We start from the raw sequence: 72,089 nt of genomic DNA on the forward strand, positions 1-72,089 counted from the left end.
GGGCCCAGGTCAGTTTCTTATCGAAGGTTAAACCAAGGTATTTAGTACTTAGAGCACTACGGATTTGGGTGCCATAAATTAAAACCTCGTCGCATGGGGCGAGTCTAAGGGTGAACGTTATATGTACTAGACTTGGATTGATTAATTTTAACTCGCCATTTAGTGTACCAGTCTTTCATTAGGGTGAGATGGGATTGAAGATTTTGTATTGCTACGAAAGGATCGGAGTGAATAGAAAATATGGCCTTGTCATCCGCGTAGTCTGCAACCATTGTATTAGGAGTAGGTTGGTTGGTCAGAGGCATATATATTGTAAAGGATGGGGGAAAGAATTCCACCTTGGGGAACACCCGCAAATATGTGGGCTACGGAGGAAAAATAATTACCAACACGCACTTGAAAATTATGATCAGAAAGACATAATTTTATAACAAAAAAGTAAGTGGGATGAAGAAATATTTTAATTTAAAGAGTAGACTGTCATGCCAGACTCTATCGAACGCCTGAGAGACGTCTAGAAATACACTTGTGCAGTAGAGTTTTTTCTCTAAAGAGTAAGATATAGCGTCAATGGCTCTATGAACTTGTTGTATAGTTGAGTGCGCAGAACGAAATCCGAATTGAGAGTTAGGAATGATGAAGTTTGCAGAAATACTTGGAAGTATGCGTTTGAGGATGAGTTTTTCTAGAATTTAGGCAAAAAATGGAAGTAGACTTATAGGACTAAAGAAGAAATTGAGTCAGGTGGCTTATTAGGTTTGGGGACAAGGATAATAGTAGAGAATTTCCATAGGCTTGGGAAGTGAAAAAGTCGTAATATAGAGTTAAAAATATGGGAAAGATGGACAATCGCTCTTTTAGGTAAGCATCTCGCTACTTCTGCAGTTATAAGGTCATATCCCGGGGATTTCTTGAGGGACTATTGATTTATGACAAATTTGATATCATTTGGAGTAAGTTTTACATTTAATTTGATTTGTTGATCAACAAGATTGTGGAATTTATACTTGTCAGTAGAAGAATTGAATAATTTGGGAGGCTCTTGACGAGTAAGAGGGGAAGCACTTACTGATTGCATAACTGAGGAGTGATCAGAATTTGGTTCAAGGAGGTTTTTAGTTTTATAGTTAAGGTTATTAGGAATTTTGGCAACAAAAAGATCTAAGATATCAGGGTTTTTTCGTATAGAGGTCAGCCAGTACGTAGGATCAGGAGGAGCGAGAACTTTATAACATTTGGATGAAATAACATTTTTGAGAACTAACCCACGGGGATTATTTACACGGCAACCCCACGACAGGTGTTTTGCATTAAAGTCTCCTCCAACTATAAAATTGTAGTTTATTGTGCTGAAGTAGTCTATGAGGATTTGATTAGTAATCTTATGTTTAGGAGGGGAGTATATGGCAGCAATGGTGATTGGGATGCTGTTTAATTTAATAGTTAGGGCACAGGATTGCAAATAAGGTTGGCAGAAGTTTGATAGAGATTGAAGGGTGATCGAAGATTTAATTAGAATGGCTACTCCACCATGGGAAGTGTTGTCTGGGTGATTAGTTTTTAATAATTTATAATCAGGAATATGGATAGAAGAATATTTGGTGAAATGAGTCTCTGTTATAAGAGCAATGTCTATTCGTTTGTTGTGAAGTACGGTTTCAAGTTCACTTACATGATTTGTAATTGTGTTGCTTAAATCTTGAGTTGGAATAGGAGGATGTTCGCCATATTGGCTAGAAGTGGCTTCTGCGTAAGTGGTAGAGTGATTTGGGGGTTGATTTAAATGAGAATTGGCTGAGGGGAGCCTGTCTCTTACATTTTGAGTCTTATTCCTAATGTTATCTGATAAAAAATTACTTTTAGAAGGTTGTTTTTTGTCACGTTGAAGATCTCTGTAAACTGAGCATCCTTTGTAGCTTGCCGGGTGGCTCCCAGAACAGAGTGCACATTTGCTTGTAACGAGCTTGACTACTGCTTCCATCACATCCCCATTTACATAATATTTCAAAATTTTTCATTATTAAATCTATTGATGGTATATCCGAAATTAAAAATATTCCAGTTATTGTATGATCGAGAAGATTTTGAATTTTAATTTTAAAAGAAAACTCAGTTATTTGAATATTTTCTGGATAGCATTTTTTTTGTCCGTTAAAATATTATCATAACTTGGATATATATTTGCTCTACGTTCCTTAGCAAATTTACGAATATGTATGTATTGTTGTTTTGTAAGTTTATTATCAATAAAAAAAGCTAATGCCTCGTCAAAAGTATGTGGCATGATGGTATTATCGATTGTTAATGAAGTTATGTAAGATTTTTTAATTTTTGTAGCTCGATTTGGAATGTAAGTAATTTATTACAACTTCATTCTGACAGTCCTGAGAGTGTGAATTATGAATGTAATGATGTTGGTGTTTTGTTGGAGACAAAAACTGTTTAAGATTTTATCATTTTCAAAGATTTTCATGGATAATATACTCACCATTTAAAAAAAGGAATTTATTGTAAATTTTGCACCATATTTGCTTTAAATAAACAAGTAGGATCTTATAAATGTAACAGCGAAGCAGACTATTTAGTAAAGTATCCTCTTATTTTCTTTTCTAAACTTATTAGTAAAGATGGAGCACTTATAAAACATGAAAATGCTATGTATCATAAAAATTCAGTTGAAGCTTCAAAAGACTTTTTAAAAATATACGATCGGCCAAAACTAGAAATAATTAATAGATTAGATGATCATAGATTAAAACAAATCAAGGAAAATCGTTCAAGATTATTACCAATCGTTGATACTATTATTACTATGGGTAAACAAAATATACCATTTAGAGGTCATAGAGATGACGGAAATTTGCTTGATGAACCTGAAAACTCTAGTATTACGAATGAAGGGAATTTTCGAGCTATTTTGAGAATGCGTGTTAGAGCTGGAGATAACGAGTTAAAAAATCTTATACAAACGGCTACTTATATTTCAACAAAGATTCAATCAGAGAAGATTTAATTTCCTTTGTTGATGTCCATCAAGTTAATTTCGAAAATAATGATGTTGAACCGAAAATAACTGGTATTTTGTTAGGAAAAACTGTTGTTAAAATAATGAACCAAAATGGATTGAACTTAGATTACTGTATTGGTATTTGTAATGATACTTGTAGTGTCTTCTCCAAAGAATGTTTGTTGCGTCCAATGCACTTGAGCTAACAAAGCTCTGTTAATTTCTTCGGTGGTCGGTATAGGGTTGTGGAACTTAATTTTATGTAACGAATACTCTTTTAATCGTAACCAATAAGCCGTAAGTCTTAGTATTTTGGGAAAATTTTTTGATTGATTAAGTATCGGACACTCCTCAGCTTTGACCAGAGTGATCAAGGTAATTGGTTTTTTCTCTACTTTATCTTGACGTGCTTTTGTAGTCATTGCTTCCTCTGTAGGCCAGGTATCCGTCGGTTTTCGTAGGAATTCCGGGCCTTTCCACCAAAGATCATGATTGGATAGATCTTTAGGGGACAATCCACGTGATACACAATCTACTGGGTTCAGTTCAGATGGCACACGGCGCAACATATTCACATTTGTCAATTGTTGGTTTTTTGCTACTCGGTTAGCAACGCACGTCTTTAGTTTCGCCGTGGGTGACTTGATCCAAGCCAAGGTTATAGTAGAGTCAGTTCATGCAGTTACATTTACGAATTTGAGTGTTTGATTAGTTTGTACGAACGACAACAAACGTGCTAAAAGACCAGCATCACATAACTCCAATCGTGGTATAGATACTTTTGCTACCGGTGCTATCCTTGATTTGCCCATTAGTAGGTGACAATACGGTTCTTCGTTCTCGATTGTTAGACGTAAATACACTGCGGCAGCATAAGCTGCTTCCCAGCTGACACTAAAACCATGAAGTTCATACGAGGCGTGTGGATGGGTGATATGTCGGTTAATTTGTAAGGTCGCTAGTACTGGTACTCTTGGTGATATTTTAGCCACGCAGCTACTGCCTCTTCTGGTAGTGGTTCATCCCAGCTCACTTTCATCAGCCACAGATATTTCATTAGTCTTTTTAGATCGGTCATTACTGGAGACAGAAGACCAAGAGGATCGTAAATCCTCGCAACCTCTGACAACACAGCCCGCTTACTATATTTCACTGGATTGGGCTGATATTGGTAACTGAGTGTGTCATTTTTGGGTTCCAATTTAGTCCAAGAATTTTTGTATATTCCGACCCAGAAAATGCAACTGGTTGTGATTGCCGGTGCTCTCATGGCACTTGTTGTAGTAGGTGATTGAAATTACTGGACTGCTTGCGCAGTTTAAATTTACCCTTGGAAAAACATTTATTAGCCTTTTCTGAAGTTCAATAGCTGTGTCTTCGTTTTCGGCACCGGTGACTACATCGTCGACGTACAAATCGTGCAATACAATATTTTGCACCGGTTTATCGTTCGCAGCTTCGTCTTCTACTAATTGCTGCAAGGTTCGAATAGCGAGGAATGAAAACGATTTTTGTCCAAACATTTAAGTGTTTATTTGATATTCATCCACGGGTTCCTCCAAAGAAAAGCGATTTAACAATCGTTGATAAGGTCGATGTTTTTCTGTGACTACCACTTGACGGAACATCTGCTTTATGTCTGTTGTAAATACCACAGGGTGCAATCGAAAACGTAACAAAATGGCTGGTAAGTCCTGTTGAAGTTTTTAACCGCAGAAGAGTTTATCGTTTAGTGAACAACCTGAGGTGGTCTTTGCGGATGCATCGAACACTATCCTCATTTTTGTGGTGGCACTCTCTGGTCTCAGAACCGTTTGGTGAGGAATATAATAAGCGTTGTCCTCTTTACTTGGGTTTACGGCCACTCTAGACATGTGGCCCGAATCCAAATAGTCTTTCATGGCGTTATTGTAATCACTATGCAGTTCTGGTGATTTTCCAAACCGGTTTTCTAACTGACGTAAGCGATTCAAGCCTACCTCTTTGGATTTCCCTAGAGATGGCGGATATTATGTAAACGGTAAATGCACTACGTATCGTCCGTCTGGTTGACGCGTGGTACTTGAACGATATATTTCTCCGCATTCCAAATCTCCAGTGTTACTTTTAACAACGGTTGGTATATCATCGATTTCTAAAAATCGCTGCAGGGATCGTTCGATTGAATCTGTGGTTGCACATAGTTATAATTTGGTTTTTCGGTGCTGTGGACATTTTTCCCATGAGGACCCATCCAAAAACTGTAGATAAGGCTATTGGCAGACCCGCCTCATCCTCCTTTTTATCTCCCAATAGAAGGTATGGGAAAATATCTGCACCCAGCAATACATCGATCGGTATAGCTTGAGTGTACTTCGGGTCGGCTAACTTCAAACCACCAGTATGAGGCCACATTTTTTCCGACATACGTTCCAACAGTACGGAACCGGTTATACGTTGTAAAATTAGAACATCAACGTTAAAATGTGGGCTGTCACCACCGACCGGTCGTATATTCACGTTAGTGCTTCCTCTCACCATTGGAACTTGAGTACCAAACAAAGCCTGCACGGTAATATCACATTTTCTTCGTGTTAAACCCAGATATTTTACGCATCGCTCAGTTATGAAACTACTTTAGCTCGCACTATCTAGCAGAGCTCTCACTTTAACGGTCTCTCCATTCTCACTTTGAACAATTACGGAAGCAGTCGCTAACAAAACAGACGTACGAAGACCTTTTGTCTCACATGCCGCAACAGTGACATGTGCGGAGATAACTGAATTTACCGCTTCAAGGAGATGGAGTAAGGAATGATGTCGTCCACTACATTCAGAACACTTCCTGGGATTTTTACATTCACTAACCAAGCGTCCACTAAAACAGTTAAAACACCGCGCTTCAAATCCTTAATAATTTGATAGCATTCAGTTGGCGTTTTCTCCTCGAACTGTAGACAATGTATGAGCAAGTTTCCCAGTTAGTTTTTGCATACTTGGCAGGTAAATGACTTTTTCTCCGATTGTTCTGGTGTGGATTTCCCTGCCTGATGACTACTAAACAAGACGGTTGTGTTTCCTAGTTAGTAATTTTTGATTGCCGGTTTGGTTCTTTCTTGTCGCAAATTTGCAATACTTGGTTAAATAAGTTATAAAATCTGCCACGGTAGGATCCTCAGTTGTATCCACCAACAATTCCCATTGAGATAAAAAATCTGTAGATCTTAAGATTGGTCCACTGTGTATGATATATTAGATAGCGCACCGATTGACTCGATAATAATATCAAGTAGTTGTCTGATAGAGTTTCCATCACTAATAAACGCTTTTGGAGCCATAACAACTCTTCAATATGGTGTCCGGCTATAACTAGGCGATTTGAATACCATACAGTTAATTGTGATAAGGCGAGTTCATAGTTACTTTCTTAAGTAGGAAAGGCGATTATCGCCGATCAGGATCGAAGTGGGCGGCCGGTGACGGTAACTGATGAGACCCATAAACAAAAAGTCGATGATTTGGTCAGGGGAAATCGGAGGATTAAACAATCAGAAATAGCAGTAGCATTAGGAATATCTAAAGAACGAGTCCAGCATATTCTTCGTGAACTTGAATATCGAAAAATATGCGCGAGGTGGGTGCTAACAGAAAAAATGAAGCAAGACCGCGTAGACATTTGCCACAAACTTATTCTGCGTTATGATAGTGAAAAAGAAAATTTTTTGAATATTATTGTTACCGGAGATGAATCTTGGGTACATCATTATGACCCAGAGAACTAAAGGCAGTCAATGGAGTTTCGACATAAGACATCACAGTGCCCAAAGAAGTTTAAAGTTCAAGCATCAGTTGGGAAAGTCATGTTGACTGTGTTTTGGGATTCAAAAGGTGTCATCCACACAGAATATTTAGAGAAAGGATCAACAGTAAATTCAATACGATACATAAAGACACTAAAAAGTCTAAAAAAAAGGATTAAGCGTATCAGACCAAATTTAACCCAACTTTTGCTTCATCACGACAATGCAAGACCTCATTGTAGCCGTACCACAATCACAGCAATTGAATCACTCGGGTTTCAAGTTATTTCACATCCACTCTACAACCCGAATTTGGCCCCATGCGATTTTTTTCTGTTTCCTAAACTTAAAGAACATCTCAAGGGTAAAAAATTCAATTCTGACGAGGAAGTTAAATCTGAAGTTAAACGATGGTTCAATGCTCAAGCTGAAGAATTTTATTTGGATGGCATTTCTAAACTAGTAAATCGTTGGCAAAAATGTATCGCCCTAGAAGGTAATTATGTTGAAAAATAATAGTATGTAAATAAAAATCATTTAATTTACTATACACTTGTTTTTAATTCATTATTCTATGCACAATAGTTTTAAGACTACGCGTTAAGAGGCATTATTTATTAGCCCGCCTTCGTATAAGAATAATAACTTAAGAATACATATAGCAAAACAAATAATTTGCATTTTGTACTATTTTAAGATAAATAGTAGTTCTACTAAAAATCTATTTAAATCTAAATTAACTAAAAATAAACAAATCATACAAAAATATTTTTTGCCTCTAGATAATATTGAAAAACTTATCCTTTTTTCAGGCGTCAAATTTATTTAGCTAATAATTATACATCACAATAAATAAACATTGGTACAGCAAAATTATAATAACAAAATAATTAAATTTTTTTTTTCATTATCAATTTAATTTCTTCTTTCGTTTAATTTATTTATTATCTTTTGAATTATTTTTTATATTTTGCCGATCGTTGAAGACTCGCCACTTTGGAACTAGAAATAAAATTAAAAAATATAAAACAATTTTTTATTTTTAAATCACAAAAAATAAACATGTATGCATAATTCACTTCAATATAATAAGTATTAAATTAGATGTAATTATGATTTAGTTTAAAAAATAATTTTGTTCAATACCAAAAAAAAAAAAAAAAAAATAATAACTGTTGATAAAAATAATTAAATTAGATTTTATGTTACTTACATTCTTTCATTAATATTTATTTTATTATTATATTTGGTATCCAAAAATAATGAGACTAATAATGTTTCAGAATCATCCTAAAAAAGATTTAAAATTAAAAAATAAAATAAAACAAAGAAAATTATTTTGGATAATTACTTCGGGAATTGGTGGATGAACCTGTGCTTCAAGCACTTGATGCTCAACCATATCAGCAAAGGATTCACTTATTTCACGTGAATAATTGTAGTCCATACATGCATATAAGCCACAGTGTACTGCCTGAGCAGAATATGCGCTAAATTTTGATTGTAAAAGTCTTATATTAATTTTTGGTACTATTTCAATTGATCCATAATCGACAAAAAACAACTAAAAAAAGATTAAATTGTGGTCAATTTTGTTTTAAAATAAAATAATGAATCAATATTTTAAGAATTATAGTTTAATATTTATCTTGTAATGTTAAGTAAATAAATATCTTGTATAAATATATAAATATAACAATAAATAATTCATAGATAATACAGTCAATTTCGCTTATTATGATGCCGTATGTAACAATATTTCGGGTAAAACGATTCCAATGTATTTGGTTGGTTTTATGTTATGTGTAGTACTTGTACTTTTATTCGTATATAACAATAATCCAGATATAGCGATGTTATATTGAAACGAAAATTGGTTTTTATAATTTTCTATAGCAATTAATAATACATGTAGTACATTTTATTTCGTGATGCTCTTTTGACAAACGAAGAAGAAATTGTCAAGTCTATTTTTAATATTTAACATAAATGATGATGAAAGTGAACAAGCTGACAAAGAGATCGAAAAAATCGTGTTTAAAGTATTATTTATTTTGGAAATGTATTTTCATATTGATCAAGTACGTACTTTTATTTCGGTAAACAGTGATATAAATACGCCAGAAGTATCAATGATATTAAACAACTTTTTATAATACGGATATAACGAAATTCGGTTATAATAATCAGATTCCCTAGGTCCCTTAAAGATCGTTTTAAGCAAATTTGACTGTATTTTTATTAACTAAAAATTAAAATAAAATTATATGTATTCAAAATCTGTAATTACTTTCACATTTTTTTCATCAACTATTTTTAAAACTTTAGCCCTATGCCACAAGTTGGTATCTTTAGTATATGAAATACATGCCAATTCTGGAAGAATCAATTTTGGTAAAACCTTATACTTTTCTTCGTTGTCATTATAAAACTCTCTACACAAATTACATAATTACAATGTTAAGATCAAAGCCATAAATTAAATTTAAGAAAAAACCAACTGCAATTTGTCCATAAAATTATTCAGAATATCTACTTCTTCTGCTAATTGAATATAAAATGAACTTGGGTTATAGATTTCAGTAACAATGACATTTGTTAACTTCAAATCATTAAATTTAATCCTGTAATATTTAAATCTTCCATTACAGATATCTTGGCTTGAGTAATCCAATAGAAAATCATTACCCTAAATTTAACAAAAATGGAGTAATGGATTAAATAATATGTTTTGTTAATATAACAATATTAATTAAATACAGTAAAAACTGATTTATATAGAATATATTTCAATCAGTTTTCAAAATTTTACAATTTTTCATCAACATTATTAGAAAACTATTAAACAATTTACTTTTTTGTAAAATGAAAAAACCAATCAATATTTATTTAATAAATATAAACAAACAATTTCATTACATACTGGTAATGCAAGAGCAGTATTTTCATAAAAGTCAATTGGATTTATTGTTTTTGATAATTTTGTATAGGCAAAAGGATCTACTGTATACAGCACATCATTTTTTATTTTTACCATTTTGCTTAAAGATTCAAACATATGTTTTTCAGAAGAGTAGCCATAATTTAATGGTTCATAAGATCGGCCATATTTTGTCTAAAAAAATAAATAAATAATTAAAAATACAACTAAAATATTGGCTGTAACCGAATATTATTAATATTATGTATTACACGATATAATGTCATAATTTTGTCAAGTTTAACACCAGTTCTATTCTCATCAAAAAACTGTGAAAGATTGCTTAATATAGTTTTCGGAATATTTGTATAAAACAATGATGGATCTAAAAATGATATTTTATTTTTAATAAATATATTATAGGTAGTATTATGTTTTTTATTGTGTGACACAAGCGTATTTACCATATAAACCATTTAGATTATTTTCTAGTTCAGTCCTTACACGAGCTTCAAATAGAATATATTCATTGCCATCTTCAGTTAATTTTACATGAAATATAGATGGTAACTTGTATGCCATATCTTTTATGCTGCTAAATCCATACTCAGAAAAATTAAAGTGACTGTTATACTCATTCTATAAAATAATTAACCAATACTTAGGATATTCAATAATAAAATGTAATCAAATTATTTAAAAAATGGAAAAATAAATAATAAGTAAAAATTAACCACCACGGGGTTAGAAAAATAAAAGTTTTAATTTATACATATTATCATGTTAATATGATACATTTCTACTGATAAGTAAAATCAAATTAATAACATTATAATATTAAGAAGTTCAAGTAATAATAATAAACATACATTCTGTGATACATTTTGTAATGCATACTTAAGCTAGATGTTATTAAGATGATGCTAAACCCCCATGTATTATCTTCGTCTTATAAATGTAAAACATAACAAATACTGTTTTGTGCTGGAAAGAACTGAGAAGGCTACTGTCCAAACTAAGAAATGCAATTTTCACCACATAAAAAGGACATTATCTATGAAATAACATTATTATTTTTCTGTTATTGGAACTATAAACAATAGTCGATTAAAAATAACTGATTTTGAAAAAGTAAATTTATTTTCGTATAAATGATATAAATGTTATTTCACAGATAATATTGTCATTTTTATGTGGTGAAAATTTCGTTTCTTAGTAGTTATGACTGCAGCTTTCTCGATAATTTCACGTGCAAAACAGGTTATGCTATTTATCACATTTACATATGCAGGTGTAACGTCTTTTTAATACAATATGTATTTCTAGTAAATGTTATTAATACCTAAAATAATAATATATTTTTGAAGATTTATAATTATTTAATCAAATACTTACGTAATAAACCTTCCAAAAATGTTTACTTAATATACCTTCTTCTTTGTGTTTACTTAAAAGATCACGAAGTTTAATTTTCATTGTGTTTGATATTCTGTTAGAGCCATATTTATCGTATGAATCTAAATGCTTTTCAGAACTGAAATGCAATAATATAAAAAAAAAACATTTAATATTACAATAGGTAATTGAAAACTCATATTGGAGAAATAAAAGTTAGTGTTTTGATAGAGTTAAAAAAATGTATACATCATAATCTATAAAGTTCCAGTATTGTGTAGGCTTAAACTATAGAAAAATATTAATCAAATGTATTATGTTTTTATATAAACATTTTAGTTTAAGGTTATAGATATATCAATTGTGTAAAAATAATGGAAGTAAATAAACATAAGAACAATTTGTAGATTTGTAAACTGTAATAGCCTATTAATAGGTTACTATGGTGTTTTGTTAAAAATAAAAAAATTAATCTGTACAATTACAATTATATAAAAAAAAATTCTTAAAGTAAATACATATTAAAACTCAAACTATAAACACAAATTCACATAAAATATATATTTAAAAATATTATTAAGATACTAATAAATTTCAATATTATATCAAATTTTTTGTTGTACAACAGATAATTTAAATGTATCAATCTTAAGATATTGTAGTAAAGTATGTGTTGCTTACTATGCTTGGCATGTTATATCATTAGTAGGATCTTTATACTTCTGACCATCATTTTTGTTTGAAGAAAGTGTTTTATTTGTGACTGCGGCATTATTAAATATTGCTTTAAAAAATAATAATAAATTAATAATTAATAATTCTAGAATTTTCTTAATTTTTTTTTTTGTTTTTCCAAATTATTTGTAAAACAATGGACATTTTACAGGAAAATGCTGTCACTTAAAGAATACATTTTCTACCAGAAACTATCCTCAAGATTGAAGCATTTATATTATTAAAAAAAATAAAGGATCTTTTATATACTATGAACTACATTATGTTCTGTAAATTATTTTTAAAATATTATCATTACTATATATTTTGATTCTAAACAAAGTACATGCACTTATTTTAAGTGTATATAAGATATACGCCCAGTCAAGTTATTGACTTATAACTATGTGCCTACAGCACAGATAGAAACTCCTGATGACTATAGATACTTTTATACTACTATATTATATATTTAATAACGATTGTGTAATAATAATACAATATATCAGTTGAAACTATCATTTTTGAATCTGCCTAGTTACAGTTAAGATAAAATAATAATTCATAGGGCTCTTAAAAATTCATAAAATTACCTATATATAACAGGTTCCCTTACCAAATTATAATTATTTTACAACTTACATGCAGTACTAAAGTTTTTTCTTAAAGTATATTTATGTTTGTACAATACACTATTTTCTTCTAGTCTTAAAATACTATTTGAACAGGACTGATCATCAGACTATAAAAAAACAAGATATATTTATATTTATTAGTACAGCGCCAATTGGAAATTTTAAAACAGTTAATCTAAACAAATAATTAGTTTAGAAGAACACCAAAAATTGTTCAACAAAAAATATGAGATGTAATGAAAAAATAAAAAAAAATAACTGAGATATGTATTGTTAAAAATCAAATTGTACATATTTATTAGTTGACACTTAGACTCTTAAGAGGACGCTATACCCGTATGTGTTGTCTCTGTTTCATACACGCGTAACATAGCTAAAACCTGTTTTGCGCGGGACAGTTTTACTCCCTCGATATTTTAATCAAAACAACCAAAATTATAAATCCCATTGGGAAGAACTTTACCTGTGACGTAGCGTTTTAATTTTTTTGATAACATGAATGCAATTTAAGTTATCGGTTTGAGAACTTTAGGTTTTTTCATTTAATTACTAAAAATTATTGGTTACCACTATCAAAAAAATTAAAACGCTACGTCACAGGTCAAGTTCTTCCCAATGGGATTTATAATTTTGGTAATTTTGATATAAATATCGAGGGAGTAAAGTTGTCCCGCGCAAAAGTTTTTAACTATGTTACGCGTGTATAAGACAGAGACAACACATGCGTGTATAGCGTCCTTTTACGCAGGACTTGTTTCATTATAGCCTATAAAAACCTAATTTTACTTACAGAAAACAAATATTACATATTTCGTAAATACAGTGTATACAGTATACACGGATAAAATTTATATAACTACTTATTATGCATCATAAAATATTATAATATAAATAGAATTAAATTGTCAATTTAAAGAACGTGGGACACTGATACGTTGGCAGTTGACACGCCACACTAAAAATAATATATATAAATAGGTCAATAGTTGGTTGTTGACAATCAGCTACGATCCTGGTATCTTTAATGTGTTATTGGATTTATTTTTCACTGTTAAATGATCTAAAAATAAACTGAAATTACTACATTTTCCGTAAATGTTGTTAGTCGGTAAATACAAGGTACAGCTAATAGAAGTATTGTGTGATTCATGAGATAATTAATTTATTATTATAGTTATATTACTACAGTCTACATTAGTGAAATCTAAAATCGAAATCGAAATTTGTTTTCATTTTATTTTATGAGTGAAAATTGACGACTGTGTAAACGTGTTCAGTTGTGTAAGCAGTTCAAGCTGAATTGGAAATTTTGAGAAGTATTGCAATTAAGCTTGATTTTACAACTGCTAATATATTTGAAAAATGTAAAGAAATTAAACATATTTTGGCATTAGCAAAAACAGTTTATAATCTAGCTCTTAACGCTCGCTCCAGTCAGTGTTGCAACAAAAAATGAGGGAACTTTTAGTAAACTTACTCATAAGAACCCACTTAAGGTATACAATCAGTGATTCCAAATTAAATTCATTGATGATCCTTGGTATAAAAAAACATATAGTGGATAAATTTAAATTGAGAAATATTATCAATGATTAGATATCTTTAAAAAATTGTAGAATACAATTATTGTAATATTTATATACAATATATATTTCTATTAATTATGATTAAAAAAATAATAGAATTTTAATTTTTAATTATAAATACCCAATTGTTTTATTATGTAAGAATACATTTAATTATGTAAATAGGTTATTACTTATTAGTTTTTATTAATTAAAAAATATTACCCTAGTATTGTGATATACCACATTTAAGATTCTTACATTATTAAGGCGAGTTGTGAGTACCTATTACATTTGATATGCTGATACTTGTTCATGTACTTATTAGAGAGCATTTTTATTTATTTTTATTTAAAAAGGAAAAAACATTTTAAATTCAGCATTTTAAATAGGTATTTTTTTGACACCTATAACAATAATACAATATTATGCATTTCATTATTCAAGGGGCAACATTTAGATTTTAATCTTGTTGTGGACCCTGGGATTTGTGTTAATCGTAAATGATTACTAGTGGGTGTGTGTGTGTATATGTATCTACTAGAGATCTAGAGATCTGCACGGGCCGATAATTTTCAGCCAAGTCCGGTAATTTTTTTGGAGATATCTCGAGTGCGTCCCGAATCATATGCAAAATGTTTTAATTTATTAAAAACTGAATGTTTTAAATTAAATTTATGTTGTTCTCCCGAATATATATTTGCGGATTTTGAATTATCTATTCATCTTGGCGCATTAAAAGTTTGGCCAACCATAATTATTAAAGGATGTCATTTCCATTTGGGGCAAGCATGGTAGTGTCACATTCAAAATTTGTGGTTGAGTAAAGATTATCGCGACCAAACAGAAATAGGATTATTTTTGAAAAATATACTTGGTTTACCATTATTGAATCAAGAAGATGTAGAAAACTGTATTATTGATGATTTTATATTTGAAATATAAAAAACTCAACGAATTTATGGATTATATTATAGAAAATTATATAGATTCTGGAGCAAAATTTCCTATTTCCATGTGGGCCAAAATGAATAGTAGTTCTAATAGAACAACAAATGCCTGTGAAAGCTTTCATTCCAAGTACAACTCATTATTTTATACACATCACTCAGACATATATACATTTTTGGAAATATTAAAAAAAAATCAAATTGATACTAAAATAGCAATCTGAACAGCCACACAAACAACAAAAAAACCAAAAGGAAGTACGTGCAAGAAAATTACATACATCGAAGACAATATAAAACAATTTAAAAATAATAAAATATCAAGATTCGATTTTGTCAAAAAAATGGCATTTAAACACCAGCCTATACAAATATATAATAATAACAAAACATTTTTCAATAAATTGTATGCTCACCTAAACTTAACGGCGTAAGCTTAAATAAATAATTAATAATAATAAAAATAAATAAATAATAATAATAACAAAAATAATATTTTTGGGGTGTAAGTCAGTTCACCTCCTCGTGGTACACCCTGGGTAATTCTAAATGAACTAGGACGCATTCAGGCTATGTAAAAAATATGACCTTTTTTTCTTGGGACGCACTCGGATGATACCTTATTCTTGACGTACTAGGAACATAAAAAATGGGTCATTTCGGGACGCACTCGGGAAACTCCCATTTTTTTTAAGTAAGCCCGTCCCGAATAGGTCAATTTTTTATGTTTTATTTTTATTTTTTAATATTGTATTTATAAACAATAACTATAATTTACTTATAAATTATAACAACCTATTTATAGTAAAAACATTTAATATAATTGATACATAAAAATATGTATATGCATATATACATGTTTAAAGTAAAAACACGACTACATACATTGAGTAAAAAAATTTAGTCGGCATTTTTCATATTATTCACTCCCCCTTGATTTGCATCTTCGGGACGGCCCTGCTCTTAAGTAAACAAATTATATACATTTTAATATATCATTAAAATCTACTTTAATTACATGATGTTTAGAATTAATAAAACAAATTAAAAGATATAAAGTTATCAATACAGTTAAATAATACAATTATCACATTACATACCAAATAGTAATTATTTCACACATACAACACCCAGATGCTTTGGGAGATGCTGCGATCTGTGCCTTGATTACGAACAAAGGCAGCATCTCACATAATCTATAAAAAGTAAAAACCATAAGACACACATAAACGTGTTAAGTCGCTCACCTAATTTTCACTCTATCATTGTACACTTTCTAAATTGATGTATCATTGTTCAAATTAAAATATTTTTTCTTGTAAATTATTAACTCCTAACATATCAACCAATTCAATAATCAAGAAAATAATTCTGAAGGTCAAATTCTACACAAATAACATCTGTATTCAATACGTCACACTTAGTTCTATTAAAACATATAATTATATATAAATGAAAACTTATTCCTGTACTGAAATATCATAATATTAAGTTATAATATTTAAGTAATGAGTTGAGGATATCAAATCGAACATGCTATATTAATATGCTTAAATATTACGCTCTCCCTTCTAACTACCACTGTAATATCAATGATGTACATGCTGCTTTGTTCAACTTATAGAACTTTTCAAATGGTCCTGACGGAATTCCTCCAAGATTGCTTTACAACTGTCATGACTACATAGTTAATTCATTCTCTTTAAGGGCTCTCTTAATTATTTCTCTTTCCCCCTTCTACTGAGACCTATTAAAAATTACGTACATAGTTTTCAAATTTAGTTTTCCCTAAATACCAAACACCAATAACAAAGGTTAGTACCTTAACGTTTGTTTAAATATTTTAAACTGGCGATTGAACATTGAGAACCAGAAAACCATATAAATAATTTGAGTGCAAGGCTTATCTACTAAGAAATGATAATTATCTTTAAAAAAAATTATATTTGAAATGTTATACAACTATTCAAAATAATAATAAAGAAAATGAAGACAATAAATAAACTAAAATAAATTGTGAGTACACAATTTAATTAAATAATAAAAAAAAAATTAATTAACAACACCCATTCATTTTAATAATTTATAAGTTAAAAAACCTACAAAATTATAAAGAACTTTCAATATTTTAACTATGTAATTCGATATAAATACAAGCAATAATTATTTACGTATAATACTAACTTTGTTATGTAAAGGTTTAGTAACCAACACTGCTGTTGATATTTTGTATGTATTTTCATTATTCTTTTGAGTTGTAACAGTGTTATTTTTTGATTTCAAATCATTTGAATCTACACAACAATAATGAAAATAATGATTAAATAACAATAACTTATGAAGAATTCAAAATTATTAGTTTTAACAGTTGTATATTGTTTGTATAATGAATTCTTTCATTAAAAAAATAATAATAGAATAATTATTATACTATGTATGTATTTATTGATAAATAGTTAGTTGCCTGATTTTTAAATTACCAAACTGAGAAATTTGGAAAATTTAAAACTAATTTTAAATTCTGAGCAATTCGATGATAATACTATTACGAGTATTATGAATCGCATATCACAATATATTACGTATACGTATTTATACGCCGAACGGCTGGATAACACGTATGTGGTATGTCGTAATCTGGTAGTAATTATAATTATTTATTATAATAGGTAATAAAATATAAATTTATTTATTTATAAAGTATTGTTATATAATAATATCATATATACTAAAAAAACAATATTAAAAATTATATAAATATTTTTAATAGTATCGCAATTGTTATCATTCTATAACCATTTGAAACCAGTGTCTCTTAAAGTGGACACTTCCGTAACTTTTCAATTTTGAAAAAAAAAATTTTTTTTATTTTAAACGAGTTATTTTTTTATAAAAATAAAAATTTATGTATAAAAAAGTCTGAGACTGAAAAGGGTAAGAGTTATAAGATTAGACTATCGACGATGATGATAACTTTCATGATGTAAAGCTGTACAGTTGTACAGTCGTATAGATTATAGATCTTTGAATTTTCAATTAATTTTTTTTTTTAAATTACAGTAAAAAATTATAAGTAGAGGATAAATTGAATACAAGTTACTCATCAGTAGAGTTAAAATGTTGATGAGTTTTGCTCAATAATGCTAAAAATTTGTTTCATTATAAGAAAATTATTTTTATATCTTAGGTATCAAAATTTAATAGGTTACTTATTAAAATGAAATATTATTAATAAAAATAAATTGTTTTATAGTCTAATTAGTTTCTTTATGTTTGTATAACAAAACAAAATTGCATATTAATTATTAAAATAACTATTTTTTTTAAACAATTTTTGATGTTTTGTTGTAACTAAAAATGAATAAACATAGAAAAGTACTCAAAACTACTCCTCTAACTGGAATATATCCACTGTTTTTGAGCTATTTATAGGCATTTAAAATATTCAATTTAATTAAATTTTTTTTTTATCAATGTCAAGGAAAATATTTTATGTTTAATCTAAAGCTTGAAAATGTAATATAATACTGCCCATAGTTTTTCTTATAGATATGTTAAAGTATTTTAATTACATAGACACAATTAACTTTTATAAACATTTGAAATTCAAATTTTGACTAAATTCTTCAAAATTATGAAAATTTTACAAGGTTTAACTATTAAATATATACAAATTTTTATAAGTAATTCATACTGGAACCAATAAATCTAAAAATGTATAAGCATAAGTACATTTTTTTTATAGATATTCTTAGTTCAAATTTTGACAAAATCACCTAACTATTTAAACTATAAATAACAAAATTAATTATATTGTTAATTTCAATCTTATAATATTTAAATGTCGATGAAATAACCAAATTCATAGTTTTTATCAAAATTTTTTTTTCCAAAATTATTATTTTGGACTATGTCGTACAAATTTTTTAATTGTATTTGACAATATTAGAAAGTTTTGATTGCATCTTAATAAAAGATAATAATCAATCCATATTATAATTTGTACTATTAATATTATATTATAAAACATACACTTAATATTTTATTTTTATTTTTTATATTTCTGAAATCCTCCAATAACTATGATAAAATAAGTGACATAAAGATACATATGTGAAATTAGAAGTATCGTGGTAGAACTGAGATACCTGACCATCCTATTTAGGTACAAATAACAAACTATTAACTGTTTTATCCATATTTTTTATATATTATGTTCATTGATTTTTTTTTAATGTATTAATTTTAACCTAACCTAGCAATTTGCCAGTAATTATTTAATTCTTAGAGACATGAGATCAAACTTTGATTAAATTGAAAAAAAAAATTTCTTGGTTGTTTATTTTAAAATACGAATGGCAAATTTGTAAATTTAAAATATTATTAAATTATATTATCTTCATTCTACCTAAAATAAATATATGTTCAAATTGAAATAGGCAGTGAATTATAATGAAAAAATAAAATATTAGTAATACTAGTGATAGGCATAATCGAGATTATGAAAAAAAAAATCAAGATATTTCGATTATGATAAAAATCAATCGAGTAATTCAATAATTTTGATACGAGCAAAATAATCAAATAATTTTTATTTGTGGAATATTTAATAAATTGTATTTGAAACTTCAAAGTAATATTAATAATTATAGGTATTAACTATTAATATAATATGGTTATTATTATTCCTAAAGTTAATTCAATTAAATAATAATTTAACAACATTACAAGTACACCAATAAATAATAAAGTAAAATTAAATTATGTATTTACTAAAATAATTATATTTCGAGTATTTTTTCAATTCTCTTAATTAGTAAAAATATTTAATTATTTTTATCAAATGAATACGTAAGCAATTTTACTTTCGAGAGATTCTCTCGATTACTAATTCGACTATGCCCAACACCAATACCTTAGGAAACATTTTAAACTAAAAAATAAAATTATTATCTCAAAATAAAAACCAACCTGTCTTGTACATAGTGACCAAGTTTTGAACTGCTAAATAAATAATTGTGAGTGCTTAACTTCAACAACAATATTATTTAAATATAGATTAAATTAGATAAAACTAATTAATATTATCACACTTTCTTCAGAGTTGTAATAAACCACATGGAAGAGTTTTATACACTGTGTGTATATATATATATATATATATATATAGAATGTCTCAGTAATCAAATATTAAAATCACTGTTGTCGATTAAATTATAATTTTATGCAAAAATTAATATTTTTAACTAACTTGATTATTTTAAATTTCAAATACAAAAACACGAAGATAAGATGCCGTCATTAACTCCTATACGTAAACTGACTTAATTACAATTATTACTACAGGTATACTGACACCAGAGCGCGCTTCCACTTCAATAATCTTCTGTAACTTATTGTATTATGTTATTATAATTATACATAGCTAAATTGTTGATCCGTTATAATCCTGAACTCTATAATATACATTCTTCAATATCCAAATTATTAAACATTAAACTAATTACTAGGTAATTTTTTATATAAATTCATACTTTGAAAAAGGTAGGCATTTTGTACCGTTACCGCTCTGCTGTATATAGGCGTCGAGTTGTTCACTGTTACGGATATATTAAGTTTATATGGTAGGATAATCATTATATTATACGAAAAACAATCTGTCAACTTTTATCACTAACTATAGGTATTCATGATAGTATATTATTTTATATTTTATATATTTATACCATATTATTATTGTCGTAAGACAACGTGAATCAGTTCGTAGGTATTATAAATTATAATATCTTAAAATTAATTCACATATTTTAGATTGTGAACTTAAATAATTCTAAATTGAAATTTGTCTTAAACAATATTCTTATATTAAAGTTTGTAGGTACATTTAAACATTATTAACATTAAATAAAAATTGAACTCTTCTTGATTGCATACAAAATAACTGAATAACATCATCTATAATCTTTTCTTTTTCTTTTTTAACAATGATTTTATGAATATACAATAGAGCTAATCCATTTAATCTATCTTCTGAGATTGAATTACGGATCCAGGTTTTTAACCTTTTTAATGAACTGTAAAATAATAATATCAGTTTTTTTTATCCTGGAAAATAAAACAATTTAATTTAGATTTGAAATAACTTTTATTATTTATAGAACATCTTAAGGTAAAAACTATAAAATTAAATTGTTTACTTTTATGGATTTTTTTATAATTACAATAATAATATAATTGAAAGACCTTTCAACACTGCAAGTGGTTGCTGGAAGTTAGCCATCATAGCACACATTAGTATAGAAGGAAGTAATTCGGTTTCCTTTAAAACATCAATGAAATCCATCGTATCTGACACTTCTTTTGAACTCCACATATTATACCATACTAAACCTTCCTCTACAATATTGTCCACAAATTCTCCATAAAATAATTTAATTCGATTGAGATGCTCAGTTATTTCCTCTCTTGAAAACTTTTTTAAACTTTTTGGATTTAGAGAAAATATGCAAAAAGCATCTTCATTTTTTTTTTTTTGAAACCGAAATGTTAAAAAATTATATTAATGAGTTTAAATTTGGAAGAAAAACTGACATTCTGTAGTAGTCAATTGATTTATTTGTAGGATAATTTGATCTTAAAATATGTTTTAAAGTATTTCTGGGTACCACAAATTCAATAACAACAACATCAGCATACTGTTTAATATCTTTTATCAAAATGTTAAAAACCTGTTCATTACTACTTCTATCAATTGAAATAATATCAGTCAACTTTTGTACATGCTTGTGTACTGAAAATAAACTAATATATACTTATATTAATAGGTAAAAATATACCTGTTAGTAGTACCTTGTAGTTTGTTAGTGACTGGTTCATTAATAGCTGAAGATTTTGCAATTACCCTTAAACAAACTAAAAACTGTAGAGCAGTTATTGAATTAAAAATATATACTGTGATTTAACTGATATATTCTTATTACCATTAATTTTAAGATAATTAAGAGCTTCAACAATATCAATATACTTTTCATAGAACTTCCTCAAAGCCTTGTGGGATTCTGACCATCTTGTTAAACACAATTTTGTCAAACCTGGAGCAACTGAACTTTTAAGTGAACTTTCTTTAAAAAAAATTGTTTCTTTAATAATTGCGATTGTATTCCTAATTTCTAGAATAGAATTTAATTCATTCAGAACTAAATTTAATTTATAACTTGAACAATGTATATTGCTTTATTACACTTATCAGTTATCTTGAATTCGTTTTTGTACCCCACTAATATGACCAGACATAGTGCTGGCACCATCATATCCTTGACCAATTAATTAATTTAAATCTAATCCCCAATCAAGCAATGACTTAATAATAATATTTGAAATATTTTCTGCATCTAATTTATTAAGTGCTATAAATCCAAGAAAATCTTCTCTCATAGTTAGAGATTGATTTCCTATAAATGTATACCTTATACTGACATTTGTTCTGCTCCACATATATCCATTGTTTCATTAGCAAGGATAGAATAACATTCAGCTTTTTTAATTTGATCCAAAATTATATTTGAAATAATAGACCCAAAAATATTAACAAATTCATTTTGAATATGATGTGATAAATAAGTTGCATTCTTTGGAGCATTTTTAAAATGATCTTCTAAAATATTATCACCACATTCTACTCTAAACTTCAACAAATCATTAAACAATACAGAATCGTCAGAATGACCTCTTAATGGTTAGCCATGTGTCCCAAGAAAAAATATTGATGAAACTATTGACTTTAGCTTTAATTTATTAGTATCTGTCATTCATTTAAATGATTTATCAATCATTTGATGAACATTTGTTGTTTTGTTTAACATAACATAAATAAAATCTTTGGATTTTAATGTTGAACACTTGTGCCGTTCACTATTTAAATGAACTTTTGCTTGCTCATGAAATTTTTTATCGTTACAAAAAATGTTTTTTATAAATACTCCTTTGAAACTACCTCTTTTAATTGGAAATTTAAATAGTACACAATATTTACATAATGCACCTTTCATAACAAAAGAATAACACAGCCAATCATAATACCTAAGCCATTCGAGTAAAAAGGGCCTTTCCCCGTGTGTAATATCAGCTTTAAAGTTATATTTTAGATTTGGAATCCATTCGGTATTTCGGTCATAAGTAGTTAGTATTTAAGTAAGTTATCTTGAATATTTGTATTTAAAAAAAGACCAATATCATAATCTAATTTAATTCGTTCAGCAGAGACTTAGTATATATACAGGTCTCTACACGCTGTATAATTAGAATTAGTCTTTTATCCCAAATCACCGAGCTTAGTTTAAGGTTTCAGGTCTCGTTGATCGTAAAAACCATTTTACTGAATTCTTATCCACCTTAAATAATAATTATATTGTCGGTGGTGACCTTAACGCTAAGCATATTCAATGGGATTGCCGTGCCTTTAACTCTAGAGGTAACTTTCTCCTTAATGCTACCTCCAGAATAATATCTCAATTATCTCTCCATCAAATTTCACCAACTGGCCCACATACCATCATAAATTGTCTGATATTCTTGATATCTTCATCGCCAAAATTCCAAATTTTCTACACACTCAATCTCAAAACTTGTTAGACCCGTATTCAGACCACTTTCCTGTCTTGCTTACTGTAGATTGCCAACCTCTTGTTAAATTCAGTTCATCAATGCTATCTCAATATCGAACAGATTGGGAAAAATTTGGTTACACCCTTTCTGAGAAAACTGATCTAAAACTTTGTCTAAAAACAGCCTCTGACATCAAAGATCCTGTTAACTTACTCACAAATAACATACAATCGGCCATCTGGGAATCAGCAATCAAAAGAAGATTGCATCAAATCTTCCTTTTCACATCAGAACTCTCATAACACTGAAACGTTGTGCACGAGCAATCTGGCAACATTCTAGATACCCATCCGATAAGCGCCATTACAACGCTTTTGCGTTAAAACTCAAACGCCTTCTTGCTAGCCTCAGATCTAAAGTCTACGCAAACTACGCATCCTCACTTTCACATAATGATGGTTCACTTTGGAAGGTATCTAGGAAACTTTAACGTATTCATAATCCACCCACCACTCTCCATAACGATGATGGTACCTGGGCAGTCTCCGAATAAGAAAAATCAAATACATTTATGAAACACTTAGAAAATACCTTCCAACCGCATTATAATTGTCTATCGCCCTGCAAAATCAAAGAAGTTGAAAGCTTCCTCGACGCCCCACTGCAAATGTGCCCTCCTCCTCGAGCCTTCTCTCCTGGTGAAGTTCACTTTAATATTAAAAAGCTCTCTTTAAAAAAATCACCTGGATATGACCTAATAACTGCTGAAGTAATCAAAAACCTACCTAAGAAATCTATCATATTCCTAACACAAATCTACAACGCAATGCTCCGGTTATCTTATTTTCCTATTCTCTGGAAATATTCTACCATAATTCTTATACTAAAACCCAAAAATCCGTCAGACTCCCCAACTTCGTATAGACCAATCAGTCTTCTTCCAATACTTTCTGAGGTATTCGAAAAGCTGCTACTAAAACGTATCTTACCTATTGTTGACGCTGCAAAGATCTTACCTAACTCACAATTTGGCTTACGCAATAACCACTACACCATACATCAAGTCCACAGACTAGTAGACAAATCTCCTATGCTCTAGAGGAAAAACTGTATTGCACTGGTGCGTTTCTAGATATCTACCAGCCCTTTGATCAGGTCTTTTATATAAACTCAAGATGCTTGTCCCTAGTCATTACTACTTAATCCTTAAATCTTATTTAGAAGACCGTCTTTTCTCAATGCGAGTAGCTTCTACCTTTTCCCACATTAATCAATGCAGGCGTACCTAAAGGCGGAAGTTACAGCTCCGCTCCTATTCAACTTGTATATATCTGACCAACCTTCATCGCCCCATACTCTTGTTGGTGATTTTGCTGACGATAAGTGGTAGTCGGTGCTGCTTTGGTAAAATGAAGCATCGAATGATGTCTCTGACCGCACGTACGGCAGGTGAACTTTGATTTACAAGACGTTGTGCTGTGGTTCGATAATAAACAGTTGAGACAAAGTCGATGTTCTTTAACAAGTTGATACCGTTCACTAGACGTTTTAGCGATGAACGTTGGACATAGTTTGATTTTGTGGGTTTCCTTGCAAACTGGACATGATTCAGAGCTTATTACCGTAGTAAAAACTCGTGGAGTAGTAGGGGCATGTGTATTTGATTTTTTGGTCTCTGGTTTTCCGTGTTTGGTTTTTGATGTGGAACTACCTTCTGCACGGATTCCAGCCGACCTAATGTGATTTCGGAGAAAGTCAATAAATTCGTTTATGGTTGGTGAAACAGTATCTCCGACTTTTAACTCCCAACGGGAACAAAGCTCGTAATCCATTTGTTTTTCAAAAATATGTCTAAGGATCGGATTCCACTGTCGAGTAACAAAATCTAACTTGTTCAATGCCGATGTGTGTTCCAGAATAATGTTAATGAGGGTTTTGATTGAAGTAGCGTCGTCAATTTTTACTGGGTGTGGTGTTAATAACGCGTCGAGGTGGATACGAGCGAGGTCTCGTTTGTTACCGTATCGAGCACGTAAAATATCCCATGCACTTGCATAATTGTTGGTTGTTAACGAAAGATGAACGATCAATGACAACGGTTCGTCCTAGAGTGCAGTTTTCAAGTATTCAAACCGCTCAACGTCTGTTAAGTCAAGAGCATGAGATAGTATGGAGTTGAATAAATCATCAAAACTTTGCCACTCCGTTAAAGCACCGGAAAACGTTGGAAATTTTCGTTTGGACATTTGAAATGCTGATATGTTACCGAAGCATGATTTATTTATTATACTAAATTCATTTTGCTTATTTGTATTCGATATTGATAATTGATGGACTTCAGCGAAGACCGCGAGATCGTAATACAAGGTGTCGAATGAAGCACTGAGTGTCTCCGTGGCTGTGTGGTCTGTGACGTCGATGGGAGCTGTTTTGTTGGCTACAGCTGCTTCCATGAGTTGGATATCGGTCTCCACATTTGTGCGAATAATATTTAATTCTGAAAGCATCTGGGAGAACTTAGCGCGTTTGCCCACACTGGTACGGTTTTGATCGAATTCGGCTGACGCTTGCAGGAAGGTGGTCATTCGTCTAATGATACGATTTATTCATGCCTTGGCTTCAACGTAGGTCATTGAAGTTGATGGAGTCATTATTACAAAGGTGGTACTGTCGTGATCGTTGAAAGGAACGGTATGTTACTCGGGAAACGAGTATAGAGGTAACGACAGTACGTGTTGTATAGATTGTTGAGTGAACTGTATTTGTTGCGGTTTTCTTTGTATGTGATCCAGCCCGAAAGACCAAAATGTTCGTTGGAGATCGTGGAACGGTTGTTGAGGTTTTTAAAAAAGACGGCCGATATATGAAATAAATAATGAAAAGTTTTATTAAATAATCACTCGGGAAGTAATGCACAGAATATCAATATAAACAGTATATGGTAGAAATAAAAAGAACTTCTGTTGGACGTTAGAAGACTCGCGCGCGGTATCAGACAATGCAATGCCAGAATTACTCTGACTATTGCATTATGGGGTCTTTAGTATACCAATCGGATACAATGCCGGAATAACTCTGACTATTGTACCATGGATTTGATGTATACCGCACGTTGAGTCCGGGAGAGAAACTACCTTTTGGAACGCTTAAGTCTGCCTGGGTAGGTCTTGCTATAGCGCCGAAAAGGTAGTAAATGGTATCGGTTCGACCGGTGCTTTGCTCTTTTATAGCCATCACGAGGCAGCAACGGCGTACTAGCATACGATGGATAAAGCAGTCGAGGCGACTGGTCGAACGATGTACAAAGTATAATAAAATTAAAATAGGTAATTAATGACAATTAGGTTGATAAGTAAATTTAGGTAATAAAGATATGGATTATTATATAATACGATAATGAATGAATATGTCTTACTAACGTATATCATAACAAATTTTCGTTCAGCAGAATACATTTTGTGATGTTAGCTTAATACACAGATGATATCAACTCAGATTTCACACGTCAAATTTTATCATTGAAAATTTTTTTAATAAATGTGAAGATTTAAAAAATGAGTATTCAAAAACTAGTCGAATATATACTTAGTAATGATTTATTGATTATGTCCTGATATTTTTACAAGTTGTATATTTTTTACTATTCCAATGACATCGGCTTCAGCAGAACGTTCATTTTCAAAACTTAAGCTTATTAAAAATTATCTACATAACACAATATCACAAGATCGGTTAACTGATATTGCTTTATTAAATATTGAAAGGCTTTATACTTCGCGGATCGATGTAGATTCAATTACTGATAATTTTGCAAATTTAAAGGCCAGAAAAATGAATTTTTTTAAATGATTACATTTATTTTAGTCTTGTTTAAATTTAAAAAGATGTATATATAGTATAACACGGCCACATGGGGCCTCCAGATTTTGGTTTGCACACGGGCCTCAAGTAGTCTAGTTACGGAAATGTCTGCCATAATAAAGTACGGTCCTATAAGCTTTCCACCAATAAACATACACCATACATTAATTCCTCAGACCGATTGAAAATTAGTTTTACGTGACCAGTGTAGGTTTGTATCATCCCAGTATCGATGATTTTTTATATTAGGAAGGAAACGATGGGAAAATAGATAGAATTATAATATCTTTTAACAATGGTCTTTATGCACCTGGTCTAATTGATAATCTTCCTCAGCAAAAAGTATACAACAAAGAAGGCTTGACTGTGATGGTGTAGAGTTTATTCTTCTCAAAGCATCAACTCATTTCTTAGTAAGGGTTTCATTAGATAAAAAAATCTATTTTAGTAGAATAAAAAGAAAAGAAACAACAACTGTAGTTAAAAGTAAAACAATAAATAATATATTCTGTGATATAACTTAATATCACAGACATGTACTATAATACTTAAAAACTTTATAATTTTTTGAATATTTAATGTTGGATATTTTACCTGAAAAAATATTTATTCAGGTATATAAAATATTATATCAAAATTATAATGTATAATATGATATTTAGTTAGGTATTCAGTATTTTTAAATTTAAGGTGTCTCGCGTCAGAATATACATTAACAGAATAATGATTACAGATTTGAAGTATCTACATTAAGATGATGCCAGCATACTATTTGTTTTCTCTTTCTGACCCATGCGTAACATGGCAAATTTTACGTTCACAATAATGACTATTATTATTATATAACCATTTTAATTTCTCAAATTAGAGTGAAATGATCACTTATACAATTTAAAGTTAAGAACATTATCTAGGGCATCTCATAAGCGTTTTAATATATTTTAATTTTACTCCGAGTTAAGAGTATTTTAAAAGATTTAAATTATTTGTACATCTTAAAAAACTCATATCAATACAAAATACTCATCATTTTAATTTTATAAGAGTTCATTTCACTCTAATTTGAGAAATTAATATGATTGTTTCCGCACCGTCGCGGAGCTATTGAAAAGATATCGTTAGCTGGCCGCACGATACTCGCGAACGTGATGAAATTTAGTAATATATGTGATATGGGGGAACGGGTACTTACAACTAAAAGAAAAAAGGGTAAAACCGTATTATGGAAGTGCACTTTGGCACGAAACAGATTGTTCTTATACAGAATAAAATATTATACACAGTAAATACATATAGGATGGTATGATCATACCTTGACAAAGGACCCATCAGTTTTGGAAATAGTAATACATAAAACGCAGGCGGCCGTAAGTGGGTTACGCCATATGCGTATGAAATACAATATAATATAAACAAAGAAAATAGTCTTTTCTGGATGGTGAGTGACAACAGCAGATGACTTCTGGACGCCGATGGCGATGTTACGGCACTGGTACCAACCCGTAGACGGCAACGGACGGCGAGCGTCGGACACGTAATTGGCTTTGAATTGACGCGGTACTCACGAGTCATGGCGCACCAACGCACCACAGGGTCACGGATAGGGATCATATGACACCCAAAAAATGACGAACGAAAAACACGGCTGGTTGACGAACGGGAAAATGCACTCAAAGTAGCACCAAAACGGGACTTGTAAACCACACTGGGGAGCGCGTTAATAGCATATTTGTACGGATTGATCGACTCGGAACAAAGGGCCTGAGGACACACGGCGGCGACTGAGATCTCGAAATCGACGGTGCACAAGAAAAAACACTGATCGACGTTGACGACGACAATTTTAAAAAAGTAAGCGCACCGACTCGCGCGAAATCGAACCGTCCGAATAACGCAAGTACAACACGTAAGGAACAAAAGAAAAGGGGGTCGAAAACGAATCCATACACCGAAAATGAAACATCAGGCAAGAACGCGCAAGTTTTCGGCTAGCAAAGCACGGGCGTGCGTAGGGAACTGGTGACGACGCGTGTGGTAACGGTGGATCGTGTCGGAAAAAGCGCTTCACCGAAGCGATCAGTGATGGGAGGAGAGAGGACAGGGTTAAACGTTGCAATTTTTCGACGCCCGTTACGACGTACGTCGGAGTAACGGCGATGGTGCAAAAACAGTGGTTGTCATTTTTATGAACGTAAAACTTGCTATGTTGTGCATGGGTCAGAGAGTGAAAACAAATAGTACGCTGACAACCCCTTAAACAATATTATGCAAGTATTGCAATTTGCAATAATTTAAGTTATATGTATTCCGGAGCCAAAAAAAGAAAAATAGATAGAGTTTCAGAACTCTATTCTAACATTAAACATTTTTCAAACTGTACTGACGAGCACATCCGGATGGGCAAACCAGTACATAGCGTCTCTTTATACTACAACAAACTATAAACATTTTTTTTTTTTTTTTTGATCATGTACTTAGTTATTTATGACGTAAACTATTGTATTATTGCTATAGAAGTTTCGAGGTCTACGGAAAAAAAAGCTTTCATCAATTTTTACATAAAAAAAAAAAAGATTAAAAAAGAACCGTCAATTCCCAAAGATTCAGTTCTTCCAGCCTCCAGGAGTGAATGACTTTAAACTACCATACGAGGTGTGTTCAATAAATACCCAGACAAAATGTATTACAAATTATATTTAAAACTTAGAAACTATTTAAATGGATCACCTTCAAAATAGTGTCCTTTAGCTTTAATACAATACTCCCAACGGTCTTACCACTTTTTGAAACACCTTTGAATTTCCTCCATAGTTATAGTCTTTAGCTCTTGTGACGCGTTATGGATAGTTTCGTCAACGTCTTCGAATCTATGGCCTTTGAGGGTACTTTTTAGTCTCAGAAACAAAAAAAAAAACACATGGTGCTAAGTCAGGTGAATATGGTGGATGAGGTACCACTGGTATATTTTTAGATGCCAAAAATTCACGTATGGAAAGTGCTGAATGCGCTGGTGCATTGTCATGGTGCAAAAACCATGACTTTGATTTCCACACTTCTGGTCTTTTACGGCGTACTTTCTCTTTTAATCTTTCTAATACTTGTTTATAGAACACTTGATTTATTTTCTGACCCGTAGGTACAAACTCATAATGAACTAAACCAAAAAAATCAAAAAAAACAATGAGCATTGCTTTGATGTTTGATCGGACCTGACGACATTTTTTTGGCCGAGGTGAATTTGCGGTCTTCCATTGCGATGATTGCACATTGGTTTCGGGATCATATCCATATACCCATGTTTCATCATCCGTAATAATTGATTTAATAAAATTTGAATCATTAGAAACCCGATTTTTTAGTTCTAAACACACTTCAATGCGATGTTCCATTTGCTCCACCGTTAACAATTTTGGTACTAATTTTGCGGACACTCTTTTCATACCCAATTCATCTGATAAAATTGAATGACAAGTGTCAATTGATATACCAACTTCATTGGCTACTTCTCTAATTATTTTATTATTACTTCTCTACTTCAGTTAATCTTCGGTCGTTTTTAATTTTGTTTCGAACAAGATCAATGGTATCATTTGTTTTTGATAATGATGGACGCCCAGGACGATGATCATCTTCAATGGATATCCGACCTTCTTTAAAACGTTTGAACCAGTCAAAAGTTACACAGCGGCTTAGTGAAACATCTCCAAAAGCCATCATCCAATCAGTTCAAAAGTTTCCGTAACATTTTTACCAATTTTGAAACAAAATTTAATACACGCGCGTTGCTCCGTAAAATCACGATTTTATACAAAACGACCAACTTTGAACACGTATTGTCGATGACTGATTTGAGATAATGATTATTAGTATATACTGAAATAATGTTCATTATCTCTAGTTTATTTTGGCATAACAACATTATCGATAACATTAACCGTTTTTCTGTAATAATTTTTGTCTGGGTATTTATTGAACACACCTCGTATGTTATAGCGGGAGATGAAGCGTTTGGCTTAAGTCATATTGTGATGCGTTCATATGCCGGTAAAAATTTAAGTAAAATTCTTAGTAATAATTTATGGTGCTAATGATGAAAATAAATACATACTTATTTATTTTAGACTAAAATAGTAAAATAGTAAATTTTCATATAAATTAAATCTCATGCTATAACACTTAACTAAATATGAAGCAACAGGCATATTGATTTATATTTAATAGATAGGTGCATAAGCGTTATAATATTATTTTTTAGACTTTTTATTTAAACCACTGGGTTTTTTGCTTTTGGTTTTCTTTTTTCTAGATTTAAACTTGAGGTTCACATAAGGCATGATAAATGCTGTTATTGTTCGCAAAGCTATTCTTTCACGTATTGCGTCCAGTTTGTCGTACACCTCTCGTTTTAGATAAACCCGTTCGGCTTCTTGTAGTTCAGCGAGGTGCTTTGACATTGATTCAACAGTATTCTTAAAGCGAAAAAAATTTTTTATTGTTATCATATTATCCAATATGCTAATGGTTATTGTATTTATTTTTGATTTGTTTTGTTTGTTTTTTTTTATAATTATTAGGTATTTCAAGATAAAAAAAAAATTATATACTTATTTATGTGTTTCATTTGGTATACTGTCAAAATTTAAGTCTGCCTCGAATACGTATCATAGATTTCGCTAACGCAATTATTTATCCAAGTATATGTATATTTTTCATAATTCATTAGATAATTATAAAAATAATATTTAAAAAATGCTGCTTTAAAATAGTCAAAATAACTTTAAAGGGTAATTGTGTTTATATCCAATGGGCTAACCCCCTTTACTCTTAATTCATAAATATTGTAAATATCCATCTAGTTTAAAATATACCTTCAATTTTTCAATCGTGTTATTTTTTTCTATTATCGAATGTTCAAGACTTTTTTTTTTTTTGTATCGCATTAACATGTCTTTACTGAAACGGTTACTAAACATCTTTAAAAATTCTTCTTTTCTAAATCTAAAAAAATACAATTAACCATTACATGTTAGTGATAGTAAGTTCGGTAATTTAAAAACAAAATGTCCATTTTTATTATTCCCCCGGCAAAAATATTAAATAACACCTGATTATAATCTAATTATATAGATATTTATCCATTGACATAAAAAAACAATGATAAAATATGATTACACGTACACAAAGTTATATATAAAATAAAATAAATTAATGTAGGAGTTGTGTTGTTGATCCACTTTTATTGATTTTTTTGAACAAAACTTTTTCTATAAAAATTGTTACTTTAATTATTTTATTTTATATTTATGAAATCAATAATGAAACTAAATACTCAAATGCAATAAAAAAGCACAAACAAGGTTAATAAGTTATAGTTTGAGGAATCTTCGCTTATGACTAGCTACTGTTACCACTAACGTCAATAATAGTCTATGCAACTAATGTATTAGGAAATATGTTTAGAGTTTAATGTTGTTAAAAATGTATTAAAATATATTTTAGAGGTGAAATTCAGACAAGTACTGAATATCTGTGGGTAATTAAACACCACATCTATAATCAAATTCTAATCTATAGTAAAGGCATTTTTATCATCCATGTTTAATATTTTAATATAAAAATTAAATAATTTTATTGTTTAGGTGTATTTTTTAACCACAAGAATATAGGACGAGGCGCTTGCCTTAGATGCCTGATGCTGGTGGGCATAAAAATATTAAAAGATTAACTTAAGAAAAAATATTATTATCAATGTAAGATTATTTACCGATCCGTAGGTATAATATAGGCTAAAAATTGTATTTCTTGTTTTGATCGAAACCTAATTACTAATTTTCAGATATTTCTGACTTATTATGAAATATTAAAAACTGCGAGTGTGTCATCACCTAACTTTGGGATAACTACGTAAAATGTAACGACACAAACATAAAATTTTCAGTTATGAAGTTCAACAAGTGATACTAAAAATAAACAATTATCATTTTATTTAAAAAACTAAGCATAGGTTCCATGATAATTAGTGCGCATTCTATGTTGCAGAGCATGTTGGCTGCTTGGGGCATAATACATATTACGTTGAGAACACTCAGCTGCAGAGGGGACAACGTTCACGGTAAGGTTACTGGCCAATTGTCATTTCCCATGACAAAATACATAGGCATGTAAGCAACTCGTGATACGCAGGTCTGTGACGTAAGCATCTCTCCGACTAGATAAGCGGAGGATTGGTGGCGGCTATAGCGGCTGTGGCGACGGCGGACCTATAAGAAACGGAGAAATGCTTACGTTACATTACATAGATGGACGGAGGTTCGCGATTCGCTTCAAAAACCGGAATATTGCTGACATGCCTATGTATTTTGTCATGTCATTTCCCCAATTTTACATTTTGACGTATCTCTACAACTACTATGGAACACCAAAATGAGGTAATGAATATTAAACAAATAATTACAAGTAAGGTTAACTTGCTAAATTTTAAATTTAATAATGATAAATATTATTATCTTACAGTTCTTTTTTCATCTGCTCCGATTCTAAAATATTGATTTCTTTTGAAGCAAGAAATTTCTTTTTGTTTTCTTTATTTATTTTTTCAAGATCATCCAATTCTTTCTCGCGTTCCATCAAATTTATTAACATTTCATTTCTATTTTTTCTCCTGTGGGCGTATATAATTAAATAGAGTGATTATTAATAATTTACTTCATGAATAATCCTCATTAAAAAAAATTGTTTTTAGAATTCATTTAAACATTGTTGTTTTCAGTCTATTGTTTAAGGTTCGTTTTTATAATTTATATACAACTTTCTAACATCACAGTATCACAATATCACATTAATTTTATACATTTTTTTAAACAGCAATACATTTTAAATTTCATATCTTAAATTACTATTTAAAATTATTATTGTATAAACATTTTAAAGATAAGCAAAATATGGTGGTTGGGGGTTGTCCACTGTTACTTATGCCTACCTGAATTTATATAAACTTTAAATGATTATAAATCTAAACTACAATATTGACTCGGTAGATACTTAAAATTGTTTAACTTTAAAAAAAAAATGTGATTTAGAATAGAGTAAAACTCACTTAAGACGATATTCAAAGCTCTTTAGAACGTCTTAACCGGGAAAGTGTCTAATGTGGACATAGAAAACAAAATAATTTATTTAAATATCAAATGTATTATTACTATAATTATTGAACATAATTAAACAGGCAATACTTTAAAATGAATATGTAAAATATTATAATTTAGAAATGCCTTAAAAAAAAGCTAATGTGCTAATTACGATAATTATCTTAGATTTATAAATTTATTAAAAGGTAATTTAAACTTAATATTACAATCAACAATATAATATTGGCGTTGCTGAACGAAAAATTGCTACGTTATACGTTATAGAGAGAATAGTGCTGACAGTCACTGAAATCAAAAATATAATAATACAAGTAATAGCTTTGCAAAAACTACAAACAGTTTGATTAGGGAAATTACCTAAATTAAATACAAATGCTGGTTTCAATTTTTTTTTTTAAATTATATCATAAATTTACTTTTACATATATATTATAATCACAGTCAAATTTACACATATAAATAACTTATAATTACAGTAGTACATCTTACTCAATCCGAACTTTATTCAATTGTGCTTCTCGATATACTTTTACCACTCGATCGTCGAATTGTATTTTTTTTATTCGATATTCTTGAACTTTATCTTTGTGATCGATCTCCATCTTATCAATTTCTTCGTTCAATAATTTAATTTCTGCTAAACACGATTCGTTTTCTTCGGACATACGTTTCATATGGACCATGCGCAATTCATTTTCATCGCAGTTCCAGTATCTCTGATATGACTTGTCACTAATACGTTTAAAAAATGTATTTATCTCATAATTCAAATCAATGCCGCCTTTTGATATCTATTTAAAACATGTTTTGTTAACTATAGAGTTTAAGTAGTACCTATAATTTATTAGAAAAACAGTTAGATTATGACTCTCAGTCTTAAATATTAGCGCAAAGATACGTATTAATTTTGTAATGGAGTTAAGGTCTGTTATCGCTTTTTGAAGCAATACAAATTCTTCAATTTTAATTTAAGAGTGGTTTCTTCTAGCTAGTTATTATTAAGGGCATCATTTATTTGGGTGAGACATTAACCGATCGTTTAGGTGAATTAATTTATAAATTTTATAGGGAATAATAGGGAAGTAACATACTTAACACTTGATCGTGGTATTACCGAAATGGAACGGAGATTTCAAAGTTTTAATTACGTATCTCACTTCTTTAAATGCTTACAACCGATTTCATTAATTAAATTAAACGATGAAGAATTATCTGATTATACAAATCAGCAGAAACATTACAAAAAAAGTATGACCAAGATATTTCTCCAGATTTTGTACATCAGATACTATCTTTTCGATCATTTTTTAAAGATATAATATCCATAAAGTACCCTGATGTACGCACTGCTTTTATTTTATACTTGACGTTACCTATAACTGTTGGCACTATAACTAAAAATAATAAAAAAAATGATTTACGGTGTACGATGTCAGAGGAACGGCTGAGTGGTTTATCAATTATTTCCATCGAAAATAAGCGGGCACAAAAATTACAAATTTGGATGAAATCATTGACAAGTTTGCTCAAGTAAAGGCTAGGAAAGTTAATTTTTAATTAATTATATTATATAATACCTACTATACTTAATATTTAAAGTCATTGTTTTTACAATTTTTTAAGCAGTAAAATAATACAGGTACCTCATATAGAATCACTGTTTAATCCTTATATTAAAGAGGGTCTCCAACTTTTATAGGTCCCAGGGTCACCAAGTTTCATGCTACGCCACTGCAAATTAGTGATATCTTTTTATTCTAATATAAATAAATACAATAAAATATCTTGTTTTAAATATCAGAATAATAAAATAAAAATAAAAAATAGTAGAACAATTATTTTAAGCTATTGCTATAATATTATAAAGATATCACTAGTGAAATATCTTAATGTTTACAATAACCTGATATCATATTAATTAATAATTATTAGTCGGATAAAAAAACTGGCAATATTGCACTCGTTTGACTGTGCTCAATCGAGTTTCAACAGTAATTATATTACTTTTAATGGTTTGTAGGATTTATGTATACATTGGTTTTTTTATGGGAAGATTCTTGACTCAAGGGTTAATCAGAATGTGACATTATTTATTTTTTTTTTTTTTTATTAAAATTTAGTTATATATTATTAAATTATTTTAATCAACTTACACACAATTTTAATGTATAAAACATCATGCAACGCTGTCTTTATAATACATGTATATAACCACAGTATTTATTAAAACTTATATAATATTTTACCTGAGACGAGTAAAATTCTTTGCAAGTATTTAACACACATTCATCCTGGAAGATGATTACAAAAAGTTTGCAAAAATCAACATAAGTAATATTTTTGCCAAGCCATTTAAGTTTGGCAAACACTTTTTGGGCAGTATTACCTCTATCATGATGTGGATGGCGAGCAAAGAAAACTGGCAAAGATAACTGCAAGCAAAACATCAAATGAGCACTATAATATACATTATTATGAATAATATAAATTTTATAATACATTATTACGTCATTACTAATAAAAAAATTATATAAAAATTAAAATATTTAGTACTAAATTAAAAATTTTAATCATAATACATGGGCAACGACGGGTTGAGACAGCTAGAATATTTATACATAATCGTTATTTAAATAATATCCAAGTCCCTCAAATACAAGCCTAATCATTCAGGTCTCTTATAAACAATTTTTGATCTGGTTTACCTAATTATCTCTATAATAAATATTATTTCTTGAACATAAAACAGAAAATATTGACCAAATCATAGTTAATTAATTATTAATTAAGCCATTATTTTTCATCTATTTATAAAAATAAATTGCTCACATCACTACAGCCAATTCCATTTAAGTTAACCCACTTTCGCGCAGATATATTGCGCCGTCGAAACGTGCGAACCTCTGCACAAGTGCCAGATGCTGTGTGATTGGTCACCTTTGGACGGTAAGCGATATTACTCCTTTTTATAAGCAGCCGTCGCCGTGTATACAAATGATTATAGAAACACAATTAAAAGTATCATATTTACAAACAATATATTAATATATGTAAACGTCAAATTTACAAATTTAGTTAGAACCGAACTCAAAAACAAATGACACGTCTCCAGTTATAGATGTCACATTTAGGATCACCAAACTTAGTCAGACATCGTATAAATAAAAAAAAAAAAAAAAAATTCAAAATTAAATTTTCTGTAAAACAGTGTTAATTTTACTAATTGTAATATATTTACACGTTTATATTTTGACGAAGAATGTTTCATTTATTATTTGTTAAACATATTTTAAGTTATGCTATTATCAATACATAATTTTATCAAATCATTACACTGTTCATCTGGTTGCTTCAAATTTATTTTGACTGATTATTTTGAACAATATAATCAGTATTTTCCGGAACATTATTTTAATGAAACAATAAATGTATAGGTATTTTGACACTAAATGGTTAAGACTGAATTACAAATCTACAGCTAAACTAAATTTAGAACCACGAGTGGGGCCGTTTCATTATTATTTTCATTCAATCTGAAAACCTTACTGGTACATGATAGAATACTATATATTATGCAGGAGTTTTTTTTCATTTATCTCTATTAAAAATAAGCATAGGAAAAATTGAACACTGTTCCAGATTTAAGATTATATCTTACATCTTTTGAAAATAATTTAAAAAAATGAAAGCTAAGTATAACTTAAAAAACTATTTAATTCGAAATAAAGTTAAACATTTCACTAAATTTTTTATTCAGTAAATAAGTAAAATAAAGTCATTTTTTTTTTAAGTGACAAAAATATTCTGTCATATGACCGACTGATCAAAATAAAACGCATGGATGTGACGTCCTAACATACCCAAAGACGCGAAATGTTTAATAATTCCATGGATATTAATTGGATTTGTATGGTTATTTTAACTATATAAATATATTTCTTCCACGAAACCGTTTCCGTAGAAAAAGTCACTTTCGAAAAAATAATGAAATTTTAACTACTACGTTCTCTGATATAAGTTATAACTTTATAAGTATTCTAGTTGAGAGTTTTTAAGATTAGAATAAGACTATAAACCTATTATGTTTATTAATTTTGTATTTTAGGTCAATAATTTTGTCTTAAATAGGTACAAGGTCTTTTGTAAACCCTCGTTAATATTAGTTGAAGCTCTTTGATAAAAAATCGTGTTATAGACAATGCCACTTTAACTACAAAGCAAAAATATTTTATCACGAGGAATATCCATATTATTGATAATATGAATATTTTGTCAAATAGTATAAAATCTATTTCTGGGCATTGTATCAGTAACTATTTTTACTCGAAATTTTTGTTCCCAGTACATCCCGATCTTAGGGTACTTCAAAACATCCATCATAATTTGTATTGCAATAAAAGATCTTATTTCTAAAGGTAATGTAAATTTAAAAAAAATTATTATTTTGAACTGCATATAAATTTGTATAAAATGATAAATCTTCGAGTATTTTTTGGTCAAAATATTTAGTAAAATATTTGTACGGTTGTGGTATAGTGGAGGGACAATCTATTGGTTCTAAATCTGTTAAATTTATAAATGGCTCTTAAAATGGTTTATTTACTCATGTGATATCTTTTTTTTTTTTTGACAAATGGAAACTGTTTAGGTGTTGTATCATAGACTTTATTTCCAGACTATTAAGTTTCATTCGTTGTTTGATCGTCATCATCGTATAAATCTACTTCTGTATTAGTCAGCATTTAATTACCGAGTTCATTCTCTGACTCGCTATTCAATATATCTATATCACTAATTGTTCCGAAATCCAAAAAGCTCAACATTTTTTGATAGTTTGACACCATAGTATATACAAACTTGAAATAATAATAAAAAAAACGAGACATGCGAGTGATTACGGACGGTACTGATATAGAATATCAATTAAACACATAATGGTATTTATATTATTACGATAATTACGACATAATTTATAGATGACAATGTCATAAAAAACAAATTATAAAAAAAACCCAAACCTTTATACTAAACTAGAGTTGTAATTTTAAATTTGCCCGATATTCCCACTGTCCATTTCACTGGACATACTTTTTATCGTGTATTACTTGTGGTTACCAACACTTATATTTCAGTGAATAAGTTAAAATATATTTCAGTTTTTACCTTCACAGTTAGAAGTCTAGACATATTTTGATTTTGATTTACATTAGTTTAAGATAAAATATATATGCGTAATTTAATTAGTTTATGTTCATAATAAATTATAGAAAATAAAATTATTCATGTCTATTGCAATGGACAATGGTAGGTAGCGAAAGGGTACCTATTTGAACCATTTTATCATACATAAGAATTCCAGTAGATATATTACATATCAGTGACTTGGTTTAATAATTTGCTATTATTCCATTTATCCGAGTATCCATGAATAATTCATCTTTCTCGGTGTATTTCGTATTATAATAATTAATATAATTTATCATGAATAATATATTTTACCTTTTTCCTTATTCCTATAACTTACCTTTAGGTACTTAATATCTAGCTTAGTTTATCTAGTTGCAAATTTATCGAATGGCACTCACCCACCACCATAAATAATCATCTACAATTACATTGTAAACAAGACAAAGACAACAAGTTTTTATTTAATGATTTATGAGTTAAGAGGCCGCAACACCCGCATGTATTACAAGTACGTAACATAGCAAATTTACCCTATGCAGATCACGTTTAGCAGTTTAGCTTCGTCAGTTTAAAAATTATAGTGAATCGACCTATTATGAAACTTGATGATAAGAACATTATCTGGGTTTGTATGTTGGTTTTTAAGAGAGTTATGAGCAATTACTTTATTTTTTTTGTTATATACGTATAACTTGCTAAAAAATTGAACTATCGTAAATACCAATATACAAACACAGATGATTTTCGTTGAAATTGAAGCCAGAGTGAACTTAGATATTGAGGTATTTAACACAAATGATAACACGACTTTATGATTATAATAACAGTATTATATAAATGTAACATACAACTAGATATAGACACACGTCGTACAACGTACCATGTCAATGAGTATCCGAGAGTGACCCAGAGCTAGTGAGTCTTCTACACAAAATGAGCGCTAAATATACGTGTCATTAACGTCACACAATCATACCTATGTATATGTGTGGTATTAATAAGTATTGCTTCACATTACAATAGAAAGTTAAATTATGATACATAATATATTGACACGTGCACCCGTGTGCTTATAATGTATGCATACTAATATTAATTGTATATTTCAACAATTTTCTTACCATTAAGTTTCATAATCAGTCGATTCACTAATTTTTAAACTGACGGAGTTTAACGTGATCCGTTGAGTGTAAATTTGCTATGTTACGTACTTGTAACACGGAGTGTGTCAGCACACGCGGGTGTGACGTTTTATTAATTATACAATATTACATTTACAATAGAATTTTATATTTATATACCATCTACCTAATATGCATCATACCTACCATCATATTACTTTGGTGAGCAAGTGCACTGGGGATTTGCGACGCTGATCTCGCTGGAAAATTTGAATTATATATTTTTTATTCTCCATCCAATATAACTACTTTGTATGGAGGTGTAAAATTATTCCTGATAATAGATGATTAGGACTTACAGTTCAATAATCATTTGTTTTGTACGCCTTTCTTTACATCTAACATCTAACTTAACATTTATTATATTTATAAAATATATAAATATTTAATACCTATATATGGTTGCATATAGAGCTCTGTGCACTTAGTATTTCATTAATTATTAAGTGATATTTAAGTACTGTATGCACAGTTTTCATTATTTATATAGCAATAATTTATAATTTTTGATTTGCATTATACCAATAATTAATATAATTAAATTGACTGTCGTGGTATAAAATGCATTCAATTATTGTAAGATTACTTATGCTTATAAGATAATTTATTTATTACAGTATATATTATATATAATTATATATATACATAAAAATAATATACAGCAGTAAATTATACTAAAAAATAATTATACAATGTATGCAACTCACGGCAAATGATAGATCTGAAGGAATTTTAGTGGTGAGCAACAAAAGTCTTTTATTAAAATTATCTATTTCATCCATATTGGATTAAATTTATATCTCTTTTATCCAACTACATTTTTTTAACACAAAAACAAACTAATTATAATAAAAGAAAATAATTATAATACTGTAACCATAAATACTAAAATCAAAATACAAGTGATTTTAGCCACTCAATACATTAACAGTAGTAAACACTATTGTGCGTTTATTTTATAGAATTATCTATGCATATTGCATATTATAAAATTCATACTTATTTGGCTTATATGGGTTATTCGCCTTATCAGTTATTAATCGTCATCGTAAATCGTAATAATAATTATTGAGATAGGTATATTAATATACAGTACACTGATCTATTCTTGAAATCAACTTAAATAAAATAGATAATCAAAGCGTTCGTAAAATTGTAAACCAATTGCATATTAAATATAAAAACAAGGTTGTCTTGAATTATATTATTGAACAATACTGAAATATGTGTAAGTTTGTAGTTCTCTTATGGTTATGTGACCTCACTCCGAGTACTTTGGCCGCGTCGGCGTCGCCGACACCGAAAACAGCACCGCCGGGCTCCGAATCGTGAGTATTGGATTTTGAATACTCAAAGTCGACGTCCTGTTACCAATTGGTTTTTTTTTCTTTCAGTAAACTGCGCAAGGTAGCGGCGACGAAAGGCCTGAACGACCAGTTGTCACTCGGCCATCCGCTAGTAGCTATGTTCAAGAAGACGCTTTTGTTAAGCCACGGTGAAAGCTCAACAACTTTTGTCAACTACGTGACCAATGTGTCATGTTCACCGCCGGCACATTGGTCCGCGTTGGTGACGGCAGACGTCGAGACATATCTGGAGTTTTTCTAGCTGTAAGTAACCGTTGAACGTTTGTGAATATTAAGAATTCAATGAATATTTTATTTTTACATATTGTATTTTTTTCAATAGATATTTAAATAAAAATTTTGTTATATTATAGATTTTTGTTCGTAATCTAAATTTTGTTGCCTTAAAATATAAATGTTTTCTTGATAGAAGTACCATTACCGAAATAATTAAAGAGATGTGTAAAATAATTTGGAAAATTCTACAGCCAACTAAAATGCTAAAACCATGTATGTACAATGTATGAACAATGGTGTGATGTAGTAGACACGTTTTTTACATAGATTCAATTTCCTAACTGCTTGAGAGCTGTTGACGAGAAAATACGATGCTTTAATTCTAAAAAATCGGGATCAATTTATTTTAATTATAAGACAATGTTTCGATAGCCCTAATAGCAATAGTGGACACAGAATATTGCTTTATGTATATCGATGTAGGTGCATACGGACAAGAAGCTGATCATACTGTTTTTTAGGAATATCCCTTTGAAAGACTTTTATAATCAGAACAACTTAACTTACCGATACCTGTTTATTTGACAAATACCGGTGATAACCCTCAACTATATGATCTAATTGGATATGAAGCCTATGGTCTTCCTACAAATGAAATGTTCATTATACATATGTATACTAGATAATAAATGGCGAGTTTTACATATAGCAATAAATAAATTTAAAAACAAATTTCGCTGACATAATTGTTAAAGCTTGTTTTATACTCTTATCGGAAAGAGTAATGGTGTCAATTTTAAAGATCCGCTAAGTGATAGCTTAGAAAAATTAGAAGTACATTAAAATGATACCGGAAATCGTTGTTAAGACAAAGATACGAGGAATTATGTTGCAAATTTTATTAGAGGTTGGATCTGTTTTTTTTTTCAACATAGATTTATTTAATTTTTCTTAATATTATTTATTTCTTAAAACTTTTATTTAAGATTTCTTAAGTTTAGTTATTAATATTTTTCTATTTGTTTTTAAATAAGATGTTTAAGTAATAAATATACAAAAATACAATAGGATAAATATTATGGTAGGTTACCTATTCACCTATACTACCTATGTGTTATTCAACTTACTGTTCTCTGATTGAAAGTATTTTCCATTTTTCGAACATGCTAATTCCTACTTCTATCCAAGATTAGTCTTTACACTCTTTCTATCCATAAATGCGTTGTTGGTGGTTTTCTAAAGACATTCGCTTTTCAATCTCTATGATTAAGCATTCCAAATCAATCATTTTTATTTATAATTATAAAAAATGCACAATTTTTACAATTTTGTTCACATCATCAGACCTAACTTAACCTTAGTGTAAGTGTGACACGTGTTATTTTAAATATGTAACGTAATAAAAAATAAAATGGCACAGCTGTTTAACCACTGAATGCAGCGTCACATGGTGGTGGCGAATGGCAACGAACGGTAAAATCGTTGCAGAGGACGTGCTAAATTTAAACATATACCTATTGTAGTAGTATATTATTTATATTTACTAGATACTTGATATCTTAATACTTAAAATTTTAAAATATTAAATTAATGTAATTATTATTTAAATTTTTATAAAAAGTCACATATACGATATTGTTAATATGAAATATTACATACATTTTAAATATATATGCATTTCACGAACTTAAGTTTAACACACGATATGATCATCTTTTATAACTTTATAAATTTCATGAAAAATATGATTTCATAAAGTGAATGTGACATAGATAATATTATTTTAGTAATTTTTTTAGTCAGGTAAGTAAAATAAATGTCATGATATACTAAGATACGACATATACTTTTTGCTTTTAATAGTGCACAGTATCATGATAAAATCATGTTCGTCATTTTTTCCCCTTTTTCGGTCCCTTTTTTGATCCTTTTCTTGATCCCTTTTTCGATCCTTTTCTTGATCCCTTTTTCGATTTCTTTTTATTCTTTCCACCGGTGGACACCACGGTTACTTCTTCGTTTATAAATTGCGTTTCAGCATCTATTCGTTTTAAAGCTATCGGTGGGTTGGGTAGACGCATCTCAACCTGTAAGCAGGCGACGTCGGAAGGGTCGTCGTACACCTTGGATAGCCGCAATACAAATACGTGCTCTTTATCATTCACTGGCCGCCCGGTGACGGGACCAACCGCTGGATTATTGATAGACACCGGTACTGTGGGCAAAACTTGCATTGACCTTTTGCGCTGAATGTTGATATACTTCGTGGCAGTCGGCCGGTCGACAACGGCGGTCGTCGGTATCGCCAATTTGCCATTTTTCTCGGTGTTACCGGCCTTGACTGAACGGGTCCTTCTTCTAGCCATCACTTGACCAAGGTGAAACGTAGCCCGGTCACCGGCTACCCCAACTTGACCAGGCAGCAGTCGAATCATGTTTGGACTCGATCGGCCGACTCCTAACCTCTTATTTGTGCAGAATGTTTGCAACAACTATAAGAGTACAGACCATTAGCTGTCATTCAATCATGTTAAAAAAAATTATACACACTTTTAAATGTCTCTTCAGTATTCACCGATTAAAAATAAAAGCGGTTTTCCTAATATGAGAAAAATATGAATTGTTTTATTTTTTTAAATAAAATTATGTCGAGAAAAAAGTCTATAATAATGGTTGAGTCCTATTTTTACACAATGGTTTTACAGTTATGAAATTATTGTTAACGCATATTTGTATACACGATTATCATAATAGGTGATATTTAATATCAAATAAAGTATTTACAATTTGCAAATTATCTAGTGGCTTCTTATTTGATTGAATGTTACTTACATTAGGTGGCATTCCGGTGCCCCGAAATGGACATTCTTCAGTTGTGTATTTGTTGCAGTTAGTTGCGCAATCATAATCCCCCTGAGTGCTAGAATTTTCTGTATCCTGACATACAGAAGTTTCCAACAAATAATTCCTCATCTTTTCCATTGCAGTCACCGCGCATCTAACCATTTTGGACTCGTCCCTGCAACATGCTCCAGTATTTCTAGTCTTCTTACTGTGTTCCATTTCTGTGTCTCTCAATTTGTCATGTACATGTATTTTTTTTTTTAGTTGAGTAAAATTATAATTTTTTGTAATTTTTTTTATTAAATAAAATAGATTTTAAATACAGGTATTTTAATTTACTAAAATTGGATAATGGTTGCTAAGACAGCAGAATAGTTTTGCATATTAAAGCCATACGTTTATTAATTAATTGGCATAACTCTTCCATTTCTTCTAATAAGTTTACTTATTTACTTATTATTCTAAAGAGTTTACTTGGACTGTGACGTATAGGAAAGTGGGTATATTACGAGAATCATATTTGTAGTATATGTATATTATTACTAGGGAACGGATTTTATTGTAAATACATATTTTTATTGGAATGAGATATTTTAAATCTGATACAAAATGTGTATGATTTAGATCATTTTAATTGAAATAAACCCAAATTTATTTTACATATTTTTATATGTTTGGTAAATAAATACATATTTTAGTAATTTTCGATGACCTTTAACATCACCTGCTTTGTCTAAAATAACAAGATATGTAATTTTTGATAGTAAAAAACTTAAAAAAAATTTTAAAAATATAATTTTTTAATAAAAACGTTGTTTTTTAACAACTTGAAACTATGTAAAAAATGTTTTCAAAAATATGAATACTTTTTGAAATAATGGGTGTACAATGATAAAACAATCACCTTATATATATAGTCTTAATTCAAACCGTTGTTCTATATTGTAATGGCATAGCCCCCTCATTAATAAAATATAATATTTATTAATATTTCCAAAATTGTCTCTAATTTCTATCCCATTTCGATTGACGTATCTGCCATGTTCCTCAAAATCCTCCAAATTATTTTTATAAGTTTTATCTGAAGTGTCTTCATCATAATTACATCCGTCTCTCTTTCTAACAAAATTATGTAAAACACAATATGCTTTTTAATGTAATCGAAAAATTGGATTTGACTAGAACAGTCGTATGTAAAACATTCCACTTGTTAGTCAATACTCCGAAAGCACACAGGATATTTTTGGTTATTTGGTTTTAAATTATTATTAAATTGTTTTAGTTAGTTTTTAAATTATTTGATTTTTTATGTTATTTTATTCACCAGATATCTTGCTTCAGGGTGTAGTTTTAAAGAACTGTATTAGAACTATCGGATTAGGAGAAGTACTGCAAGTGAAGTCGTCAGAAAAGTATGCAAAAGTATTTGGAACAGATTAAAAGAAATATGCATTCCTATCCCTGATCAGGGTATGTGGCTTAAAATTGCCGAAGAATTCAATGACAAAGCAAATTTTCCAAACTGCTTAAGTGCTATTGATGGAAAACATATCCGAATCATAAAACCGGAAAGAAATGGTTCATTATATTTGAATTATAAGCATTACTTTTCCATTGGACTGCTAGCTATACCAAAATTGGTTTTCTATAGCTAAAATTGGAAAATTAACAATAAAAATTGAATCTAATTGATTTACATAATTATATAATGTGTCAGGTAGCATTAAAAGATTTCCAAAAGTAGTTTTTTTTTTATTTGAGTAACTTTTAAAATAATTAAATAAAAAAAAATCTTCTAATTTATCTTGTTTTTTTGCAAAATTTAAACAAACATTACAAAAGTGCTTTTGTAAACATTTTGAAATCAAATAACTACATGCATAAGTTAATGCATTTCTAGAAGGTACATTTAGATCTCTACAATCTACTGTCCCTACAGATAATGAACAAAATTTGAATGGTGTTTTTTCAAAAAATAAAATGTTCGTGTTAAAAGTATTATATTTGCCTATTTTAGTTAAAAGAATGTCAAGATCTTCAATGCAATTAGCTCCATCAGAGTGTTTGAAATAATTAATAAAAAAGACTTTTTTTAAACTCTAAATTAACTAAATTGGTGTAGGGTTTTGATTATTACCATTTTGCTATCGAAAATTTCCAAATAAATTTTCTAAGCAATCCTGGTTTGTAAACAATACGGTATGTTTCTTTTTTTATATCTTCCCACAATTGCAATACAGCACTAATGGTCATTTGTCACCCAGTTATAAACTTCATTCTTTTAGTAACATTTTCATTATTATTGTTGTTTACTAAAAAATTATTAAAAATAGTTAACATGAATAATAAATGTTTATTTTGTTCGTCTGTATTTTTAAATGGTCTATTAAAATGTTTATCACCTCCCTTTCGTTTAAAATTTAATAAATCAAATAGTTGGTCCATATATTCTATGAATTTAATAGTGAACTTAGCTGATTGAGATAAATATCCCGATGTTATATGATATTTCATACCTGCTGCAACTGTAGCAATAAAGATTTGAGTGGCATATTTCACCTTCATTTTTAGGAAAGGTCCAGGATTTAAATGTATATCGGTTAATTTTGGGGCAAGTCTGTTTATACCTTTATCGTTTGAATAGAATATATCTTAATACTTTGTATCGGTTACATTATCATTATAAACAAATTTGTGTATAAAAAAATTGTTTCTAGTTGATTTTAACAGATGGGGAGGGTCAAATATATAATTTTTTTTTTTATTTTTTACTGTAAAAAATGGCCGTTTTTTGGAAACATTAACACTTTTTACAAAAGCATTAAGATTCATGTCTAACCTAACCTTCATCACTAGCCGTGGTGAAGGAACGTGCATTATTTTTTTTTTATTATTTTTTTTTTATTATTTTTTTTTTTGCTTTTCTTGAAACCCAACAGAAACTAACCTAGTACAACCCATCTAAAACTCTTCTAAAGACTCATGTCGATTATTCATGTACATTTTATTAAGATATTTATATTTGTTAATCGTATAGCTATATTTTTACTGAAATTAATAATTTAATTTGAATATGCATATGTATGTTTATATTACATATTGTATAACAAACTAAAATAAAATAAAATAACGATAATAGCGTCTAACAGAATATATACTAGTTTTAACGAAATTATGATATTTAAGTATGTTTTATGAAGAATTAGATTTGATACTATTTATATGCGTGTGTTATGCATATGATGTAGTCTTGTGTGGTTAGACATCATATGAGGTATTAGCAATTAATGAAGCTGAGAATTATTATTTTTAATAAGGTGTGACGAAAATTGTCTATGTTTTTATTGAAATGATTAAATTTGTACAGATTTTTGTATTAAAGTATGCATGAATGATGATTTACTACGTGAATGTTTTAATACAATTATTATATATACATATATAAATGATATATCGGGAGGATATTTTTATTTTTTTATGTTTATATATATATAATTATATATTTATTGAAAATGGTTTTGAATGGTCTCTGGGTATATTTATTGTATCTAAACTCCTGTGTCAACCAAGATAAACTGCAGATTATTGTAAGAATTATCAAATTATGGTTTACGGTGGGTAAACTATAAAATCAGAAAAAAAAATGATAAAAATTTACTCTGAATAAGTTTACAATAAATATTTTATGAAGAAAATAAAACTAATAAAATATACTAGTTTTAATAAAACTATGAGGCTTATGTATGCTTGCATGCTCTTTAAGACATTTTGATTAATATAATAACTTTAATATTTTATATGTATTCATTGAAATTGTATGATTGTATATAATTTTATGACGTATATTATAGCATTTTTATATGATTTTATAGAAAAATTACTAAAAAATGCTGATATTTATAAATTTTTTTTTTTTATATATATATATTTAAATGTTCACATATTATTGTTATTATGTGATGATGGTAATACTTAATTGTATATGTGTATGTGTGTAATTGTGTATATATGTGTATGTTTGTGTGTGCCTGTATGTAGTTGTATGTGTATGTCCGTGTGTGTTTGTATGTGTATGTATGTATGTGCATGTGTGATTATGTATATATGTGTATGTGCATATGTGTGTCTGACTTGGGTTAGAGATTTATATAATATTAGTTAAACGTGTGTATAGGTTAAGTTAAATGGATGGATGTGTGTCGTATGATGGTGACGGATCCTAATGTCTACTAATACGTACATTTAATATTCTGAGACACTTTTAAGAATAGACCTAAGTGGTTACGGTAATAGATGTGTGTACGTGGTAATGCTTTAACATTTTAGGTATGTCTAGAATAATATATTATATAATAATTGGAATTGTATTTTTAACAATAATAGGTTATTCTTATGAACTGTTCTTTTGTTTAGACGATGAAGGGACTGGTGGTGAGTTCGGCGACGGCGATTCGGTGGCGGCTGAGGACTAGGATGTAGAGGCGGGGAGATGAGGATGTAGGTCAGAATATATTATGTTATAGTCTAAGATCTCTGGTAACGAAAAAAAAAATTTTGAAATAATATTTATTTGATAACGATATGTGATAGATAACGCTGGGTTTGGTGGCGGCGGCGACTCATGTGAAGAGTTAATATGTGTTACAGATTGCTTATAATATTTAATTAATACAAATTTCGAAGGTGTTTGGGAGGTGGATGTGTAGTTGTTGCTTATACAGTATTTGCTATCTTTTACATCAGGGAGAGGTGCTCCAGAACTGTCCTTTTCCACCTACTAAGGCATAATAATGATGTTCAATTATTATTATAATATTGGACATTTATAATTCACTCAGATTAAAGACCAAAGTTAGGTACCTTTTTTTCCTACGTTGATATAGACTACATATTTATTATGTAAATATGTGATTTATTTTAAATAATAATGATATAATAACATTATAAAAATATGGTTAGGTACCTAATCTGAATTAATTTCAGATTTCTTATATTACTATAATTTTAACTTAAGTTTGAAGTCTTTTTCAACAATTTGTTGTGTAGAAAACCAAAAAAATATGTGTACTAAAAAAGTGCGTCATGTTTGTACATATGTGAGTTTTTAAAAATAAACAATGATTTATTAAATTATTTTTGTAATGTGTACTTTGTTGTTAAGAAAAACCAAATTTAACATCGTACCAATTCAAAACTTAATAACATTCTACCTACGCAACGCAATACATATGCCCGTTTTTTGTAGATAACTCAACAAAAACTATGATTTCTTATAAAGATTTTATAACGTTGTCATTGGCAGTGATATATATAATACATTTTAGTGATGCTGGCGATAAAGGTAACAAATATAACAATGATTATGTAATTTTCTATTAAAATTAAAATATGAAAGTGATATTCGCTAACATTCATATTACTATATTTTATATAATTTATTTATTAAATTTTAAATTATTAACTGACCTTATACTCTTATTATAAATTACAATGATATATTGCTACAAAATAATCAATAACTAATCGTATAATGTCTAATATGGACATACTATATTAAAAATGTATAATGTATACATAATTACATTTAATACATTTTATTTTATTAGAATATAAAGGTAAGTATTATACAGATAATAAATAGTAGATTATGTAAGTAAAATAAAATAACATGTTATAACATTACATATAAAAATCATTTTCAAACGTAGAAAGGACTTAATTATTCGCTAACAATATTGTAAGACAATATTTGTAAATTAATTTAAATATATTTATATATGCTATAATTCTAAATTGTTGTACTATATACAAAAGAAATATGTGTATCTATCAATACTAATCATTTTTATATATTTTCTCCACTTCAAAGTACGTCTCGAAAATCTTAACATCGTTACCGATAAACCGTAAAAATTGTTATAAAGATATGTAGTAGAATAGAAATAATAAAAAATACATATATTTATATTTTAATAGGTAAATTGATTTTTGATTCTAAACGGAGTGATGATTACAATGATGTGTTTTTTTTTGTTTTTATTTTTGTGTCCATCATCACGTTTTGGATAATATTTTTTTAGTTTTGAGAATCATTTCATATCATTATATACGAACGAGCCCGAGAGTAACATGTTTTATAACACTGGTATTTACCTATATGGTATTAAGTAATTTAAATTTTTCTCGAAACTAAGAAAAAATACTAAAAATCATGTATGATGTCCGATTCAATTGTATGCTGTTAGCTTTCATACTAGAGTCAATTTACTTATCATCAAACTTAAAGGTAATAATATTATCTAGGGCCTCTTATAGGCTTTTATTAACATCTTAATTTTTAAGTGAGTTAATTATGAAAAATATTAAAACTTTAAAATACTCGTAACTCGCTCAAAAATGAAAATATCAATAAAAGCCTATGAGATGCCCGAGATAATATTATTACCTTTAAGTTTGATAATAGATAAATTGACTCTAATATTAAGGCTAACAGCATAAAATTGAATCTGCTAAACGCAAATTTGATGTCTTACGTTCGTAAGACAGAGACAACACATGCGGGTATGACGTCCTCTTAAGATATAATAATAAGGTGATTGACGTATTGTATTCATGCCTATGAGGTTTAATGCGTCAGTCATACATACGTGTGAAATAGTAGGAGATAGGAGATACGTTTGAAATGATAATACATTTTGCTTGATTTCGTCTATACAAATATCAATGTTTTGATAAATGACTGTAATTGTCATACCTATATGGATTAATAATGTTTTTTGTAAAAGATGTACACTTGTAGGTTTGTTATCGACACCGCCGCCGCAACGTAAATTAAAAATAAATTAAATAGGTCGCAGGCACAGGAGTAACAGTTGCTCTCACACACACAATATTCAGTATCGTAATCTTCTATTCTTGTTGTAATTATTGTTATTGAATGTGTCTTGTGAGTATATAACATTATAATAATATGTGTAAATTTTTCTTGTCACATTATCGTAATAAAGTATGTCGCCGCGCTGTTCTTGAGAATTTACACATTGCGATATCTTCGAAAATAATATCATAATCATGTTTTTTTTAAAAGACTCATAGGGACAGGGATAACTAGTATTTTATATTTTAATTTAATTCAATGTTTTGGTAAAAAAATAATCTTTTATTTAATAATTTTCAAGCTAATCGAAGATAGTCATTTTCTAGAGTTGTTTAAAGACAATTGAAATTTTCGATTTTTCTAAGTTTTTTATAAAAAAAATTTGCATTCTAAATATCTTTAAAGTTTAATACAAGGTTTATTATAAGTTTTGCTTATCGTAGTAAAAAAAATTGTTAGTCATAATGATTCTTTATAAGCATTTAAAGTTCAAATGTTTATAAAATATGTCAAAATCGTGAAAATTTGTAAGGAATTTTGAATTTGAAAATTCATAAAATTGTTGTGATTTATACCTAAGGTTAAAAAACCCAATATAAGGTTCTCCATAACTTTTTCTTCGATTAACTGTGAAAAAAAACTCCAGCGTCAATATAAAAAAATTTTATGAGCGTATGAAATTAATTTTTTTACGAAATCGACTAAAATAACGACGATATATTACAATTTAAATATATGTAATTCTAGTTTGTTATTTTATTTAGATTGCTATCGTAAGTATTGTTAAGGGACGTCAAATTATCAAATTTTTCATTTTAAAATTGTTTTTTACAATTTGAACCCGATAAATATATTATTATATATTACATTGTATGTATACCTTTACGTTACTTATACAATAAGGTCAATGTAATTTATGTAATAAAATTGACTTCAAAATTTAAAAAAAAAACTATATTTATTATACATATCAATTAGACTTTTTTTCTGAAATACCTACCTTTATTCACTCACGTGAGGTAAACTTTCTCCTATGTACCTCAAACCTACACATACATTTAGGAATTTATTATTTTCTCTAAAAACATTAATTATTTGAAGACTATTATTTATTTAAAAATACTTTTTTCCAATATATATTATGTTTGTCAATATCATATTTATAATGCCTGAATATAACTAACAGTTGCTCTAGAGGATGGTGGACTTGAAAGTAAGTACCTAGGTATAAGATTCTGACACTGACTGCAACTTTTGGATCACACATATTCATTAAAATGATATGTTATTGTTTCAAATATTGTATAACTTGTATCTATATCTATGTTATTTAGATAAATTAGGTTTATGTATTATATAGTAGTTGTATTTAATCGAATTTTCGCATTAACCTAATGAGCATTCAACTTAATCATAAATTAACTTATAATATATTATTTTAGATGATGAAGGATATATAAACTACTCTATTATTAAACCTTATAGTAAGTTATTTGATTCCTATAAATTAAGTACGTCATAATCAAACGACATATTTTAAAGAGACATTAATAAAATGTTCACATTTAAATCTAGTTTTAAGAAAATTTAATTATTTATTCAACAACGGAAATGTTATGGAAATTGGTTAAAAAATATTAATTTATTAGTATTGGGACTTATATTTTAATAATAGGTATATTTATTAATTATATCTGATCCTGAATGGTGTTGTTAGTAAAAAAAATAAAATAAGTAGAATTACCTTGGTCTTAAACTCGACTAATAAATAAACCCGACAAATCCTTCTGATAGTCCCTCTTTAAATTACCAAATTTAAAAATTTGATTTAGTCATTTTGAGGTGCATATACTACCAATACTACTTATGTGACACAACTCAGAACTATATTTTCGATCGACTTGGCTGTTGTTCGTATTTACTACTATAACCTGTAATAAGTACTAGTAGTTCATCCCTTCAGAACATCAGTCTTGAATTTTGATTTAAATAATCGTGATTGGTCATAGACGTATAAATTTATGATTCTTGTATGTAATTCTATAAAAGTTCATTTCGGTTATTTTACGTTTCTATGAAATAGTTCATATCATATTATTATTATCGTCTGATCAGTAAGAAATTGTTCATCAGTAGTGAACTACATAAAAAAACGTTACATGCATGGACTAAGATAATTTTATTTATTAGAATTCTAAGGAATTAGTGACGAAAGCTACATTACCAAACATCCAGGATGCATTAGGAGTCTTGGTAGTCTAATACGTTAAGAAAAACCTACCTATATATATTCATCATAATATATTGTAAACTATCTGCTATCTAAATAATCTGTCTACCATTTACCCGTTCGTTTTCAGTCTATTATTCGTAAAAAGCATGCGAAATATGAAAATATGTTCTTACCTGTGTCACGAAAACGAATGATATTATTATACGTAAATGGGTTTTTTTTAATATGGATATTAAACAAATAACCCGCAGAATTCGTTAAATGTTTTAAATTTTTAAACAGAGGCACATGAGATGTATTTAATATAATATATTAATAATAATGTGCAATAAAACATATTTCTATTTCATAAATGACATGGAATTTTATGTGTATGGGTGATTGTAATTTAAAAATCGACTATTACAGAGAGTCCTGGAGAATTTATAGGTTTTTTCAAAGAAAAATACGTTGGTAAGTTTTAAAATTTGTTATCGTAAACTATTACCGTTTGGAACATATACAATAATAATAGAATAATAGTTCTTAGGTCTAATAACATGAAAAATTTTAGGTACCGATTATTTTAATTTTAAGTACCTATGTGAAATCAAGATACTTTTTTTTTTAATTAACTTAACTTGAGTTAAAAATTAATATTCAATTTTTGTTCACTCTTAACTTAGTTCAATTGATAGAAAATTTTGAATTAACTTTTATAACCTATAAAGGATTTAGCACATCAATTAAAATACAATGTTTTGTTTGGTGTACAGTCGTACAGAGTACCGGGTTAACGAATATGCCACCTGGGAGCAGATAATAAATTGCCACCCTTTACAATGCTTGTATTGTTCATAAAAAAAATAAATATTTAAATAAAAACAGTGTTAAAATCATTTAATCTTTAATTCATTAAAATGATATACATTGAATAGAACAAAAGTTATTGCATAATATGTCAAATAGTGCTGTTCCGCCATTTTTATTTAATAAAGAATGTATAAAAAAAATGTAATGTAATAAATAGTATAGAATCGTAGTCTGAAAAATATAAATTAGGTTATTTACAATCAGTTTTAAAAATCCTTATATAAATATTAATTGCGTCCTTATAATGAATATTTTTCATTGCCGTTTATTAAAAAGTACCTATAAAATACAATACAATATAGTTAATTCATTTTTATTATTTAGATGCACAGAGTAAGTATTAATATGTACTATTTGTATACATTTGTTAGTATGTTTTAATTATTAATGTATTATTATAAAAAGTATACAAAATATGAAAATATGTTATTATCTGTGTCACGAAAATGAATAATATTATTATATATGTAAATGAGTTTTTTTTTTTTGTATGAGTATTAAACAAATAATCTGCCGAATTTATTAAAATGTATAAACTTACAAACAGTGAGACACGAGATACATTTAATATAATATATAAATGTATATATTAATAAATAAGGCATAATAAAAATTATTTCTATTACATGAATTACATGGGATTTTATATGTATGGGTGACTGTACTTTTAAAATTAACTATTACAGAAAAAATTATGTGAAAAAAAAAATATATATATATATATATATTAGGGTGGTCCTTATATATATAGGTGATATATTTTATTAAATATAATTTATTCCGTACACACTGGATTTGTTAAGTCACATGAGAAAGTAATTTGGGTAAAATTTGGAAGGTGTTACTCAACCCCTTATGGTGCTGATTTAGGGTTGAAAAATGGCAAAAGAGGGTAGTTTAATTGTTTTACACATTTATTAAGAAAACTATAGAACTTATCATAAAAATGTATAGAACCTTAATTATAGAACTTAATAATGTCTATAAAAAATAGTAAGACAACATTTTTCCTAAATTCATTATTTTGCAAGGAAAATATTAAAAAACAAAAAAAAAATTGATTTATGTAATAATAAGCTAAGAAGCCCACTTCAAACTTTTTCAGCCGTCATACAGACATTTATTATCATTGATATAAATAGATTGCTACTCACTGGCCGGTATTTCAATAATCTACAACCGTTTATATTCTTTATATTTCAATTATTATCGTAAATATGAATTTATTTTCAGATAATAGTATACTTATTATCTGTAGACGGACGTTCATACATAAGTTGCATGCGTTACGTATTTAATCATTACGCCATTACGGTTCGACTGGCCACAAGTCACGAGCATAGTGTTAATGTTTAAAATGTCACGAAATAAAATTTTTCTGATTGGTATCATGAATAACCAAATTACAAGTAGTAAATTGCCTTTAAAACGAAACTTTTTAAGTGTTTTATACTATAATATGCGAAATGTACATTTAAATTTAAACTCGAGTGCCTTGCTAACTATCGACGAATGTTTAATATACTGGAAGAAGGCACGGATTCCAAATCAAGATCGTGATAATTGTGCAAAAAAGTTGAAAAAGTTGTATGAAGACTTACGAAGTTTAGAAAAAAATAAAACTAAAATTGGAAATTTATATTCTTTCTCATCTCTGTATTGAGGCTAATATAATCTGCTAACCATGGTGACTGATTAAATTGCAAGACTCTATAAACCTATTACAAAATGTTAGAATGATAGATCTGATATACCAATTAAATAAAATTTAAATAAAATGTACTTTTTCCACTTTAAGGCCGTTTTTGATAACCTGTTGGAGATTACGGTAGTGAAAAATGTAATTTTTTTTTTTGGTTCTAATGTTGCCATCAGTTTTTTTAGTTTTGAGCCTGGTGGTATGTTGTTTTGAGGAAGGAAAGGCAGGTCGTTGTGTTTGTTATGAAATTTTTGTGGATAGGATAAATCAACCTCGTATATTCGCCCAATAGGTGAGGTATCGGTCATATCGTTCAGCCCGTTGAGTGTTGACTTGACCCACTTGAACCCTCCATATGGCATGTACTGACTCATCGCCCATCCATACAAATAATTACCTAAAAAAGTATAATAATATTAATAAAAATAATTTTAACTCTATAAATGTATACTAACAATCATGGTAAACAAGCCATAATTTGGTATACATTTGGTCAAAATTGGGTGTTTTTTCACTATAGGCTTTCGCGTACCGCATGCTGACTTGCGTTAGACCTCCACGTATACCAATAGTAATAAAAATATTCTTATAATAATAATATTATTTTATAAAATAATGTCAATAGTTACCTTTTTTGATCATCAACAACATATCATAGTCATGAAGTAGTTCCAGCTTCATTGTACTTAGCTTCAACATCGTATCAAAAAAGAAGCCAGGACAAGTGAAGTAGAAGGTTGGGTCCAAATTATATGTAATCAAACAAAGATCTCGGAAGTTCTCAAATACATCAGCTAACAGCAAAACGTTGATTTTCAAAAAAGGTCCGAATACTCTTCAAGCGTGCGGCAATTAAAATGATTCCATACAGCTATGGCAAATTTATAATCATCCTCGTTAACGTGTTCTTCAGTCAGAGTACTAAAAAAGTGTTCTTTCTTAAGCAAATTGGTTTCCTCCAGCTTGTTCCAATTATCCGTATACTCATAAAGGTAAACTCCTTTACGAGTAACGAGTGACATGTCTTCGATTGAAAAATGTTACCTCGTCCCTCTGAATTTCTCGAGCCTTGGTGTTACTAAATTTTTGGATGAAGTCGACAATCTAGAGGCCATGAACCTATATGTGTCTAAAAACCTAATAGCAAAGTCATTGCTAATATATTTCGAAAACGAAATATATTTTTCTTCGCTATTCGGTATAACAGTAATTGATTTTGAATCTAAACAAGCTCGGTAACTATGAAATGAGCGTCATAGTTCGAAAGATTATGAAAATAATATGGTACAAATTTTGGTTGTTTGAGGCTCAAGTTACATCTCTGGCATAATGTTTGCCTGAATTTTCCATTTAAGTGGTTATGGTCTCGGATCTTTCTTTCTTTATCAACGACACACTTACATAAAGTACAGTGAACACTCATCTTATGTTTTCGCCTATCCTCTTCAGTTATAACTATTGAGGTGTTAGTCTTAAGCATTTTTTCAATTTTTTTAGCAACGTCAACGATTCTTTCTAAAAAAATGTTGGCGACTTCCTCATTGTTTTCATCTCCTCGGAAAATTATTGGTGATGATGGTATTTGAAATTGTTCCAATAACTCTACTAGTACATCTTCGTTTGCTTTAACGAGAAATCCGTAGCTTATCGGCTTATGTTTCTGTATAACCCTAGTTTTTTTCCCTCTTTGTTCGTTAGTCTTCTCAAGCAACGCTTCAAAATCGGCGTTTGTGACTATTGGGTGACGTTGAGTCTTACACCAACCTTCAAACTCTAACGTTGTACCAGGTTCAGGCATTTTAGGAAAAATAGGTTTATGTGTTCCACATATCAGTTTATGCCGATTCAGAGCTTCATGTCCGCTCAATTTGAATTTTAGCTTCTGCATGTCAAATGACGTGAAATATCTTTTGCAAAATAAAAGTTTTCCATCATAACGATTTTTCTGCGAGCTAATTAATCGTGAAAAATTTATTATATATGTAAAATGCACATTGTCCTCATCCGTAACCAGCAACAGATCAAAATGATCAGGTTTCTGATTTTCCACTACACGTAACGGAAATATTTCGTACGTAGGCAATTTAGGTGGAGGTTTGAATTTTTTCTCGAGCCCGTAAATAATTATGAAGACTGATGAATTGTTTTTTTCAAATTTTGGTATATCTGATAAAAGCGTAGGGAACGATAGGCCATCAAAGTTGTATTTTGCCTCATGAATAAAATAATTTTCACCAACACGATGTTTATTCTGACAACATGTTTTGCAAGAATTGACCATTTAAAACATCAAAGGTCGCTGTTTTGTGGATTAATTATAGCGCGTTTGTTTTTAATGAATTTTGGTAATTCTATGTATGATGACGCTGACATCGGAGAATATTTGTAAATGTCGAACAGTAAGCCGTCTATAGCCTCCAGTGTAAAGCCATTCCCTTTACTTGTGTATTGTGTCCTCTTCGCCCAACAACTTAATATACGCGGTCTCAACCATTTCTATATATATATATATATATGACTCTATGAAAATTTCTCTGGCTGATGTTTTAAACGCTCGGTTCTCGGAGGAATTTTCCACACCCGGACGACAGTAGTCGACTTCAAGTTTCAAATTAAACTTGATAGTATGATTAATAACAGTTGAGTTTAGCAAGTCAACAAGCTTGGTTTTAAGTGAGTTTAGGAAATTGGGGTAGTTTTGGTAGTTGTTAATATTTTTCGCGTAATACCACACAATTTTTTTATTTCCTGATATTTCCGTGAAGCCAGGAGATTGGACGAGTTCCATGCGTGCTTTCTTCGCTCTTACAGCCAATGGAGTATTCGTGGTAGATAAACGTTTACCAATCACCATAGTGGTGTAAGAATCTTTAAGAAAAATCCTAATATTAATATGTGTTTATATGCTATAGAAAGTTATTTTAAAAATGTTATTGATGTAATTAAAACATGCTGTTGCTGGCATATATTGAAAAATAAAACTAATGTGTACCCATTTAAAATAAATTGCCAATACGGATGAATAAACATATGTTTTAAAACTAAAATAGGTTATAATAAATCGCATTATTCTTTGTCTAAATCTTATACGACTTTTTATAATACAAATGTAATGTAACGTTTATAATCAAATATACTAACATACAAAAACTTTTAAAATAAGCAAAGAAAACTAACCAGTTATAGTATTCGCCAACTCTTGGTTTTCAAACTCTTCCAAGGCCATCATACAAATTTCGTCATTATCGGAGGCTAAATCGCTGGATGCCGTATTTGACGGCCCAGTTTGTACATTCGGTGGATCAAAGTGTGAAGCTATCTGTACGGTACCTTGTTGGGTTGGGCGCTATGACATGGTGATGGGTGGGTGGTTAGGACGGCTGAGCGGTGGTGGCGGGGTTACCGCGGCGATGAGATGGTGTCAAATATCTGCGCTACCACACACGGGTGGCAATTTGACGATGGCTACTTAATCATTATATAGTATATAAATTCATTGATCTAAGTAATTATATGTGTGAGTGCGTGTATAAATCATGCATGTATGTTTGTTATTTATTACAATTTTCTCACAATTTCTAACCTAATCTACAAGCCGTCAGCTGAACAATAATTAAATCATTTAATAATCGATGTAACAAATTTATTATTATTTCGATTGAATAAAATGGTTAGTATTCAAAAAATCTAAAAAAAATTATGAAAAAAAGTCATATTCTATCGAAGCGACGGTAATGAAAAATATAAGCTTATTCATTAAAATACATCGTGCCAACGTATATAAATTTGTTGTTGTATATATTGCTAGATAATACAATTTTTTTTATATATAACTGTTAAAAAAATAAAAACGCAAGGTAGCTATGAGATGGCGACGGGCGATGCCAGCAAGACTAGGTTGATCATAACGGCATCATTGGAGGGGAGTCGTGGTGGCAAGACTAGGTGGCGGACCAGGACTAGGTGTTAGAACTTTCTATTTTATCCTATTTGTGTTGTATTGACCTATTACTATTGAACCATCGATAATATTATATTCTGTATTTTAATAGCAGTAACATCTCTGTATATTAGTAGCTCACATATTTTTGGTTTTATTATAGGTACCTAAGAAATACTATATATTTTATAAAATGTTTATAAACATAATAAATGATAACAATAAAATAATAATTAAATATTAAATATTCTAGAAATCAAATATGATTTCTTCAATTTTGCCAAAAAACAAGAATATGATAAGAATGGTAAGTAACTATTATTGGGTATAATTCATAATTTATACAAACAATTAAATTAATTCATCCCATTAATTGCATAATATCTAATACATGTTTTTTACATTTTTTTTTTTATAATACGAAACATGTAAAACAATTATGTCATCCACCAAATTAATATCTTTATTTTTAATTTATTACAGATCCTCCTAAGTCTCCGGAAGATTATTGTTCTGGTATTATCAGTGAGAAAAAAATAAATATATATTTTATATATTTTAGAAATGTAAAATTTTCTGGTATAATAAATTCTAAGTCGTATGTCTTAGATAATATTATATACCTTAAATGATATAAATAGATTTGAGGAACATTTATAAGAAAATAACTTGATATTAATCTAAAAACTTTTAAAATACTATTTCACTTGTGTTGAGATTTAAAAAATTTCCATATTTAACTAATTTTATAAATAATTTTTATCATAACTTTATTATTATTTATTATACTTAACTATTATATTATAACCTAATTTAATATTTTTTAAAAACTGTTACGGAAGCACATACTTTGCTTATTGAAAGTGCTTTGATATTTGATATTCAATATCAAATTTAAAAGTGTTTGATTTTACAAAATAAACTGGATTTAGTTTTCGATGAAAAATATTCAATTTTTTCAATTTAAAATTTAATTTAGATGCTCTTAAAGCGTTGTAAGAATATATTTTCGTAAAAATTTATTGACAATTCTTTTTGAATATTAATATTTATCACAAATCAGAGCATTGTATTTAAAAAGCAAATACCTATTTGAAATATCAGGTTCGAAGGTTGGATGTTGTAAGATTGTAATATTTTAAATTACATTGTACCTATATAAGATATCAACTATACATTTTCAAGAATTTCAATCATTTATTTTGTGTCAAAATTTAATTTTTAACAATTATTGACAATTACATTCTTCATAATTTTCGGTCTCAATGATTATACTGACAATCATAGCATATGCCATTTCTTTTTATGACTTGTTAACCCTTATGGTTAATAAATATCTGATTTCAGCGACCTCGTATCAATTATCACTATATTACCATAAATGTTGTTTTTTTTCCATTTTCCTAAACAAACCTAACACGTAATACCATGGCAACCAAATACCTAGGTAAAAATATGATCTAGACTTTAAATTCAATAACCATATCATAAGCCTAATAAAACTTCTGAAATAAGGGGTATGCTGTATCCGCAGGTTAATAACTGCAATCTGATACCCACAGCGGCCAAAATTACACCTGTTAGGTACGTCACTGTAAATAGGTACATCTAGTCACACTCAAGCATCACCACCCGCATTCGATCGCTTACTTAAGCCTGGCCTTAGCGGTAAAGATGGCTTAATGGCTTATTCATCCCACATTACTATTTATAAATAATTAATTTTATATGTAAAATATAATATGACGGAATGCTATTATAAATAGAAGTTATTGTTTAACGAGGCAGTAGGCCGCTACAGACGTTACTGTTTCAACATCCACGCCCTCGGTTGAGGAAGCGCAAACCCAATTATAACAAGAGATATCCGACACTCGATTGGGCTCTTATATACAATCATCATTCATCAGTAATATTTTGAAAATGATACAATGTTCAGGAAATACTTATACAAATATTATGAAAAAATACAAGTTTCTAATATTATTTTTTAAACTTTATAATATATAAACTAAATCCAATTTTTACCAGAAATCGCTTTCAAAGTCGTATATCAAAGTATTTGTTCTATTTTAGAATATATACACATTTTCTGGAATTAAATATATTTCCTATCATACGCTTTATACTTTTAACTGTCAATCATTATAAAAACGCGACTTGAATACATAAAATAATCTTAATATGTTTGTAATTAAAATTAACCATAATAGCTAATTTACAAGGCTGGGCAAGTTAACGATTTTTTTTAACTCGTTAAGTTGAGTTATTTTATAATAATAAAGTTAAATTAAGTTAAAAGTTACTCATATTTTTTTCGTTAACTCGTTAAGTTAGAAATTAATTTTAAAACAAAAAGTAACTTCACTTCGTTTAAAGTTAAAATTTTCTAATTTACAAAAATAAAAAATGCCAGACACATAATATTGTTTTTTTTACGCTCAAGAAAATTACCAGGGAAATTTAAAATGATACATCAAAGTACCAACTAGCTACCGATAAACCTGATTTTCTTAAGTAAATCCTAAAATTTTGAATTATTCTTGCATTATTTTTCAGACAAAAATTAACTTAATTTAGATAGTTTTGAATAAAATTAACTTGAAGTTAACACGTCAATCTTAAAAAAAAGTAACTTACTAAGTTAAAAGTTAATTTTATAAAAAGTAACGAGTTAATTAACTTAACGTTTTAACTTAATTTTAATTTTTAATTCGTTAATGCCCAGCCTTGCTAATTTATATAAACTTGTAATAATTTAAAATTATAAAATATTTTATTGAAATTATATAGCTATTATCAAGAGTAAGGCCACAAATTTACTTATTATTATCGTCATTAGTAAACCTATTGTTTAATAATTAATACTTACGATAATAGATTTATAAATATTTATTGTATAATCAGTTTAAAAATTATAATAACTTAATTTAAAAATATATAATAAAATTTTTGTATTTTTAAGATAAAATGTCCTGTTGCTAATAGTAGATAATGAGAAATAATGACTTACCGTGGCCACATTCATGTAATACAAAAATATCAAAAACTTTTTTTTTGTTATTCGTTTGAATAGTGTTATTTTGATTAAATAAATACATAAATACGCTGTAGATGTAGACTTAAACAATTTCATCACACATAAATTGAATATGATTGATATTTTTCATAAATGGCATTAGAGTAGTTAGAATATTTTGAAAATTATATCTCAATAAAAAACTTGTTTGAAAGACGAAAGAATGAAGATTCTAATAATGTTATACAACTTTAAAATATATCATTTATATTTAATTTCTTACCAGAAATCTCTCTCAAACTCGAGTATCAAAATATTTTTTTCTATTTTAAAGTGTTATTTTGTATATTTGTGCCCAAAAATAATTAGATAATAGTAAATATATTAATCGTTCTCCTTAAAATCTACAAAAAAGATTTTTTTTTTTTTTTTATTGTAGAATTTTAATAGTTATTAAACAGACACTCATTAACTAATTACGTTTGCTCATTCACAGATATTAAAGGTAAGCACAAAATATTACCTTTAGTATGCTATTTTACATATTCTAAAAATTTATAAAAAATTATTTACCTATTTCAATTATATAGTTATATTTAATTTAATATTATTCAGTTGACACTTAAAGAATAAGTTATAAGTTTATAACCACAAGTATTGATACTGTGAATAATGAATATAGATTAAATGTATTAGAATATATTACTATGTAATTCTGAAAATATTAGTTTGATTTACTATATTGTTTATTATTTTTAGCATGCACAAGTACAATATACAATTTATTTTATATTAAATATTTTTCAATTTTACGAGCAATGATGTGAAAGTTGTTTTTATTATTTTTAATGAATCATATGGGTCTTTTGAAATTTGTTTTAAATCAGCTATTGTTAAAATAAGAGCGTTATCTAAAAATATATTTATATATATAATAGTTACAAATTTACAGTGGGTACATATATTACTATAATAGTTTATTTAATTAGTTTTTATTTGGAACTTCAATAGATATAAAGAATTTACCTTCAAATATCATACAATTTTCACTTTTAGGAAGCTTAATCAATGAAAATACTGAAAGCATTCTATAGAGTTGGAGAAAAGAAGGATAAGACGGATGGCCGTTTGAATCGGCTACTTGTCATATAATAACAAAAATTTCTGGAATATAAATATTGGTTTTTATGAAAATATTATTTTTATAATCAAGATAATTTGTGTATACCCATAATAATATTTAATTTAAATAATATTTACTTCCAAACAATCTTGGTTAAATTTAGATGTCAATACATATGCCACATATTTTTCATTCAGCAGATAATTAATTGCATCTAGTGTTGATTAAAAGTTACTTTCAAACCATCAGCAGTATTTGAAGTTAAAAAATCTTTTTTTTTCAATATAATTATTATTTGAATTTGATTCCCAATTGTTTATCCAGTCTAATGCTTCTTTCAACACCTAAAAATGGATAATGACATTAGATGCTGCAAATAGCAAAATTCAAACTTATTGGAATAGTATCTTTAAAAAATCTAAGCTTTTTCAAACATATCTAAAATATATGAATTGGTATGAGTATTTTGCAGAAAACTGAAAAATATAATAAATATATAAGCTAATAATTTTATATAATTATACTTACTGTATACTTGCTAAATCCTGTACCAGATTCCCAAGTATCAATTACGTCCTGTTTTTTGAAATGGTAACGGTAGAATTAGTTTTAAAACTAACTTTTAAAACTTTTTCCCATTCATCCCTTAAAGGAAAAGTTTTAGGAACACCAAATAAACTAATTTTTAAGTCCTTATAAGGACACAAAGGTACACAATAAACCATTTTTATTATACAGTAAGTATACACAAATAATCTAAATAATGATATTAAATTTATTATTAAAGTTTCCATTAAAAAATATCTGATGATAAATTTGTTTAAAGTATTATTGTATTATATTTTTCAGTTTTAGGCGGGTAAAATCAGTCCTCATAATATTTATTTTCTCCGCTATAAACTCTACGTTTTTAAAAACAGCTGATTTATATTTTCATATTGGAGGTCGTATGATAAGCCATTTTACTATAGTCCACGGTCTTAATATAAGACCGTGCTATAGTCGATGGGCAACTATCAGTAACGCAATTATCGGGAGTGTTGGGTGTGTATTCACAGGGGCCCCCGGTTTTGAGGGGCCTCTAAATTAAAAAACTGATGTACGATATTCCTTTACTATAATCTGTAATATATACATATTATAATATTTGTTTTAATATAATAAATAATTATGTCTTTACTCTTTTGAGTTAGAGAATAATTCAAATTACGAGTACCTATGTGAGAAAGCAGTTAGGTGTGTCATAATACAGTATAAGTCTGAAATACGGGTATAGAGTTAGAGTATACACTATAATTGAAAATTTGAAACTTCTTTTATTATTTGTATAATAATATCATGTATTGATTATGTTGGTGTGTGTACTGTGTGGTGTGTAAGTCATAACTCGTGACAATATTACCTATGTGTCTGACAATAATAAGACAAAAGCTATCTATCTATAGAATTTTTGTATTTCTAGGTATTTAATAATAATGAATTGGATACGAACAAAATCATTAATGATTTTGCTGCCGTAAAAACAAGAAGAGTTAATTTTTATGTTTGATTTTATATAAAAACAATTTTAACTAATAAAAATTAATATAATTAATTAATTAATACTATGACATGTGAGAAAACAATATTTTAAAAGTTATAAAAGGTATGACTGTTTTTGATTTTTATTATTCGGTAAGGGCCCGGGTTTTGACATTTTCACATAGGTCCCTTATTATCAAGTTGCGTCACTGGCAACCATACTATCTTAAATCATGATTGACATACGTTCATAAATAATATAATTTTAATGAAAATCGAATGCAGTCATTAACAGGTTTGCATACAATGAAAGCATTCTTTCACACCAATGCTTAAGAAAGACCGTATGGTATGATTGACAATTGTAAAATAATAATTAAATCAATTTTTAACAGAATCGATAAAACAATCATTTTTTTGGCGTAAGTATAATTTAAGTAGTTTACTGATTTCTTATACAAATTTCAAGTTTAATACAACTGAACTGCCTATTTTATACTACTGAAAAATAATAACTGTATGTACCTAACCATGTATGGTATTAGACATTTTATAATATGTTTAAATTGTGTCATTGTTTCTCACAAATTTACAAATTTCAGTTTTACCTACATTTTTTTTAACTATTTTGGGCTAAAAATGTGGTGTTTTTACGGTGTTTAATGGTCTTTTTATTATTATCTTTGAATAAATTTTTACTTAATAAAATCCTTTATAAATATTACATAAAATTATCCATGCATTATCGATAGTAAAAAAAAATAGATTACCTTTGTTAAATTATACGTATAGGGTAGGCTGTTATAAAATGCTAACATTTTAGGTACCTAGGTACCTATACAATAATAATCGGAATAATACTAAAATCGAATTAAATATTTTAAAGAAAAAAAATACAATTTTGAGCATGAAATTGGATAATACCTAGCGGAAAGCATAGTATACTACTTTTGGAAAAATTATTAACCTTGCCATTTACACAAAGCATTCACTGGATTGACTCACTTAATTGGCTTAAAAATAATGTCTGAGCCAGTCACATTAACCTAATATTTAATTTAAAATCTAATAGATTCTATTAGACTTTTATAGGTTTATTATTAATTATTTTGTATTTATTAGCAAATCAATACAACAATATCGTGATCATATTTAATTACGGTAAAAAATAATAATTATATCATTTTATATTTTTATAGTGTATAATATAATTTTGTTTGAAATAATCATACTTACTACTTTAAATCATAAGGAACAATTTGTTTAGGCATAGCAAAACAGTTAATTTAATTTATTTTAATTTAATTTATTAGAGAATAAAGGTGTATGGAGAAAAGGTAATAATAAAAATTTTAAATTTATAAAATAATAACCTTATGTATACTATTTTTAGTATTATGGTGAATTGATAACATTAGAATTAAAAATAATATTTAGTTCTAAGCAGTAGGTATATTTATTAAAGTATATTTTCATTATTACAGATACCTATAAGGAGATCATTGATAGATTTTCAGGTAATTTTTATTTTAATATAATTTTATTCAAGATTAAATTTTAAAATAATATAGAGAATGTATTTTAATATAACTCAATTAAAATGTTTATAATTTTGTAATTGAGGTTTATTGATCATAATATGTGTTGTGTATTGCGTTCTACTCCATTATGATAATCAGTAGTGTATTACTTAAAATTTAAGGTCTTACATCGATTTGCCTAATAATGGAAAAGTTAATTAATTAAAACTATAAATAAAACACACACTTACCTCGTAAATATATAATATAATATAAATATATATAATCACTATTATAGTGTAATTCATAAACAAAAAATTAACGTCTATTTTATTGAGCATAATATTTTGAATAACAAATATTTAATCTAAAAATAAAATAAAAAATGGAATATAATTAAATTTAATTTCACTATTCAAAGTACGTACCTAATTATTATATGATTCTTTGTTTTAGATTTTCAAAAGATGTACTATGATTATCTCAATGATCATTTACAAAAAATGAAGGATCGTACGTATTCTTTTGACAAATAATTAATAATATTTATTTGTTTACTATTAAATAAAAAAATAATGGTACAATATATCTCTTTATTGATATTAATTTAAATCTACCTATAATAAATCATCTCTATGAAAGTATATAGTTATTGTTTTTACGTAGAGTATATATAATATATTATATGACAAAATATTAATTTTAATTTTCTTAAAAAGTACCCGATGTAATTTACGATTCTGTGACAAGCATGCGATTTAGAAACACACCTGAAAATTTTTTCAAAATAATGTTTTTCATAATTGAATAGGAAACTACAAGATATACTTAATGCTTTCAACATTAAAAAAATAAGGACTACTCATATTTTATTGGTTAATTTCTGAGTTATTTTTAGCTAAATAACTAAAACATTTTAATAATTATAGAGGCTATAAAATTTAATATTGTTTTTTATTATTATTTGCAGTAGCAAAAGATTTGGGCATTAGAGAATGGTGTAAAGTTCAATTTAAACCCACCGATCAATTATTTAATACATTTAAAATAAAAAAAAATGATGTTTTACCATCGAAAATTGTCAAGAACTAGTTATATTGTAATTGTATTAATCTATTACCTTTTATTGTATTTTAAAATATATAACATTAAGAAAAAAATTAGTGAATTCAATCCTGGTGTGTATTAAGTATGCTTCAAGTATAATAATGGTTAAAATAAATTATATATTTACTGTGAGTATTCAATTCAAATATATAATATTTAGAATAGGAATTAAATGATTAAAATAATACGTCCTTAAAAATCAAAAAAAAATCCTAGAAACACACTGCTGTGTAGTGTTAAAATTAAAGTTTTTTGAATAATATTAAAAGAACAGGAACCATCAAGGTTAATCGAGGATAAATTGTTATATACTTTACATCAGCGGTTCCCAACCCATGGGCCGTGGGCAACGTAGAACTGGGCCGTAGACCATATAATATTAACATTGATAATGTATTTATTTAAAATAATATTATTGTATATTTTTATTATATACCTAATAATATTTATAATATTAATAATATTATACATAGTATATATAGGTGTCCTATGTATTCTTAGTGTGCCCCAGAGATTTTTTTACAAGTTCTGTGGTTCTCACGACGAAAAAGGTTGAGAACCGCTGCTTTACATAACCAAAATTGTCTACAAATATGAAGAAAGTACCTACTAGTAATAACAATTCAATGTTCATAAATTCTTTGCATATTATTATGTATTTTTTTATACTTTTAAGTTGCTATAAGAAACACTTATATGGAACCTATCGTAGACTGTAGTACATATTTAGTTAAATCACATACGTAAGTAATCAAATCATTATTATTAATTTAAGTCAGGGCTTGGAGCTTATATGATTTTTTCGGTTTCGGTTACAATTTGGTTTTTCAAAAAAAAAAAATTGATTATCAACATCATATACATTATTATCTAAAATTATAGCTTTCTTAGATTAGTTGTATATTTACTATTTTGAATTTGAAAACATCAAAACAAAATTTAAAAGAATAAGGTTTGTTGAATCGTGTTTTAAGAAGTTAAATAATAAATAATAAAAATAGCGTTATTCAATCTGCATTTCATTATTCGATATCTTAAAATAAAAATAATCAAACATTAAGTGAACGTCGGACGTCATACCCACATGTTATGTCTCCGTCTAACCAATGTAAAAGATAGCAAATTTGAGTTAAGCGGAATTAAATTTATGTTGTTAGCTATTAGTATTATATAATGCTATTAGTTAATTTACTTATTAGCTATTATCAAACTTTAAGAGGACGTTATACCATGCGGGTATTGTCTCTGTTTTTCTAATGTGTATCATAGCGAATTTTCATTCAGCAGAACACATTTTGTGATGTTAGCTTTAATATTAGAGTCAATAATTTACCTATTATCAAACTTAAAGGTAATCATGTTATCTAGGGCATCTCATAGGCTTTTATTGGTATTTTAATTTTTAAGCGAGTTACAAGCATTTTAAAGTCTTAATATTTTACATAACCATAACTTACTTAAAAATTAAGATATAAATTATAAAAAGCTTATGAGATGCCCTAGATAATATTCTTACCTTTAAATTTGACAATAGGTAAATTTATTCTGATATTAAAGCTAACATCACAAAATGTGTACTGTTGAACGAAAATTTGTTATGATCTACATTAGAAAGACAGAGACAACACATGTAGGTATAACGTCCTCTTAAGAAATAATCATAACGATGGGTTTTACAAACCCATAGCAAGGCGCTGAATAACAATAATTATTACTTATACATTTTTATTTTGGTAACTGCTCACATTTTATCTTTTTCTGGAACTGTTAGATTATAAAAAATATAAAATTATAAATGCACGTATACATTTACATCCATCAAATTTAATAAAATATTATTACTTATTACCAAAATATATAATATAGTTTAATATTTAATTGGAGCTTTTAAAACAAAAATATTCAATCCCAACAAATATTGGTTTCGGTTCCGGTTGAGGTTCCTAAGAAAATCCTAAAAGTGTTAGGGTACGGTTCCTGTTCCAATATTTTTAAAAGTTTCCGGTTAAAATATAAGTATTTTTAATTTCGGTTCCAAGCCATGAATTTTAAGTTATACCCATAATATTATTATTACTCTATTTTTATTTATGACACAACATGTTACTTGTCAGTTGATTCTGAGTTACCACAAACTATAATAAGTAATATTAAAGAATCAAATTCCGTTAAATTTCAAGAAATATTATCCTGTAAATTAACTTCAAATGAATCAAAAATAATATTAACAAACACTGCTATGAATGATTTTAATATGTACGATGACCCTGCAAATTGGCCAATTTCTATTAGCCAAGATTTAAGAACAAATATAGTAAAATTAGGTCTTAAGAGAATAATTAATTTTAATTTTCCTTCTCGTGTAACTATTTCATTTTCGAGTGAAAGAGAAGTTAATAGACGATTTTCAACCAATTTTTACTATAGAAAGTTACCTAATAGTGAAATATTTGATAAAAATTGGCTGGTATATTCGATATCTAAAGATCACGTATTTTGTTTTTGTTGTAAGTTATTTGGTCTTTCTGTCTATGGTAGCTTAAGTGGAAATAGCACAAATGATTGGAGTTGACACATTTTAGGTGCACAGAAAAGTGGTTTGATTAAAAAATTAGAATACAACAAATGTCTACCATTGATAAAACTAATTTAGAAATTATTGAAAAAGAAAAAAATACATTGGAAAAATGTTTTAAAAAAGATTATAGCAGCTATTCACTACTTAGCTAAACACAATGAGGCTTTTCGAGGTACGTCAGATGTAATATTTACAAAAAATAATGGAAAGTTCTTGGGCCTTATCGAAATGATTAGAAAATTTGACC

The 72,089-nt window shown here is 28.4% G+C and overlaps 5 protein-coding genes and 2 pseudogenes across 5 annotated transcripts; 1 reads left to right on the top strand and 6 right to left on the bottom strand.

The window, feature by feature from the left end:
* Nucleotides 1-3,681: 3,681 nt before the first annotated feature.
* Nucleotides 3,682-4,277, bottom strand: LOC113557831. Its single transcript, XM_026963374.1, has 2 exons — nt 3,973-4,277; nt 3,682-3,901 (listed from the first exon to the last, which is right to left on the bottom strand). Exons 1-2 carry the CDS (start codon nt 4,275-4,277, stop codon nt 3,682-3,684), a joined length of 525 nt encoding a protein of 174 aa, XP_026819175.1.
* A 1,669-nt stretch (nt 4,278-5,946) lies between these two features.
* Nucleotides 5,947-6,768, top strand: LOC113557832. The gene is made up of 2 exons (XM_026963375.1): nt 5,947-5,989; nt 6,422-6,768. Exons 1-2 carry the CDS (start codon nt 5,947-5,949, stop codon nt 6,766-6,768), a joined length of 390 nt encoding a protein of 129 aa, XP_026819176.1.
* Nucleotides 6,769-7,588: 820 nt separating this feature from the next.
* On the bottom strand, nt 7,589-20,068 carry LOC113558539. The gene is made up of 13 exons (XM_026964026.1): nt 19,937-20,068; nt 17,150-17,259; nt 12,458-12,557; nt 11,783-11,885; nt 11,102-11,240; nt 10,171-10,345; nt 9,979-10,091; nt 9,710-9,901; nt 9,288-9,475; nt 9,077-9,221; nt 8,138-8,350; nt 8,000-8,076; nt 7,589-7,788 (listed from the first exon to the last, which is right to left on the bottom strand). The coding sequence occupies exons 1-13, from the start codon at nt 19,947-19,949 to the stop codon at nt 7,743-7,745; spliced, it is 1,614 nt and encodes a 537-aa protein (XP_026819827.1). The 5' UTR covers nt 19,950-20,068; the 3' UTR covers nt 7,589-7,742.
* An 11,606-nt stretch (nt 20,069-31,674) lies between these two features.
* On the bottom strand, nt 31,675-39,765 carry LOC113557833. Its single transcript, XM_026963377.1, has 6 exons — nt 39,742-39,765; nt 36,825-37,010; nt 35,068-35,369; nt 33,942-34,091; nt 32,299-32,428; nt 31,675-31,899 (listed from the first exon to the last, which is right to left on the bottom strand). Exons 1-6 carry the CDS (start codon nt 39,763-39,765, stop codon nt 31,675-31,677), a joined length of 1,017 nt encoding a protein of 338 aa, XP_026819178.1.
* Nucleotides 39,766-44,421: 4,656 nt separating this feature from the next.
* On the bottom strand, nt 44,422-45,592 carry LOC113557834. Its single transcript, XM_026963378.1, has 2 exons — nt 45,362-45,592; nt 44,422-45,021 (listed from the first exon to the last, which is right to left on the bottom strand). The coding sequence occupies exons 1-2, from the start codon at nt 45,590-45,592 to the stop codon at nt 44,422-44,424; spliced, it is 831 nt and encodes a 276-aa protein (XP_026819179.1).
* An 11,365-nt stretch (nt 45,593-56,957) lies between these two features.
* Nucleotides 56,958-57,571, bottom strand: LOC113557835 (annotated as a pseudogene).
* A 685-nt stretch (nt 57,572-58,256) lies between these two features.
* Nucleotides 58,257-72,089, bottom strand: part of LOC113557836 — a 15,847-nt pseudogene continuing 2,014 nt past the window's right edge.

This window comes from Rhopalosiphum maidis, chromosome 3 (assembly GCF_003676215.2).
Source record: "Rhopalosiphum maidis isolate BTI-1 chromosome 3, ASM367621v3, whole genome shotgun sequence".
Lineage (NCBI taxonomy): Eukaryota > Metazoa > Arthropoda > Insecta > Hemiptera > Aphididae > Rhopalosiphum > Rhopalosiphum maidis.

Bases quoted from the DNA above. Each gene is read 5' to 3' on its own strand.
- LOC113557831 (XM_026963374.1), bottom strand. From the start codon at position 4,277: ATGAGAGCACCGGCAATCACAACCAGTTGCATTTTCTGGGTCGGAATA. The intron at 3,902-3,972 runs GTACTAGCGACC...TCATGGTTTTAG, and splicing joins AAATATCACCAAGAGTACCA to TGTCAGCTGGGAAGCAGCTT.
- LOC113557832 (XM_026963375.1), top strand. From the start codon at position 5,947: ATGTATGAGCAAGTTTCCCAGTTAGTTTTTGCATACTTGGCAG. The intron at 5,990-6,421 runs GTAAATGACTTT...TTTCTTAAGTAG, and splicing joins AGTTTTTGCATACTTGGCAG to GAAAGGCGATTATCGCCGAT.
- LOC113558539 (XM_026964026.1), bottom strand. The intron at 11,241-11,782 runs GTAAGCAACACA...ATTGCATTTCAG, and splicing joins GATATAACATGCCAAGCATA to TTCTGAAAAGCATTTAGATT. The intron at 9,222-9,287 runs GTTGGTTTTTTC...TAATTTGTGTAG, and splicing joins AATTTTATGGACAAATTGCA to AGAGTTTTATAATGACAACG.
- LOC113557833 (XM_026963377.1), bottom strand. From the start codon at position 39,765: ATGTCTAGACTTCTAACTGTGAAG. The intron at 35,370-36,824 runs GTAAAATATTAT...TGTTTTAAATAG, and splicing joins AAGAATTTTACTCGTCTCAG to ATATCAAAAGGCGGCATTGA. The intron at 31,900-32,298 runs GTATATTTTAAA...TTTCGCTTTAAG, and splicing joins ACACGATTGAAAAATTGAAG to AATACTGTTGAATCAATGTC.
- LOC113557834 (XM_026963378.1), bottom strand. From the start codon at position 45,592: ATGGAACACAGTAAGAAGACTAGAAATACTGGAGCATGTTGCAGGGAC. The intron at 45,022-45,361 runs GTAAGTAACATT...GTACTCTTATAG, and splicing joins GCACCGGAATGCCACCTAAT to TTGTTGCAAACATTCTGCAC.